We start from the raw sequence: 69,914 nt of genomic DNA, 5'->3' as shown, positions 1-69,914 counted from the left end.
CCTAATCTCACACAACGCTGTATATTCGTTGCTAAGTTTCCTCATTTCCCTACTTAATTTTGGATGTGAGTACTTTAAGAATGCTGCTGCTGTATGAGTCTTTTTGTGGAAATGTAACGTGTCTGTGTGACTATGGAAAATATTATGAGATGAAGAGTACTCTTGAAGAAAATTAAAATATTTACTCTTTGGAGCTTGCTTTAAATGCTGTTGTCTTTCGCCAAGCACGGGTCCCAAGGCCTACATAAAACACTTTTCAGGGTGGGCTGTAGGTCTGTGTCAGACCCGGTCACTGAGAAACTGCGTTCCCCTGAGCCCGGTGCTCATGATGGCAAATCGCGTGTCCACCCGCTGCCTGTTTCTGAGATGCACAGGGACGAGGCGGTAAAGTTTGCCCCTCCTCCCCCCTGCAGGGCGTCCGTCCCTCTTACCTCAGCCCTCCAAGGTGGGCTTGTGGCAAGCACACCTTCTAGTGTCTGTCTCAAGGGCCTAGATCAATCCCTGGCAAGTCTGCTCTGGGTGGGGCAGTGTTTTTACTTGTAAAGACGAAGATCTTATTTATTATTAATCTTTTGGGGGGCAGCAAAGCAAGGTTTTTTAAGGGTAGCAAAGTGATAGTATTAGCTCCCGAGGAGGGAGGGGACCCGAGAGGGTTGCCCCAAAGGAGATTTTAAAGGAATACTTTTAAAGGGAACCTGCTCGGGAAGAGGTTTTGATGGGACAAACGTCCCTGTAGAACCGCTCTGAGCTGCCAGGGAAGCATCACGGCACACCTCACACGTGGCTCTTGTGACGGACGGGCGGGAACCTTCGCAGGGTGCTTGCTGCCTGCCGGCGTTGTGGGTGGCTCCTTCCATAAGCTCAGGGCCCCTCGGAGACACGGTTGGTGCGGCCCCTGTTTTCCAGAGAAGTCAGAAACCCTGCTCTGGTTGCAGGCTGTGACTCCCAACCCCATGTTCATCCCAGCACATCCCTTAAGGGCAACTTGCACCGTGGTCTGGATTAGTGGAAGCTCGTCACGAATTAGGGAACTAAGAAGGGGATTTTTCTAGAAGATTAAGATTCACGGTTCTTGGACTGCTTGAGCCGAAGGCAAGATCAGACTTGCTTCTCCGTCTCTCACCTGCGTCTCCAGCCCTGCTCCCCTCGCCTGGCTGGGCGCCAGCTGCCCTGGTCCTCCGGTTCTGCCCCTTCCTGTATGCGGAGGTTACAGACCTTTTTTTCTCTTTTTTCGTGAGGAAGCTCAGGCCCCACTGGGCACCAGCTAAACTACGATCTGCTGAGGGGGCTGTCAGGGTCTCCACACCTTAGCAGTCTTGACTTTCGGGGCTGGCTAATCCTTTGTTGGGGGCCCGTCTGGGCATGGCGGGATGTTGAGCAGCATAGGTCTGTCTCAGACCCTGTCACAGGGTCTGTCACCCTTGGCCTTACCCAGCGGCACCCCTCGCCAGCTGTGAAACCCAGAATGTCCGCAGGCATGGTCAGATGTGCCCCGGGAGACAGAAGAATCCACCTGGCACAAACCACTGGGCTGACGGGGAAAGAACGTGCCTCCTGAAGGGAGAACAGTGCCTTGGAGCCTTCCCGCGCTGCTTTCCAGAATGCTCTGCCCGCTTCCCCCTCGCCACAACTTAAAAGTTACCATTTTCAGACAGGGCAGCCAACCTACTGACCGACTCTTCATTCTCCATTATCGCACACGAACAGGACAGACGTCTGTGGTGCTGCTCTCAGAAGTGCACACTGACTTTGTCTCCGTGTCCACAGGGTGCACACGCACCTCGCGCCTGGCACGGGGCCTTGCCCAGGATCAAGGCATCGGGGCCTAGTGGCTGGATGAGTGGGTGCATGAATCTTAGCGGTCCTGTAGTCCCCCACGGTCACTTTGCAGTGAGGATGAAGTCCGGAGAGGCAAAGGTCTGTGCCCAAGATCACATGATCAGGCCTTGAAGATGTCCTTTATGCGGTGCAGTGTACTGTTTCTTGGTTTTAGCAATATATGAGAATACCAACACATACACATACAGAAACCAGGTGAAAACCCCGTATTTGTTCCGTCTTGGGGACTGCCACGCTCAGCACACCGCCCTGTCACAGCCACACTCAGCCTCGGCCAGGCCGGAAGCAGACAAAGCAGAGGGCCAGCCGGACGACTGGAAGGAGGCCCTGAGGAAGGGACCAGTGGAGCCTGCGTGGGCGGGGCCGGGGAGACCACAGGACCTTGGACCCTCTCTGGCGTTCAGCTCTGGGTCTGTGCCTGGCCTCCCAGGAGTCTGTGGTGATGCCTCACCTTCTGAGAAGCTGCTGGAGCAGCAGGAAGCCTGGCTGCAGGCCCGCAGGGACCAAGGTTCCCCGAACCTGCAGCTGAAGGAGGGGCGGCTGGACAGCGGTGTGGCCTGGCACGCAGGGGAAGAACCAGAGCGGCCAGAGGAGTAAATCCCACCCTCGGGCCCTACCCTCCCGAGGGGCAGATAAGCATCCCCAGCCCTCGAGCATCCGTATTTGTATCTGTGCTATTCCTCCTGCAGCTGACAAAACTGATGCGTCCGAGAACTGACCTGCCCAAGGCCACTCAATCTGCTGCTCAAGGAACACGCGTCCCTGGTGACAGATAAAGCCCCAGACCCCAGCCGCTTCTCGTTCTCAGGTCCAGTCGGTGCCCCTCCCTGTGCGGCAGCTCTCCTCAGGTGGGGCTGGACGGGCCCAGCCCCCCCCCCCATCTTGTGGCTCCGCCTCCGCTGGAACGGGTGGGGCGTGGGCAGGACAGCCTCGTGCTGGAGACCTTTGCCTCCGAATCCTGTCACGTGACCGCACCCAGGATGGAGGGAACCTGGCGTCGCAGCCTCATGTGCTTAGGAAGGGAGGGAATGGGGCCTGGTGAGCGCCTGCCCGGACTGCGGCGCGGGGCTCCTGACTGAGAACTTGGCACCCACGCTCAGCAGCACCCTACTGGAATCACAAGTAGTTGCACTCCAAGATAATTTGCCACTTCCCAAGTTGGGTTCCCACCCCCCAACCCCTGCCCCGGGCTTACTCGTGTTCTGAAAGCAGTTGCGCGTGGAGCAGATTAAATTCAAACAGTTTGCTGAGCGATGCAGCGGCCCTCACAATTGGTCCGCATATTGGAACCACTGTAGGACCTTGCAACAGTTCCAAAACTCAGGCCACACCCAGGACCAATTAAATCACAATCCCTGGGGCCTATTTTTGAAGCTCCCCCAGGGGGTGACTTGTGTGTAGACAAGTTTGGGTACCACTGGCATAGTGGCTAAGAATACAGATTCTAGAGAGCGAGACTGCCTAGGGCTGAATCCAGACTTCAGTATTTGTTAGCTCTGTGGCCTTGAGGAAGTTGCTTAACCTCTCTGTGCATCAGTTTCCTCCTCTATTAAACAGAGATAATACAGTTGTGGTGAGGATTGTGTGAGTTAATACATGCAAAGTGTTTAGAACAGTGTCTCACATACTGTGTCACATGAGCATTCGATGTAGTTAGTTTCCTAAATGCTTACTGTGTGCCATGTCCCAGGTGAGAGCTGAAAGACACCCCCTTGCTCTTGGGGACCTCAGAACCCCACGAGAAGACATCGATTAGACCCAGCTAATCATTCCAGCCACCTGCCCCTTGTGAAATGGAAATCAATATGTCTTGCTCCTGAGAAATCAAGTGATACTTCACAAAGCAGAGGCAGAAATGACACTGAGCAATTTTAGACTTGGGACTCCTGCTTCTGAAGACCCCCCCATCTGGTCTTACCCTCGGCCATTCAGACCTCTTGCTTCCCCGGCATTAAACACACATCTGGGGAAACCTAGGGATTGCTCGGGGAGCCGGCTCCCTTTTTAGCCTCATGTTCAGGACTGCCTAGTTACAGAGAAATTGGACTTGGAGGGTACATCCTGGTTAGCATTTGGAAATAAAAGTCAAAGAGGGTGCAAAGTCGTTCGGGCTTGGGATAGCCAAGAAAACCAAACCCTTCCACATCCTTACTGTAAGAATTTCTAGACTATCAGCAGATGGCAAATTATTCTTTTAAATTTAGATTCCACTGACGAATAAAGGAAAATATGGCTGCTTGGTGCAAAGTATTATCCTGCTTCCAAAACCCTAATGGGAGGCTCTGTCTGCCCAGATATGACCCAGTTATGTTTAGAGCACGGGAGGCCTCAGGGCTCTAATCCAACATGCGTTTAACATTCGGTAAGTCAAGCACAACCTCCTTCCCCGTTCCACTTGTTTAAAATCAGTGTCAGGGTCACAGCTCTATCCTCAGAAATCCCCCCTTCCAATTATGAAGGACACTCGCTCCCAAAGCCAAATAAACACCTCTCTTCTCCATTTCTTTTTAAAAATTTTTAAAAGATTTTATTTATTTGACATAGATCACAAGTAGGCAGAGAGACAGGCAGAGAGAGAGGGGGAAGCAGGCTCCCTGCTGAGCAGAGAGCCTGACGGATGCGGGGCTCGATCCCAGAACCCTGGGACTGTGACCTGAGGCAATGGCAGAAACTTAACCCACTGAGCCACCCGGGTGCTTCTCTCTTTTCCCTTTCAGCTTAAACTAAAATTTTGCTTTTGAGATTTTCCCCTTCAGGGCACCTGGGTGGCTCAGTGGGTTAAGTCGCTGCCTTCGGCTCGGGTCATGATCTCAGGGTCCTGGGATCGAGTCCCGCATCAGGCTCTCTGCTCAGCAGGGGGCCTGCTTCCTCCTCTCTCTCTCTCTGCCTGCCTCTCTGCCTACATGTGATCTATCTCTGTCAAATAAATAAATAAAATCTTAAAAAAAAAAAAAGATTTTCCCTTTCAGAACATTCTGTTGTCTTCAAAACCCTTTTTAATTCATCTTACAGGTTTTCATTTTGAAAACCATTTTCTTTTTTTAAAAAATTATTTTAATTAACATATATTATTTGCCCCAGGGGTACAGGTGAAAGCTATTTTCTTAGCCTTTATGTCCTATTTGCTGGAGTTTCAGTCACTCTCCATCCCCAAGAGTGACCTTGAATAGTCACTTAACTTGGCAGGATCTCTTGTTTCTCCGTGATTTATCTATCTGATAATCCTGACGAGAGGAAACACTGGGTCAGTGATACACCCGCTTAAGCCGGGGTGTGTGTTGCCAATTTTCCTCTTGTAGAAGTGGTACCCACTAGTAAAGCCCAAACAAAATTCATCATTAAAACATTTTTTAAAAAAGATTTTATTTATTTATTTGACAGAGAGAGAGAGATCACAAGTAGGCAGAGAGGCAAGCAGGTAGAGAGCGAGCCCATTGCGGGGCTCGATCCCAGGACCTGAGCCAAAGGCAGACGCTTAACCCACTGAGCCACCCAGGCGCCCCCATTTTTTATTTTGAAGTGATCTTTTTTATTTTTTTTTTTAAGATTTTATTTATTTATTTGACAGACAGATCAGAATTAGACAGAGAGGCAGGCAGAGAGAGAGAGAGGAGGAAGCGGGCTCCCCGCTGAGCAGAGAGCCCGATGTGGGACTCGATCCCAGAACTCTGGGATCATGACCTGAGCTGAAGGCAGCGGCTTAACCCACTGAGCCACCCAAGCGCCCCCATTTTTTATTTTGAAGTGATCTTTAAACAACTGTGCTCCAGAGAAATCACTGCCTTTTCCCATTTCTATGTTCTGTTAAGCTTTGGAACCTGTGTGTTGTAACCCTTTTAAGAGCTTTGGAAATTTGTGCAGAATCCTCTAGAGGGGGGAAAGAGCGATTCTCCGCAGCGGCCAGCAGGCGGCGCCCGCTCCCTTCCCGAGTGGAACTTCAGCGGCACGTGCCCCGCGCGGAGCCCTCCGGCGGCAGCGGCGCAACTGAGCTTGCGCAGAGTTTGGCCACACCCCCACCCCCTCCCCCACCCGCACCGGCCCAGCGCCTTGGGAAGGTTTGGGGAAAATCTTAACTATCCCAGCCCTTTCGCCAGGCTCGACTGAGGATGCGTTCTGTTCCTCGAGGACACTGCTTAAATTAAAAATAAAAGTGTCCTGTAATTTCGCAATTGGTTTCTCCCTGTGAGCTCCTCCCCCGGACGGTGGTTCACACCCGAGCCGGGGCAGTGGTCCCACCGGGCTGATAAGGGAGTGTTGGGGGCGTGAGATACTACGGACGAGTGTGTTTTCCATCCAGATGAAGATCTGCGCGGTCTTTCCTGCGGGGTCTCGTTCCTCTGCAGGCGGGAGCCCCAGACCCCGACCCTGCTGCTCGGGGCTGCCAGGAGGGGGAGGCCAGCGAGCAAAACATCAGCATTTTAAATTTTTATATTATTTTAATTTTTAAAGAGGATTTTATTTATTTATTTGAGAGAGAGCACAGCTGGGGGCTGAGGGGGAGAGAGAAGCAGGCCCCCCGCTGAGCAGGGGCCATCCTAGGACCCGGAGATCGTGACCTCAGCAGAAGACAGACACTTAACCCACTGAGCCACCCAGGCACCCCCTTTTTTATTTTTTAAATAGGCAATACCTTTATTTATTTTTTTTTAAAGATTTTATTTATTTATTTGACAGATAGAGATCATAAGTAGGCAGAGAGGCAGGCAGAGAGAGAGAGAGAGGAGGTAGCAGGCTCTCCGCAGAGCAGACAGCCCGATGCGGGGCTCGATCCCAGGGTCCTGGGATCATGACCTGAGCCGAAGGCAGAGGCTTTAACCCACTGAGCCACCCAGGTGCCCTAATACCTTTATTCTTGAAAGTAAGCTCTATGCTCAACGCAGGCCCGAACTCACAGCCCCGACATGGGGAGTTGTGTCCTCCACTGACTGAGCCACCCGGGTGCCCCCAAACATCCGCATCTTAAATAAAGATCTGACCCTGCACCTCCGGGGCCTGTCCTCCCACCCTGGGCCACGTCCTGTTGGATCCTGTCTTCACTTTCAACGTCCAGAGCCTGCATTACGACTGAATCTCATTCTTCCCTTCCTCGGCTCCCCCTTTCCCAACCTCATGCCTCCGCCCACCCCGAGGTCAGCAATAGGATGACGGAGGGGAAATTTGGGACTTTGGGAGGAGGCACAGGCGTTGACTGGAGGGATTTATGGTTAAACACCAGGGAATGATGCCAACGTCAATCATGACGAGTTAATATAAATGTTGTCACTGTTTGGGAGGGGAGGAGGGATGATGCTACTGGGACCAGCAAACATTTACTATTCGCGATTCTCTGGCTTTTCAATCATTCCAGCTGTCACTTGTGCGGACCTCCCGCTCTGATGCCACCTGTCCGTGTGCCCGACCCCAGCCTCCCTTTGCTCCAGCTGTTCTGACACGGTGGCTTCTCCCCTCCCTCTGTTCTGTCCTTCAAGCCTGGCGTCCCTCCAGGAAGTCTTCCTGGACCACCAGACTTTCCTTGAGGCCGTTACTGAAGGACTAGATCACATGAGCTAAAACATGGTTCTCCATTGGGGTGACCTTGCTCGCAGAGGACATTGGGTAATAACTTGGGACATTTCGGCTGTTGCCCCCGGGGGTCGACTTCTAGTATCTAGTGGTAGAAGAGAGAGGTCTGAAGTGCTGCCAAAGACAGCCCCTGTCCTACAGTCTGTGTGGCCCAAAGTATCTGCGGTCAAGAAACCCGGAATCAAAACTCACTAAGATTTTACTACAGGTTTTGGGGAAAGTCTCTCTGGAATCAGGTTTGCATTTCGTGTTTTTGTCCAAGAAGTGACAGATGTTTGGAATTTGAGTCCCTGGGAGTGAGGGCCCAGCAAGGGCATGGGAGCTGGGGTTGAGGGACACTGTCTTCCTGCCTGAGTTTGGAGCTAAGTGAGCTAAGTGAGGCATTCGGGAGTCAGCAGATGGGGCCACAATGTCGCCCTCATGACTGAGGAGGGCTTGGCTGGGTGATGTCACTTTGATGTGTGGCATCAAGAGGCTTCTTAGTTCCGAACTCCAGAATGAGGTCAACTTACCCACCAGGCCCACGGAGGCAGAGTCCGTCTCGTGGCAGAGAGCGGAGTGGTCTGTGGACAGAGAGGACATAGGGGAAGGCAGTGAGCTCTAGAAGCTCAATTCTTATTTTGAAACCAGCCAGTCAGGTCACTTTCATTCCATGGGGAGGAGTAAGGAGTGGGCAACAGGCCAAGGGTGTGGGGAGCTTTCCCTCCTCAGGGAAACCTGGTGGGTCAGTCAGGATGGGTGGGATTCTGCTGTGTGACAAACACCCCCAGTGCTCTGGGGCTCAAAACCACCAAGGCGGAGTTCCCACTCATACTGCACATTTCGTGCAGGTGGGGTAGGGGCTCTGCTCTTCTGGTAACTCAGGGGTCCAGGCTGATGGGTCTCCACGTCTTAATGATACCACCTCCTAGACATAAGCCTTCAGGGTCTGCTGTAGCAGAGGAAGAGGGAATTGCTTCTGCCTAGAAGTGAATCCAAGTCCCCTGGCCTTGGCCAAAGGAGTTGAGAGGGCTGCTGTCATCCTCCACAGCACGAGGAGGACCAATCCCTGCTTCCTGGAAGATGGGAGGCCTGGAACGGTTGCAGACAGTAGAAATGTCTCCTACAGCAGAGCGAGGATGCAGACTGGCCCACCCCTCCCCTCACTCTATCGGCCCCGGGCACAGGTACTTCCATTTGAAAGACAAGGTGTTTGGGGCACTGGGGTGACTCAGTTGCTTAAGTGTTCAACTCTTGGTTTCAGCTCAGGTCATGATCTTAGAGTCATGAGATCGAGGCCTGGAGTTGGGCTCTGTGCTTAGCCCAGAGTCTGCTTGAGACCCTCTCTCCCTCTCCCTCTGCCCCACCTCCCTGCTCTCCCCACTCTCAAATAAATAAATAAATCTTTTAAAAAAGAAAGCAAAAGACAAGACGTTCTTAGGAAGGTGTTCTGGGGAGCCACCATGCAGGGGGAGATGCGGTAGGGGAGTTGGTGCCTCACCCAGACTTCTTATCAGTGTTGTCACCTCGTGCGAAGGGGCAGAGCATTCTGGGTCTTGGGTCCCCTATCATTGGAGCAGCCTCCATGAAATGCCTTCATCCCCGCCCCATGAACTCTCTGAGAGGCCAGCATCTCATGGTCTGCTGCCACCGTGCCTTGCACAGCACCCACCATGGAGTAAGCCCACAGTGAATGAGGTCACAGCAGTGCACAGTCCAGCAGCTCTGATTCTTAGATTGGGGAGGTCAGATTTGGGGTGCTCCCCCACCTGCCAGCATCACACCTCATCTAGCAGGGATTTGTAATTTGTCTGAGGCCGGCTGTGGGTCTGCTGCGGACCTCAGCCCCTGGAAGCAGAGCTGGCCGGCCGGCGGCTGATCACAGAGGCATGCAGAAGTGCAGTCAAGACCAGCAGAAGAACCGTCAGCAGAGCCCGGCCGGTGTGGTCGACCACAGAACCATGAGCCATGGGGGTTCTAAGTCTATAAGCTTGGGGGCGGGTTGTTGCGCAGCAAGACATAGCTTCTACAGGGCCCCAGGCCACCATCTATATTCCATGTAATCTGGTAGAGTGATTGTTTAGTGGGTCTGAACTTGACACTCCCCTGTTTAGCGTCTCTGTGGCCTCTTGTGGCCTGTAGGGAACACCGACCTCTGAGCCTTGTGACACTTCTTCCAGCCCTTGATCTCACTGCATCACATCTTGGGCGAGACAAAGACTGTGGGTGGTTGACACCCACATTGTCCTAATTAACTGTAAGACCCAGCTCGGGGTCACCTCCTCTATTACCCCCGTTTCTTGAACTCCTTCCAGGCAGACTCTGTCATCCTGGGATTAGCAGCTCATACTGAGAAATGACTTCTTTCTCTACCAGCCCCCTTGCTTGCAGTGAGCTGCTCAAGGGTGGGTGTGCCTTGGGACCAGGGAACCCACTGTTAGCCAGGTTCTACCATGGGACAGCTCTGCTTCTCAGAAAGTTCTTTCCTCAAAGTAAGCTGGAATCTGTTTCTCAGGACTTTTTTTTTTTTTCTTTTTGGTCCTGCTGGGGAAATGCAAAATACATTTGTCCCCTTTCTCTGTAGGTCTCTGCTTCTTCAAGAAAGCCCTCTCAGGCTCTCACTGTGTCCTGAAGGTTATGTTATTACATCCCTTTGCCAGTCTGATCCCTTTCTTCTGAATGAGCCAAGAGATGAAACACAATACTCTTCATGACCTCGTCCATTGCTAAGCTAAATGGGATATCACCTCCCACATTTTAGATGCTATACTCCTATTAAAATAACCCAAGAACTGGCAGCTATTTCAGCAGTCACTAAGCTCCCTTTCAAGAAAAATCCTGAAGTATCTTCCTCTCATACTTGCTGAGCCCAACTGACCCTTCTAATACCCTTCTTTCCCTTAAGCTCCAGAAAAGTGAGCCTGTCTTCCTGCTCATTATCTTAAATCCAGTGCCAGGCACAAGGAGTCTGACACCAGGAAGACAACTCTGATGCTGGGATCCCTGGCACTCAGGCCTGTTCTCTGACTTCATAGTCTGGTGGGCATCCCTGGGTCTGGACAAAGCCCTACCCCAGCAATCTAGCTCACTGGGTAACCTCAGGAAAGTCTCTGCCTATGTCTGGGCCTTGGCTTCCTAATCTGTAAAATGGAAATGTTCAACTCAATAATATATACATGTATTTTAAACTTTTTATTAGAGTCACAGGGAGATCCCTTGTACTCTTACTCAGTTTGCCCTGTGATGACATCATGTGTAAGTCTGCTGCAATGTCACAACCAGGAATGTTTTCGGATTCTAGCCACATTGTGCTGGTTTGACACGCACTTATTTTAATTTAATGGGAAGCCTTTTCTAGCGTGTAGGAGAGACGTCCTCATCAAGCTCGTGACTCATCTCCGGAGGACGAGAACCTGTCTGTGTCCGTTGCAACACCTAGGAGTCTCCCCGGGCTGGGATTTGGGAGTGTTGAGTGCTGTTCAGCGCCCACAACGGATGGGGTGATGGCTACGGTGGGGGAGCGGGGAGGGCGACTGTGGACTGACACGACAGGCCCACAGCAGGAACTGGGTTAGAGAAGGGGCCCTGCATGTCTACCCTGGGCCCTTCTCAGACAGAAAGTGGGAGCCCACCTGGGTGCCGGAGCCAGGGATGCCGGGAGACCACATGCTCACTCATCTCTTCGTGTCAGGTGTGAGCCCTACCAGGCGAGGCTCGACCCACACAAGAAATCCCCTGGGTCGAGCGCATCACCCGAGCTGCGAATTCAAAAATTTTATTTCTCGCGCAGCACTGATCCTTTTAACCAAGGCAGGAGTTTCTCCCTCTGCCCACGAACACTTGACCTTGTCCGCGGGGCTGCGGGCCGGGCTCTGGTGACGGTTACACCCACCCAGGAGATCAGGTGTCTGGAAGACCATGCACACAGCCTAATGTTGAACAGGCGCACGAGCAACGGTCTGATTTCTCACGCCAGCACGCTCTAGATGGTGGCATGGTCTTTTGCAACCCCCAGAGAGCATTTTTAGAAGGTACAGGGGACCGAGAAGGCAGCACGGAGGGCCTTTTCAGGTCAGGTCACTCAGAGCGGCGGAGAGAGTCGGTGTTAGCCTTCCTCTCCGGCCCTCTCCTTCGGCCTGCGAGTCCTGTCCTGGCCGCCTTATTCAGAACCTTTGCTCCCAGGATTCCTGCCCCAGGGGCTCAGACATGGCCTTGGTGTTGGGAAGCAAGCAGGCAAGCTGGTGACGCCAGCCTCTGCTCTGTGGGAGGGGGCTGTAGCTCTGGCATCAGGGGCACCTGCTCTCAGCACCAGAGAACTGGTGTCCTAGAGAGCACCCCAGGGGGCCCCTGCTGTGCTCCCAGCACCCACAGCAGTGTCTGGCCCGAACTAGAGGCTCAGTAAACATCTGCCTAAGGAAGGAATGCAGGCTCCATGTCACTAGATCCGCCAATGCCCAGGGGAAGCCCGGAATGGGATTCTTGGGTGGAATTTAACTATTGGTCACCAACTCAAAAATAGTTTTTAAACACTACATGATTTAAATTAAACACATGTGCTGGCTGGATCAGTGCTTGTTGACTTAAATCTCTGCTCTCCAGGACGCCTCCAGGGGCTGGTGCACTGACCTCGGGGGTGGCCCCTGCTGGCCTGCAAGGGTCTGGTGGCCCAGGCCCTCTTAGAGCCCATCGGCGGGCTCCAGGAGCACTGGCTTCTTTCCCTTTCCTGAGTGCATCCAGGGCTTTGCTGCTGCCCCGTGAGCACTGGCCTTTCTCGAGCAGAAGCTGTTCCTCCCTGCACTCCCACCCCCGCCTGGACACCGGCCTTGGCACCTGACCCACAGCTGTCTCCTCCCCGGCACCCTCCAGCACTGCCCGCCTGCCCGCAGGGGCCCTGTGGGCTCCCATCCCCCGCCTCTCCATTCCCGGGCTGCCTGGTCTCTCCATTCCCGGACTGCCCAGTCTCTCCATTCCCGGACTGCTCGGTCTCTCCACTCCTGGACTGCCCGGTCGCCAATGACCTTCTCCTTCTCTCTATTCCAGCTGCCCAAGGCCATGGTCACACAGGAGATGGAATGTTCTGCGCAAACACTTACTCTGTGGCCTCAACCTCCTGTTCTTCTGCTCTGTCCTAGGTGCTCCCACGGTCCCCGCTGTGTGACCACATCCATGTCTGTCTCCCTCACCTCCTAAGATCATTCCTTCTCTAATTCAGCCAGTCTCCATAGTCTGACCAAAACCCCCAACCCCCTTGAGCGGTGGCGGTGCTCTGGCAAAACCCCAGCCCTGGAGGTACCCCATGTCTGCCTGTCTGGGGCCTGATAAGCATGGCTAGAATGAGTGACACAACAGGTTAATGCCTTCTAGCTCTAGCCGGGCCCCCCATGCTTCCCTCCGTGACCTTGACCGGCTCGTCCCATCTGCGAGCACCTTGTTCCTCACTCTCCTTCTCTTCTCCCTCCCAACCTGTACACCTACCCACCTCTGGCTGGAGCTTGTTTCTTCTCTCTGCAACACACCATTTTCCTGTTTGGCCTGGCCAACTGCGTGTCCTTCAGACTCACTACTTACAGTCCCAGTCTCTTCCTCCGGGAAGCCCTCCAGATCCCACTCCTCCTGGCCACGCCTCCTGGGGGCTGCTTCTCTGTGCTCAGAACACCTCCTCACACGTGGTGGGGGCAGTTACCCTGCTCTCTGACACTCTCCAAGCCCCTTGAACGCAGACTTTTCCCAGTTCACCCCGATCCCCTGGAGCAAGAAGACTAAAGCATTAACAGTTCCATAAATACTCTTTCTGCACAGCGCCCGTGTCGCACCTGCGTGCCCCGGTTATGGCTCTGCCAGGCCCCCCTCCCTCTCTCTGCGCCTCTAGATTCTGCCCTTCCTAAAACTCAGCTCCCTGTTGCCTCTCTTCAGAGCAGGTCTCCGGACAGCCCTGCAAGGAACGCACCCTTTTCCCCTCTGAACACTCACGGTGCTGGATACGGGGCGTGCTTCTGTGATTTCTCGCTTTCTTTTTTTATATTCTAATTATTCACGCCAGTCTCTTGTGGATGGGATCCCTAGTTCTAGCATCTCTGTGTGCCTAGCCATTAGCCTAGAACCTTCTGGGTGGGCACGTGGCAACGTGGGCAGAGACCCTTACCGCAAGTTTCCTGTGGCTGCTGGAACAAATGAGCACAAACTCGGTGATGTGAAACAACACGGCTTTATTGTCTTCTGTTTCTGGAGGCCAGACCTCTGAGGTCCATCTCAGCAGGCTCAAGTCCGGATGTCTACAGGGCCGACTCCTTCCAGAGGCTTAAGGGGAGAATCCATCTCTGTCCCTTTTCCGGCCCTTAAGGGGTGCCAGCAGCCAGCCCCTGGCTCTGGGCTCCTGCAGTCCCTCCAGCCTCCTGCTTCTGTGGTCGCATGGCCTTCTCAGATGCTCACATGGCCACTTCTCTTATGAGGACCTTTGTGGAGACACTGGACTCACTCAGATAATCCAGGATCAACTCTCCATCTTGGGGCCCTTACCTTAATCACACCCACAGAGAAAAACACGTAACAGTTTCCAGGGATGAGGTCTGCCCATTGCTGCGGGGGGCCAGAGGGCAGGGTGCGCTCCATCCGGAGCCCACGACAACAGCATCTATCATGTCCAGAATTACTGAAAAGGAAGCCACGCTTCATGGCTCCCTGCTGTTTTTCTTCTGCCAGAAATGTGGGAGAACATCCGTCCTGTGCGGCAAGGACCCCAGACTAAGACTCCGAGGGGTACACTGCTGGTAGAGCTCCCAGACCTTGGTCCGGAAAAGCCGGCCCACGAAGACGTAAATGACGGGGTTCAGGCAGCTGTTGGTGAAGGCGAAGAAGTTGGCATACTGCAGGCCCAGGTCGATGAAATCCTCCCAGAAGCAGCCCCGGACGGCCCGCACCTGGTAGAGGAATTCCAGGAAGGCGAAGAAGTGGTAGGGGGTCCAGCACACCAGGAAGGCGGCCACCAGCGTGAGGATGAGGGCCGTGCTCTTGCCGCCCGCGGGGCCCCCGCAGCGCGTCCCCGGGACCTCCGCCCGCCCGCGCAGGGAGGCCAGGATGTGGGCGTTGAAGAAGACGATGGCGGCCAGCGGCAGCAGGAAGCCCAGCACGTTCAGCTCCACCATCCTCGCCCAGGGCCAGGCCCCGCCGGGCGGCAGCAGCACGCAGGCGTGGGAGTTGTTCAGCTCCGGCACGGCTTGGACGGAGCGGAACAGGAAGGTGGGCACGCTCAGGAGGCCGCCCAGCGCCCAGATGAGCAGGCAGGTGACCTTGGCCCGTCGCCGCTGCCGCCGCCACCGGCTGGCCATGGGGTGCACCAGCACGCGGTAGCGGTCCCAGCTGATGGCCACCACCAGGAAGATGCTGATGAACAGATTGGCCTTGATGACGCCATTGACCAGGCGGCAGAGGGGGCCGCCGAAGGGCCAGCGGAACTGGTGCGCGATGTTCTCCGCCCAGAAGGGCAAGCCCAGGACGAACACCAGGTCGGAGGCGGCCAGGTTGGCCAGGTAGATCTCGGCCACGCTCAGGCGCCGCCGCGGGAGGAGGAAGACGGACAGCACGAAGAGGTTCCCCAGCAGGCTGCAGACGCAGATGATGACGATGAACGGGGGGAGCGCGCCGTAGAGCAGGGCCCAGGCTTCCCGCGCGCCATCGCACGACGTGGCATTGGGCGCCGAGAGCTGGCTCCGGTTCAGCAACAGGGACTCCAGCAGGCTCCGGGACGCCATCCACCGGGACCTGCACCGAAGGGCATGCAGAGTTAGCGGGAGGCCGCCCCTGGCAACCCGCCCCCAGGTTTGGGAAATAAGGTGCTATTGGCGCGTGGCCACACCTGCTCCTTTGTGTGTTGTCCAAGGCTGCTTTTGTGTGGCAGCCACAGGGCTGCGTGGCTGGCACAACTGGGAATACTCGCTGTCTGGTCCCCTTGAGGAGATGTTTGCCGACCCCTGGCATAAAGGAAAGGACAGGGGCTTTGACACCCCAGTCCGAACCCTGCTGCAACCTCTCGGTGTGGGCTACTGAGACCCCTGACTTTTATTTTTCATTTTTGGAAGTCGGAGCCAATCGTATCCCTCTTGTGGGGGGCTGTGGCGAGGACCGGTGTTTGGATCTGTGGAGCGCTTGGCGAGGTCGCCTGGTCCAGAGGAAGCACCCAGTGGAAGGTGCTGATTCATCTTATTAACAACCACAGTAGTGGGGTGCCTGGGTGGCTCAGTCGGTTTGGCTCAGGTCATGATCTCAGGGTCCCGGGATCGAGCCCCACATCAGGCTCCCTGCTCCGCGGGGAGTCTGCTTCTCTCTCTGACCTTCTCCCCTCTCATGCTGTCTCTATTCTCTCTCTCTCTCAAATAAATAAAATCTTAAAAAAAAAAAAAAAAAAAAGAAAGAGTAGCCATTCACACCGAGGAAATGATCTCTATCTCCAGGCACCATTCGAAGACGTTCACGTTTAAATATTTTTTTGTTTAATTTTCCCAGAAGCTCTGTGGGGGCTGGGTCCTTGTCCCCTCCATGCAATGGTTCAGAAACCGGAGCCCTGGGGGGCTGATCTCTCCTTCGTGGTCACACAGACCTCGACCGTCTGACCCCAGAGCCTGGGCCTCTGTCTACATGATCCTGCTGCACGTTTTGTCCCCACTTGGTAGACGAGGGAGCCAGGCTCTGTTGTTAACAGCCTGTCCTGGGAGACCTCAGTCTGTGCTGTCCCCTAGCCACACAGCTGGCCTGCCTCCCGCGTGCCGACGCTGTTCCAGGGGAAGAGAGATGTGGTAGGAAGGAAGCGGACTATGCCTCCCAGCCCTCTGGAACCCCATGGAAAGAAGGGACCGCGTCCTGTACTTGTGGGCTGAGATTCTTCCACTGGGCAATGCCTCACAGCATCTAACAGAAGATACTGTGTAAGAGAGAATCAATCTTGGAAGAGTCTTGGCTGTGTGACCTTGGACAACCACTTGGTGTCTCTGAGCCCGACTTTCCTTATCTGAGGAGGTGATGACCGTCAAGTTTTGGCACTGTTGGTAACTCACACACTGGGCCATTCACACCAAAGCACAATTCACCAGTTCCTCCATGCAATTATCTACTGAACTAGTATTTATTGAGCACCAGCTGTATACCTCGTGCTGTTCTAGGTATTTTGGACTCGGCAGTGAATCAAACTGGTAAAAACTCCTTGCCCTCGGGGGGCTTCTAGCCTAGTGGGAGGAGAGAGCCCCAACACTGAACAGACTGAGTAAATGTGTTGGCTGGGGAGTGGTGGCAAGGGGGAATGATAAGATGGAATCAGCGTCTAGATTTATATTGGAAGTAGTACCACCGTGATTTTCAATCAGATGCAGGCTGTGAGAAAGGAAGGATCAGATGTCCTCAAGAAATATGAGGTTGTCCTCAACTGAAATGGAGGTCACAGACTGAAGATGGAGCAGGATTTTTTGATTGGGGGGGGTAGATCAGGGGTTCATTCTTGGACATGTCAAGGTTGCGATGTCTACTGGCCCCCAAGTGGGGATTTCTAGGGCTCACCTAGATAGTCAAGTCTGGTTTTCAGGGACAAGGTCTGATACTGTGATTACCTAGATGGTGTTTAAAGCCACACGACTGGATGAAATCACCAAGGGAGAGTGTAGACAGAGAAGAGAACAAGGTACCTGGTCACCAGAAGGCAGGTGAATGGGACACACAGGGAATCATTGGTTGGGGGGCTGTGGAGTACCTGAAGCGCTCGGGAGCCCTGACCCAGAGCGTGCGGAAGAGTCAGGATACTCTTGTTCTGTCAGTTCCTGCAAGGCATAAATCCACAACTAAATACTTCCTTGGTTATTCAGAAATACTTGTTTGTTTTTTTTGATTCTTTTAAAAGTAGGCTCCACGCCCAGTGTGGGGCTCAAACTCATAGCCCTGAGATGGAGTTGCGTGCTCTACCGACTGAGCCAGCCAGGCGGCCCCTGGAAATATTTCTAAATTTTGCAATATGCCCTTTCTGGCAGTGATGAGCTCAGAATTACAAGCCGTGGAGACTAAAGTAGCGAGCTTCTGTTTTTCAAGGAAGCTGTGGTGACTGTGCAGGTTGCACAGAATGTTTGCTGATGTTGACATCACTGTGGGGCTGCAGCAATTTTGCTGAACCCAAGAATACCTGAGACACAAAAGCTGCCATTTTAGAAGTTCATGTTTTTAAAAGATCTGCCCTAAGACACCGATCTCACCCGTGGAAGCATGGCTTTTCAACTTAGACCAAGCAACTGTTCTGAAAATTAATTCAGTTGATTTTTGGTTCTGGTTTTCTCCTAGACAAATTTCTGGAAGCTCAGTCTGACCAAACAGAACAAAGGACTTTTGGGGAATTCTATTCTAAATTTAGTTTAAATTGTTTATGTTGGAACTAGAATTATATTTTTGTGATGGTAATGCAAAGACAGATTATCCTGAGCATGGTGTCATGGTAACAGTTACATTCTTACTAAATAAAAGACCAAAGAAACAGAAATGTACACACTGGGCGCCTGGGTGGTGCAGTGGGTTAAGCCATTGCCTTCGGCTCAGGTCACGATCTCAGGGTCCTGGGATCGAGTCCCACATCAGGCTCTCTGTTCAGCAGGGAGCCTGCTTCCTCCTCTCTCTCTCTGCCTACTTGTGATCTCTCTCTGTCAAATAAATAAATAAAATCTTAAAAAAAAAAGAAATGTACACACTATTTATAATTACTTGCAAGTAAGTTTCGATATTCTACCAATTGAAATGGAGATGATTGCTGACAAAATTAAGAAAACCACAGCTTTTTTAGTGCAGTTGATGGTGAATTAAAAAAAAAAGAAAACCTTCGACATGTATTTCTTTCCTTTGCTGCCCATCATCCATCTATTTTATAAGACCTTGAGCCTACATGCCTGAAAGTGTTACTAGTTGTTTATTAAAGGAGAGCTCTAATTTTTTTTTGAATTTTATTTCAAATCAATGGGAGAGCTTTAATCAAGATGTTTAAAGAACAGAGTACTGAAACATCTGCTTTTGCATGTCTAACGATGGAAAAAGAAGCTATTGTGCAGAAAATAAAGGAAATGTATTGTAAAAAGAAAGAAGGGATTAAATCAGAGAGCAAGGGCTCCGTGGCACACAAGATTTAATTTTAAAATTCTGTAGTGAGCTTTGGACTTCCTCAGTTTGTGGGAAGAAACTTTCCGTTGGATAAGTTCATATTCTGTATAGAAATGAGGTGAAATTGGGAAAACCTATGATTCATGACATCTAAGCTTGCCAAAGCATTCAAAAATCACAACTACAGTTTCTTTGTAGAGTTGCATCTAGTAAAAGTATTTGTGGAAGAAAGCCACTTTGAATGAAGGCATAAAGGCACCACATGTGAAAATATCTGGGCTAAAATACTCACATCATTTTATATGCAGAGAGTCAGGCTTGAGAACAGCCCCTCTTGGAACAACTTGCTCAGTGTGTGTTGGCACCTGAGCACCTGCCCCAGCCCCATTTTCTTAAATAAATATGTTCTAGTCTAAGAGAAGGGTTGACTGAAGGTGCTAATTTATTAACTGTAACACTTGAAGGCGAAGAGTTCAGCAATTATGTGGAACAATTAAAAATAGTAAGACCAGGCAAGAAGAAAAAGTCATTCTCCAGGAAAATGTCCCGGACACACCCAGGACAGGCACGGATCAGAGCCCACGGATTTGTACCCAGTTTATGCTGCTTAGGTCCTTTTTCAGTGTTCAGCTTGGTAACATGAAAACTTATTTTGCCTTCATGTATACGGGTGGATATATATACTTAAAGACGTAACTATTTTTTAAAACAATTGTATTACTAAAACTCCTTTCTAACTCCATCACGGTAATATGGCCAAGCTGTTATGGGTTTGTGTGCATATAGAGAGAGTTAAATACATCAATATTTAGAAAATAGCTTTTGCACGAGAACTGCTTCATGAATGCACTGCTGTGATACAGCTATTTGGTTCTTTGAAGCCACCTGATTTGTGGGGCTTCCTTTCAGCGGCCGAAGGAAGCTGGTGTGCCCATCAGACTTGATTTCTCAGATGCCCCGGGGCGGGGAGAGGGCCCAGCACCCCGTTGGACTTCATACACATCTACAGAGCTGCGTCCTGAAACTGTCATGGGGCCTCACACCATGCCTTCCTGTGCCCTTCTCTGCACTTGGGGACCAAGTTCTACCCACCAAGGAAAACCCGCTCAACAGCTTTGTCTCTGCCCCAGGCCTCCCCGACACTGGGGCTGGAGGGAGACCTGGATGCCCATGTCTGAGCCTTCAGCATCCCCTACACCTGTCAGCTGTGGAGGTTCAAGACTCTGCTGGGCTCTCAGGAACTTGAGCTTGACAGCGGGGCTGCATGAATAGTCAGAGAGTTGTGCCCATGGTACAGATGAACAAACTGAGGCACAGATATGACACCAGGGGCTCTGGAGGTGGAGGAAGGGGCTGTGAGCCCAGAGACACAGGCAACCTCTCAAAGGTGGAAAAAGCAAGGAACGGATTCTCCCCTGGAGCCTCCAGAAAGGACACAGCCCTACCAATACCTTGACTACAGCCCAGTGTGACTTATGTGGAACTCCGAACTTACAGAACTACATGACAGTAAATTTGTGTCGTTTTTAAGCCACGAGGTTTATGTTAATATATTACAGCAGCCAAGGAAATCTCATCCAGGGGGCAAGGCTTCACCCTACCCGGAAAATCAGGGACTGCTTCCCAAGCCACATGCCGAGACCTCTGAAGTCAGCTTGAATCTGATCGGTTCAGCACACGCTGTCCTCTGTCCCACAGTCTGTGTCTGCTCAAGATGGACTTACTGACTTTTTAAGACTTTTTTCCTCCAAGATTTTATTTATTCATTTGACACACACACACACACATACACACAGAGCACAAGTAGGGAGAGCAGCAGGCAGATGGAGAGGAAGAAGCAGACTCCCCGCTGAGCAGGGAGCCCGACACAGGGCTCGATCCCAGGCCCCTGGAATCATGACTGAAGCTGAAGGCAGATGCTTAACTGACTGGGCTACCCATGCACCCCAAGACTTATTTATTTATTTGAGAAAGAACATGAGCAGGAGGGGCAGAGGGAGAGGGAGAGAGAGTATCAGGCAGACCCTGTGCTGAGTATAGAGCGTAACATGGGGCTCCATCCCAGGACCCTGAGATCATGATCATGACCTGAGCTAAACCCAGAGTTGGAGGCTCAACAGACTATACCATGCAGGTGCCCAAGCGAGGCTTATTTCTAAAGGGTTTGTCTTTGCCACCTGCTATCTGTGTTTATAGCAAGTTGGACAGAAAGAAGAGACCTTCCTTCACCACTTCTTAGTTGTAGCTCTGATATTTGCCTGGCATATAGTAGGTGCTCAGTAAACAGCACTATCGACATAGTAATATTTGATCTTATTTGTTAAAAACTTAGAGATGACCAGGCAGGTCTACCAGAGAAGATGGGTCTATAATTTCTATGTGCCACTTTCTGAGTTCTCTGTACATTTTAACATTGACATTGTTACTCGGGAGACTACTGTCTTCCACAAGGAGGGCTTCTTGGAATTCATTCCAGTTCCAACAGTGAGGTGGTAATAAAGGCATTTGAAATATAGACACAGAGATTAAAGAATCACAGCTCAGTCAAATAACAAGATGCTATTGTCAAGCCACAAATAACCTAGCCAGTTATTGGCCTTCTGAAATCTGGTAAGCCATCCTGGGGAGGTCTGTCTGATTTTTATCCATCAGAATTTGTAATGGAAGCTGGTCAGAGCCCACACAGAACACTTGGGAGGCTGTATCCAGCCTCTACATATTTCCTGTGGCCTTGAAATAAAGAAAGAGCTTCTGGAAACTTCCCAGGCTAGTCCAGACACTCTCTTCCTTTTCTTCTGGAAAAGCAACTCAACCTGGAATATAGTCTCTTAAACGGATTTAGAATTAGGATTCCTTCCTTCCTTCCTTTCTTTCTCTCTTTCTTTTTAAAATATTTTATTTATTTATCTGACACAGAGAGATTAGAACTCACAAGCAGAGGAAGCAACAGAGGGAGAGGGAGAAGCAGGCTCCCTACTGAAGGGACCCCGATGTCGGGCTCGATCCCAGCACCCTGGGATCATGACCAGAGTCTTTGGCAGTGCTCAACCAACTGAGCTACTCAGGTACCCTAGAATTAAGTTTCAAAAAAACACACACTTAAAGAAAGCCAAAAATTCTGCTAATACTTAGTTATAAAGGGAAGCTTTTTTTTTTTTTTAAGATTTTATTTATTTATTTGACAGAGAGAGAGATAGAGATCACAAGTAGGCAGAGCAGCAGGCAGAGAGAGAGGGGGAAACAGGCTCCCTGCTGAGCAGAGAGCCTGATGTGGGGCTCGATCCCAAGACCCTGAGATCATGACCTGACATGAAGGCAGAGGCTTAAACCCTCTGAGCCACCCAGGCGCCCCAGTTTGTTTTTTTCTAAGAGACGTGGCTCTCCTCTTACATCTCGCTCTCACAAGAGGGGGAATAAAAAGGTGGTGATTTACTTACCCAGGAAAGGAAAGAGTTCACAGCTTCAGCTGACTTTCCCAATGACGAGAGCAGCCCTCAGAGGTATGTTCTGCACTGAGAAGCCTCGTGGAAATGCTGCGGCCTTGAATTATATAACCTCCTCTCCGATGAGGTCACTGGAGGGATTGCCGAAAAGAGTGAGTCTTTCAAAGGAAGAAGCAAGCTGAGGTTTAAAAGGAGAACTGCTCTGCATTTGGGGGGCTGGCAGGAATTCTGCTCCCACACCTCCTCACATTGGCGACATCTGGGGAAGCCCGGACAGCCCAGGAGTGCTGTGTTGGCCAACATGCACTTAAAATGCATCCTGGCCTCCTTCTGAGCCCCCGTGAGCCTCCGTGGACACTGAGTGATAACAGCCCCATTGACCACGGGGTCCTTCCTGCCCGAGGTTTTGCAACAGCTTTCCTTAAATGCCTCCTTCTGAATTTCGGCCCTGAAGGATCCATGGCCAAGAACCCATTAGTGTGGAGCCCACTAAACAAACAGTGAGCTAGGAAAAATTTGACTCAGGCGGGGTCCGGAGTTGAGTAAGAGCAGATGCACTTTCCCTAATCTTCCCGGGCGGCTCCGAGGCCCATTCTTCAATGCACATTGCATCTGTCAACTTGAACTACTCAAGACCTCGTGTTCAGTCCGCAAGACATGTCTGGCTTTCTTTGAGAGTCAAGTTTCAGAGCCTTTAACTGCAGTGTTCCTTATCCGCCCTCTTAGAAAATTAAGACATTTCTGAGTCCTTCCCTAAACGCAGGAGAACGCATCCATGTCAGGGCTTAAATTCTGGCTTCTGGAAAGGGGATCCCCGAATCTCAGGGTCCCAGCCCTCCACATTCCTTAGTCTGCCTCTTGGGTGCTCCATGTCCCCTTGGGACGTTACCTTGAACCCAGCCTCTCTGCAGCAGAACATGTCCCCTTTGTCTTCAGAATCTGGTCTTCTCTCTTTCCTTTGTCTGTACTGACACCTCGGTGGGGACAATATGCACTTTAGAATTTTCTAGCAGTTTTCTAATATGCTAGACGTATTAAAGTCATGGGAGCAGAAGACAAAGAAGAAGATGATTCCAAGATTCAGTAGCCTCTGGAGTTTATCTTTGGGAAGGCCGCCTCCCATCAGGGGAGACTTGGGACTATTTTATTTTTTTTAAATTTTTTAAATTTTTAGTAACGTGGGTGTTAGGTGAGTGTCGGACATCGTTTGGGGGAGATTTTCATCAGAGAGAGGCTCCAAGTCCCATTTCTTCCTGATTAGTGATGAGGATTGGGGTCTCCCCAGAGAAACCCTTTCAGGAAAGCTGCTGCTTTTTTTCTCCCTTCCATATGCGTTTAGACTGGACTGTATCTGCTCTTATGGGATGCCTTCCTGTCCAGGCCCTGAGATCAGGTCTCAGGGTCCGACCCTGGCCCTGCACACATGGGGGCAGGGGGTGGCCCATGAGGACAAGGGGACGGTGTGTGGCCGGGCCCCGTGACTCATTTGCTAGAGGATGACTGAGCTGGGACTTGGGAGATAACTCCGTGGCAGCCTTGCCAAAGCCATGGGGCCTCGCCCGGGGGTGAGATGGAATGTTCTCTAAAGAAAATGGATGTTCCCACTGTTGCTCACTCCGAGTGGGAAATGGGAAGTGGGTCTTGGGCCCAGGGAGGGGAGAGTCTCCTTCTACTTCTGGGGCAGTGGGGAGAGGGGGCCTGAATTCTGGGAGGCTGAGGACAGGGAGCGTGAACCCCAAACCTGTGGGAAGAGGAGCTCGATTCCCCAGGACTGAAGGCAGGATGAGGGAACCTTCCATCTAGGAAGGGGTACAGACCCCTATAATGTGGAGGATGGGGAAACCCTGGAGTGGGATGAGGGTCCTCTGTGTCCTGCGGGATGTGGGGGGCACGTGTGGGGAGAACAGGGCAACAAAGAGGCACAAAGAGGTGGCTGGCAGGGTTCCCAGGACTGCCATCTGCGAACAGAGGACAGCCTGTCTGGCTTGGTGGGACAGGTCCTCCCTCTTGGGGACTGTCCCTGAGGCGAGTGCTGGGACTCTAGGCAGCTGTGTCTCCTAAGCTCGGGGTGAGCTTGGGCTTCGATGCATATTCAGGGAAGGTGGGGTGGAATTTGAGGGACTTGGGGACTCCTGGGTCACAGTCCCCACTGTGACATACACAGTTCTCCAGTCGCTAAACCCCGGAGCCACCCTGTGTCCTCTCCTAGTCACATCGAGCAGCTTCTGCGAGGACATTTCATTGGGACCATCTGTGCAGGTAACTTCTAGAACCCAAGCGACTCAGGGTTCCTGCTCGGCCACCACAGTCACACGTGCGGTCCCTACTATTAACTCTACCTGCAGACACAGGAAAGAAGCCGAAGCTGGGCACCTTCTGCCCTGAACCAAAGGCTCATCGAGCTCTCTGTCCCCTCTGTCCAAGCCTTCCTTCTGTCATCAGTGTGAGTCTCTCATGCCGCAGACACGTCTACGACACGGAATTCCCAGCAAATCTTGCTTTCTCACTCTCCTCCTTCTGTCAATGCCTGCGTTAGATTGCTATTCCAGAGCACTGGATTTTGTCATTCCAGAGGACTACACCCCAGTCCCTGGGAATTCACAGACTCCACAGTCCTGCTTGTAACACCCAGAGCCACTTCCCGATGCTGGGGCTTCTGATGCGGCTGAGCTGTGATTGGCAGGCTCCCTGGTGCTTCCGGACTTGTCTTCCTGTGGGCATTTGCTGGCAATGGCCTCTCCTCCCCAACCTGTCTGCTTTGTGTCCCTCCATCATTCACAGCCCGTTGTAGCCCCTTGCTCCTGGATGAGCACGGGCCTGTGTGTTCCTCCTTGTATTCTGCAAATACGGAGGGGGTGCCTGCCTGCCTGGTGCCCAGGGAGGGCTGGGTACAAGGGGACAGAGAGAAGAAGCCCCGGCGTGTCCCTGGGTCTGCTCATGTTCCGGCGGATCCAGCAGGTGGTCAAGCTCACGTTGGCGGGCAAGGGTGTAAACGCCGTTACAGAAGAGCCCAGGGCGGGCACACAGAGGGTGTGGGCAGGGAGTGGCCCAGCTGGAGGCATCTGGGTGGAAGGGAGGTAAAAATACAATCCTCAAGTTTGTTGGTTTCCCAAAGCGCAAACCCCTGGAAACTGACAGTTGCAGGCTTGAGAGGGCCCCAGGCCGCTCTGAGCACTGTGTCGGCCTGAGCTGGTGGCCGTTTGGAAGTGAAAAGCTCTGGGCACTTGGCAGAAAGCACTCTGCTGGGCCAGGGGTTCCAAAGACCAGGAAGGTGTAAAAGTAGCCACATTAATCCCTGTGACAGCTTTGCTCTGGGAGAGGCTGTCTCACCTGGATGGGATGGGGAGGGTGGCTCGGCTGACCCTCCTTTGAGGGGAGTCGGGAGAAGCCCCTGAGCTAACACAGCTGGGCCCTAGAGCACACTGGGCCCGGGAGGGTGTGACTGGGGATGCTCAGCCACATTCTGCTTTGTTCTAAAGCCTTAATCGGACCACGTTATCTCTGCTGGAAATTCTCACTGCTCCTGTCTCAGGCACAGGAATGGACTAAGACTTGTCTGTGACACAGCCTGCCACCTTTTCTGGGTGTCATGGTCATGGTCCCCACCTGATCCTCCATTGACTTTCCTGGTCCCCTTGCTCTATTTTGAACATGCCACATCTCTCCCACCTCAGGGCCTCTGCACTGGTCGTTCCCTGTGCCTGGAGCACACTGCTCTTAGATGGCTCCATGCCTCGGGTCTCCTGTTCCTTATAACCCGCTCCCCTCCCTTATCAGATAGCCCTTCTCTGAAATAACCTCTCCCCTCCTCCCCAGCTTCCCTGTTTGTTATAACCATTATCCTCACCTGGATACCTGGTTTGGTTTTTACTTCTTGTGTCTCCCACTAGAGCATGAGCTCCACGGGGCAAGGGTTTATCTCTTTTGATTGGAGTCATCGTCCAAACTCTTACAACAGACCTCAATAAATATTTGCTGAATGAATTCACAACCCTATTCATTTCTATATCAGAGTATCCATAGTTTGTCTCTGGCTCAACAAGCAGTCCTGAAACCCTTGAGGGCACCGTGTCCCTTGTGGGCACTGGAAAGACACAGATGAACAAATTCCTTTCCATGGCCCCTTGAGGGACTCTGGGTCCCTCTGAGGACAAAGACACACAGTGGCTGCACAGAGTGGAATGCAGAGTGACAGCGAAGAACCAAGGGTCTGTCTGAGGATGAGGACCTAAAGAGTTTAATTCTGCTTGAGGCTGAGTCTGGAAAGAATTATGGTGGAGAGATATTTGAGCTGGGTTTTGAGAGATGAATAGGAGTCAGAAGGCAGGCAAGCTGAAGAAAGCATTGTAGGAGGAAGGCTCCGCATGCATACGTATAAGACATGTTTGTGGAAGGCTTCCTTGGAACTTGGAGCCAGAAAGCCCAGGCTCAAGCCTCAGACCGTGTTTACTCATTCTTTCTGGGTACCACTCAGGCCCTGTGTGGGTGTGTCCCCAAACGCTCTTGCTTTGGTACCACAAAGAGAATTAAACAGTTTCAGATCAGACTGAGGAGTTCTCTGACAACACAGATAGCCCCCTCCATCCCACTATTGGGGAGAGAATTCTGGGGGACCCTGGCTGTCCCAGAGAGCTCCAGACCCAGTTTGTTCATCTGGGAGTGAATGTGCCCTGCCTATTTCGTGAGCTGTTGTGAAGATCAAATAGATCCTTGGAAAAATGTCGATATTGAGTTGATATTGTGTCATATGGACGCTTACAGGGAAGATGAATGCTTATATGTATTCTCCAGTCTTATGACCTTTCTCTGGGGTCAGAAATTGCCCATATGGAAAACCCCTTACATCATTTTTGAATCAACAGAGATGCCTAGGGGTGCCTGAGTGGCTCATGGGTTAAGCCGCTGCCTTTGGCTCAGGTCATGATCTCAGGGTCCTGGGATCGAGTCCCGTATCGGGCTCTCTGCTCAGCAGGGAGTCTGCTTCCCTCTCTCTCTCTCTGCCTGCCTCTCTGCCTACTTGTGATCTCTGTCTGTCAAATAAATAAATAAAATCTTTATAAAAAAAAACAGATGCGTAAATGGTCCGTGTGTACAGCAACAAAAAATGGGGGGCATGAAATCAGATTAGTTTTCCTAGGAAACCAGTAGCGCTCGTGTGTCTTTAAGAGAGACGGGATTGATGCTGTAGGCATGTGTCTTTCACATAAATCATGCCAATCCTATGATCAGAAATGCTTCCACAACCTGGGTAGAGGGGAACTGACATGCTGAAGAGAACGTCCACCTTTTCTTGAAGACTTGGGAGCACCTATGGCTGTCCCAGTCCTCATGGTGGCTACGCACATGTGACAGAGACAGATAGGATGAAGACCCATGTGAAAGGCCTAACTGGGGTTCTCCAATGGGCACTGGGATCAGAGAAGATGCCTCAGAAGAGAGCTAACATTTCAGAGTTACTGGCAAAGATGTTTCTCAGGTCTCTCCAGAGAAACTGAACCAAGAGGATGTCTACCTATTCCTACCTATCTTCCTGTCTATCTGTCTATCATTCTATCATTCTATCTATCTACCTATCATCTATCCATCAAGATGTTTATTTCAGGGAGTTAGTTCACGTGCTTGCAGGGGCTGGCTGGTCAGAACCCACAGGGCAGACCAGAGAACCAGAAACGCAGGCAGGAGCTCATGCTGCAGTCTTGAGACAGAATTTCTTCTTCTCTGGAAACATCAGTGTTTGTTCTGAAGTCCCAGGAGGGCCCACATGAGGCCCACCCTCATTATGGAGGGCCATTTCCTTTACTGAAGTCGGCTGATGGCGGACGTTCACCACATCTACAAATGACCTTCTCGGCAACACCTGGATTCATGTTTGATTGAATAACCGGGTGCTGGAGCCCAGTGAAGCTGATGTTGAAGACTCACTGTCACAGATAGCATTTAGAGCTGTGATTCTGGCTCGGATTAATAAGGGGGTCCGTGTAGATGAGAGGAGGGGTTAGGGTTGAAGCTTGAGGAACCCCAACATTTAAACGTCAGATGGAAAAGGAGATATGGGACAAGGAGAGTAGAAAGAGCAGCCAGTGGAGTACAGGTTCTGTGCCAGTCAAGTCTGGGAGACCCTGGGTTAGACCAAGCCGAGAGGAGCGTGCCTCCTTCCTGCAGGACTTCTCAGGGCCTTTAATACATGTCTGCGCAATGGGCAGCCCCACGAGGAAGATGCAGTAGTTGCAGTTCTGAGACTTATTGGACCAATCGGGAGCTAGGTTTTTGTTTTTGTTCTATTATTTTTTGTTGGTTTGTTTGTTTTTGAGAAACTTTGGGAAAAATCTGCAATAGTAAATAATGACACTGAAATAGCCTGAGGATTAGAAGGTGAGCTCTGCTGTTCTGGGAGAAACTGATAGGAGAACAGGATTGAAGAGCTTTCGGACAGTTGACGGGGTGGGGGTGCCAAGGGGAGAGGACCAGTTTTCGCAATGACAGTCCTGTTCTTCTGTGTGGAGTGCGAAGACAGGGCTCAGGATGCCCCAGAAGGCCATGCGGCTGTCAGGATGCCAGGGTCTCAGAACGTCATCGTCCTCCACGGGGACAAGTGCTTTGGGGAATAATCTGATTCGGAAGCAAGGCCTGGGTCTTCATGTCTTCTCTGGAATTCACGGGGGAGGGGGGCATATCTGGGCTGCGGAGCTCGAATCTCAGCTCCCTCACTGCCGGGTCAGGGGAACTGGAACCCCTTTCTCCACCTCCTCCTGAAGCCTTGGTTCCTTAGTCTGTGAGGGGGGGGTCCCTTGTCCAAGTTTGGGGATCAGATGAGCCACAGCGCGGGGGGTGGAACGCCGCTGGCCCCTGGTCAGCAACCGACTGCAGCTGGCCTCATATTGCTTTGCTCTTGCGCAAGGAGGGGTTATGTAAGCCATCCTCCGTCTTGGCCAGGACCCTGGAGAGGAAACAGGCAGACGTGGCTGGCCCACTGAGTGGGCCTTGGAAAGTGACTCAGCATGGAGGGGGCAGCCAGAGGAGCCTCAGCCCTGTCTTGGGTCACCTTGTGGGGCTGTCCATAAACAACCTCCCACTGTGGGGAGCTCTGTGCCTGGGCTGCCTGGAAGAGGCCCTGTGGCCTCCTCTTAGCCTGGCCTGAGATGCCTGGAATCAGCCTGTCTTTAGGGTTGAGGGAAATAAGAGGGGAATCAGGGTGGTCCTGGTCCTGGGCCAGTGGGTCTGTGATGCACATTCTCTTGGGGCTCAGGTTGGCTCCTAACATCTTGGGATCTTGGGAAAGGCCTCAGGACCCTCCTTTTGGGAAACTATCTGAGGTTCTGTATGATGGTCTATCCCACTCTTTCTTAGGGAAACTTCTGTCGCCGGTTAGCTCGTCAGCCCTCAGGAGTCCCAAAGAAAGCCCATGGCGGACTTCCATACTTCTGCACTGCTGGGGGCAGGGGTCTCTGGGCTGTGGCGGGGAGCAGGCCCTCAGAACCAGTAACACAGCTCTAGCCATCTTGGATTGCCGCAGCAAAGCATCACAGCGGGAGTGGGTAAGCAGGGGGCTTAAAACAGTGGAAATTTACTCTCTCACAGTTCAGGAGGCCAGAAGTCCAAGATTGAGGTGTCTGTAGGGCCCATTCCTCCCGGAGGGTCTGAGGAGGAGTCTCTTTAATGCATCTTTCTTGGCTTCTGGAAGTTCCAGGGAATCTTTTTTTTTTTTTTTTTTTGAATTTTAAAAAAAAATATAATTTCTTTTCAGTGTAACAGAATTCATTGTTTATGCACCACACCCAGTGCTCCATGCAATATGTGTCCTCCATAATAACCACCACCAGGGTCCCCCAACCTCCCACCCCCCGCCCCTTCAAAACCCGCAGATTGTTTTTCAGAGTCCATAGTCTCTCATGGTTCACCTTCCCTTCCAATTTCCCTCAACTCCCTTCTCCTCTCCATCTCCCCATATCCTCTGTGTTATTTCTTATGCTCCACAAATAAGTGAAGCCATATGATAACTGACTGTCTCTGCTTGACTCATTTCACTCAGCATAATCTCCTCCAGACCGGTCCATGTTGATACAAAAGTTGGGGATTCATCCTTTCTGATGGAGCCATAATACTCCATGGTGTATACGGACCACACCTTGCTTATCCATTCGTCCGTTGAAGGGCATTTTGGTTCTTTCCACAGTTTGCGGCCAAAGCCATTGCTGCTATGAATACTGGGGTACAGATGGCCCTTATTTTCACTACATCTGTATCTTTGGGGTAAATACACAGTAGTGCAATTGCAGGGTCACAGGGAAGCTCTATTTTTAATTTCTTGAGGAATCTCCACACTGTTCTCCAAATTGGCTGCACCAACGTGCATTCCCACCAACAGAGTAAGAGGGTTACCCTTTCTCCACATCCTCTCCAACACATGTTGTTTCCTGTCTTGCTAATTTTGGCCATTCTAACTGGTGTAAGGTGATATCTCAATGTGGTTTTAATTTGAATCTCCCTGATGGCTACTGATGATGAACATTTTTTCATGTGTCTGATAGCCATTTGTATGTCTTCATTGGAGAAGTGTCTGTTCATGTCTTCTGCCCATTTTTTGACACGATTATCTGTTTTGTGTGTGTTGAGTTTGAGAAGTTCTTTATAGATCCTGGATATCAGCCTTTTTGTCTGTACTGTCATTTGCAAATATCTTCTCCCATTCCATGGGTTACCTCTTTGTTTTGTTGACTGTTTCCTTTGTTGTGAAGAAGCTTTTGATCTTGATGAAGTCCCAAAAGTTCATTTTCACTTTTGTTTCCCTTGCCTTTGGAGACATATCTTGAAAGAAGTTGCTGTGGCTGATATCGAAGAGGTTACTGCCTATGTTCTCCTCTAGGATTCTGATGGATTTCCAGGGAATCTTTAGTGTTCCTTGACTTTTGGGAGCTGCACTCTAGTCTCTGCCTACATCTCCTGATGGCCTCTGTGTCCCTGTGTGACTCTTCTCTTCTTATGAGGACTCGTCCCATTGGACATGAGGCCCACCTTGATCCAGTATTACCCCATCCTTATTTAATGATTTAGGTGAAGATCTTATTCCCAAGTAAGTTCATCTTCTGAGGCCCTATGTGGATGTGCACTTGAGGAGGGAGGGAACCCTCTTTAGGCCACCAGAACACTTAGATCTGTCTTACTCTTTCAAAGCACCTGGATCCTCATTTTATAGACAAGAAAACAGAAACTCAGAGAACTTAACTGGCTTTGTCCAAATTCCCACGGCCAGGAGTGGCAGAGCTGGGCTGGGGACCAGGATCTTGGCTCCAAGCCCAGTGGTCCCTGCCATGTTGGCTCTGCACTTTATAGTTTATGGAACCCTCTTTTCAGAGTCAGTTGCTCTGGGTAAGACAGGCATACTTATTGGGTTATCTGCCCATTTTACAGATGATGAAATGGAAGCCAAAGGCCATGGAGGGGGTGGTTTGCCAAGATCACATGGTGAGTTAGTGGCATGGTAGGGACTCAAGCCCTGGCCTCCAAAGGTCTTCCCCTACAATTAAATATTACATCTCGGTGTAAGCCTGATGAAAGGAGCCAACCATAAAAGGCACATGGTGTGTGATTCTGTCCATATGAAATGTCCAGAAATCGCAAGTCTAGAGATAGAAGGGAGGTTAGTGGCTCCCAACGGTGTGGGGAGGGCAGGATGGGGGATTTCACTTTGCAGTGATGAATGTGTTCTGGAATCAGAGAACAGTGACCATTGCACAGCTGTGAGAATAAACTGAAAGCCACTGGAATGGGTCAACTGTCTGGCCTGTGAATCATAGCTAGTAAAGCTGCTCCAGAGAATGTCTCTGGGTCAGGCATAAGCCGCCAGCCCCTGGGGAGGCCGTCCTGCCAGAGGCCAGTACTCACAGGCTGACAAGATGTGGTCTGTTGATGAGGGCAGACAGAGCCCCAACACTGCCTCAGGAGTTCTTCACGCACAAAGGCACCTTGAGGGCTTTCCTGGTGATAAGATTCCTAACCCCTGCCTAAGGTTCAAGCCTGCCAAGACCAGGTGGGCTTCCTGACCCCCTTCCTGAGGAACTGGGTAGCCTTAGCAAGTCATTTCCTTGCTGGGTCTCCGTTCCCACATCAGGAACCGATGAGCACCTGCCTCCCTGAGTGGTCATGAAGGTCAAGTCTGGAAAGGGGTCAGCAGAGTCATGGGACCATTTGACCTCAGCCAAAAACCAACCAACAAAGCATGAGGCGTTGAGCCAATGCCATTGCACAGCCATGACCTCCTTGTTCTCCCTAGACGCCCGTATCCTCCAGGGCTGGATGAGAGGTCAGAACTATGTGAGGCTTTAGAATGGGCTCAGGAGCTGAGTGGCAAGGAGACAGCAGAGCACCCTGCTGGAGGCTGCCAGTAGAGGCTTCAGCTTCCAAACCATGAAGACAGCGTTAGTGGCTTTATACATCGATGGTAGCCCCCATCACTAGCGTTCGGTCCTGCCAGGTCACAGGAGATCGGTTTGCATCTCTGCACCAGATCCTTACCCACTCGGCCCAGGGGCAAACTCAAGCTGGGTGGCCACCTGGGCTTCTTCCCATCACACCAGCTTGCTAGGGCCATGGAGGGCCCAGAGGGGAGAGGCCGCTCATATTGCCTGGCTGGGAGGAGGGAGGCGGCAGCGAGGCTCTCCCAGCCTGTTTCCACCTGCCCAGAGCCCTGCTCACAGTTGTAGCCTGATGGCTTCTTCCCCTTCTCACCGTTGTAGCCTGATGGCTTCTTCCGGAGTGTAGACTTCCTCGAGGCAGACTCCCATCTGTGAACCAAGTCCTTGAAGGAGTGAGTGCCCTAGGGCAACTGTCGGCCACTTTCTCCAAGCTCAGAGCTGCTGGGGGCGGGGGAGGTTTGCCACCTGAGTGGGAAGGGTAAGCACTGGAGTGGGGAATGGGAAATCTGCTGGATTCCTTCCAGTTGTGGCTGCTAGGGCCAGAGGGTAGAGAATGAGTCAGGAGGTAGAGAGAGGGAAAGAGACAAGTCAGGGCGGGCTCATGATGGGTCTTGCAGACTACATTATGGAAGAGGAACTTTATCCCAAGAGTGCTGGGACACTATTGCAGGATTTCTCATTAGAGACTGTGGTCATCACCCTCCCCATCTTCCTCACAGCTGTCATCACCATCATGGCTGCTCTCATGGGTCCTGTGCCAACTCTATACCAGGCACTGTGCTAAACACTTTCTTTGTGAATCCTATTAAAAGTTCTATGGGGGAGGGGTGCCTGGGTGACTCAGTGGGTTAAAGTCTCTGCCTTCGGCTCAGGTCATGATCCCAGGGTCCTGGGATTGAGCCCCTCATTGGGTTCTCTACTCAGCGGAGAGCCTACTTGCTCCTCTCTCTCTGCCTGCCTCTCTTCCTACTTGTGATCTCTGTCAAATAAATAAATAAAATCTTTTAAAAAAAGTCCTATGTGGTAGATCCCATTATTACGTCCACTTCACAGATAAGAACATGGAGACTCAGAAACAGTAAGTGAAACGTTCAAGACCACACAACAACTAAGTCCTGGACAGAAGCAGAAGTGGAATCCAGGTCTGCCTGATTCCAAAGCCTTGGCTCCTAAACGTTGGTGTTTGGGGTTATAGCCCCTCTCCAGTGGTGTTTGCATTAGAACATGTCATTTACTGCTGAGCAAAGAATAAGAATTAGCAGATGGTGGTGGTCGGAATCAGAGATGGGGAGAGCAGTAATAGAAGGTGGTTTGAAAAGGGAAGAAGCAGATAGGAAACTCCACCCAGGAAACCCTTAGGCGGAGTCTAAAAAGAGGTGTTGATCCACTGGGAGGAAGGAATGAAGGAGAGGGTGCCTTTACTAATGAGCCCCACATTTCTGGCATGGGTGGTTGGCGGGGTAGACGGAGGAGGGCCATTTCTGTAGACACAGAGTACACGTTTTCTTTAATGAGTCAGAGAGTGAATGAATACATGAATAATGAAGAGGTCCCCCCAAATGAAGTAGATAATGAGTTCCCCATCATTGGGATTATGCGAACAGTGGCTAGACAACCGCTTAATCTACACATTGTAGAAGACACTCCTGATTTGAAGGGGAGGTCCAATGGAAGGTACTCAATAAATATATTGCACGCATGAGTGATTGAATCGCTGCCATCCCTATGAATCTAGGTCCTCATGGGGTCCCACCAGCACCTGCTGGGAGCTTGGTGATGAGTTACCACTGCAGGGATGTAGGAGGGGGAGAGTACCAAACCCTCTTAAATCGTCTTACATTTCTGATTCAGTATATTTTTAAGCCTACATTTTAATATGTATTAGAAAGTTTACATATTGGGTATGTGTAGTAAAAATTCCTTTACTTAGAAAGATACACAATCAGAAGCTCGGACACCACCGCTCTGAAGGACAGAAGCCCTAAAATAGGTTGAGTGGAATTAATGGCCTGTCTCTCCTCTGACCAAGGCTTCTGTCTGCCTATTGCAATGTCCTCACAACACTCAGGGGTTCGGGAGTTGTAATAAATGAAAAATCTCTGCAAAAAACTCCTTGTCCATTTATTAAGCTATGTGGAAAAGACACGTGTTTGCACATTTCATCCATTTCCCATTGTTTGTGAAATGCTCCCTCTTTACAATGTAACAGCTCTTTGGGTCTTTCGTGGGACAGATGGTCTTTATCACAGTGTCGGCACAACCCACAGAGTGGCTGCCCTCTCACAGACTGATTGCTCCACAGACCATGAGAGGACCCTTGAGTGACCATTAGGGTCCCAGGGCTGTGACGCGGCTCTGCTCAGAAAAGAGCTTTAGACCATCGCACGCCAGCTGGTGGACAAGCAGTACACATTAGCAAAGCACAGCCTCTTTTTTATTTCACAATATGTGCACCTATGTAACTTCATTTAAATACTAAACCGTTGCTACTTCTTATTGAACTGTTTTCTTTCTCCAGCTACAAGTGTGTATGTGTACTGGGACAGAGAGGTGTGTGTGTGGCAGGGGAGCAAAGGCTGGGAATCTTTTTAACGTTTTTGTTTTAAAATCTAGAGCGGGCTTGATGAGGATTTATGAGCGGTTTGCCATCCAAAATTTCCCGGTCCCCTTTTGGGTTTCCATCTTCTCCAGAGAAAGTCAGCTAAAAGTATCCATTTATTTTGTTGAGCGAATGAGTGCCGCTCAGTGCTGCGTACCTTACTATCCTGGTAGCTCCTGAAGCCCACGGCCACGGAGCTGACCCTCCCTGCCTTGGTTCTCCGCCACTTGATGTCAGAACCTGGGTGGTGCGTTCTCCAGACTCCCCATGGAGCCTGGCACGGTGCTGCCCCAGGAAGCAGACTGTGAAATGGGGGAAAAGAGAAACGAATCCTCCCCGGAGGACCTGGGGCTTGGGGGTAATGCTGTCTTCTAAGGCTCTGGCCAAGGAGGCTGGTCCAGCTTCCTGGGGCCTGAGCCCCGCCCCACGCATCGCCCCGCCCACCGCCGCCCCGCCCAGCGAGGGCTGAGCCCCGCCCCTCCGCAGTGCCGGCTGCTGGCCTCTTGGGCGAGGGCGTTCTCCCTTCTCTGTTCAACAGTGGACCAGCTGTTCCATTGCTCATCACACGGGTCCCTCCCCAGGGCCTCCTCACCGTTCACACCCACCCGGACCTAGCCAGCCTTCCTGACCCAGGGCTGCTGCCGGCACCCATGAGCTGCTCAGCCCTCTAGAGGAGCTCTGTCCCAGGACCAGTGCTCTGAGGTCAGTGACCTTTATGCCAAATCATTGGTCTGCTGACCTGGAGGGGCCCCCATGAGGCCACCTTCAAATAAACCACTGCTTGGTGGCCTTGGTGGCTGAGACAGGGACCACGGTAGGCGGGCCTGGGCTCCTCCCGACAGCTGCCCACCTCCAGTGAGGGTCGGAGTATGGGGACTCCCTGAGTACGCTCACCCAGACATCTCTCGGGCTCATCAGAATACACACCCTGAACGGGGTGGCCTGCCCCCGAAATGCTTGTGTGTGTATGCTGGGGTGGGGGTGGCGGGGACAGAGTATGGAAGGAGGGGTGGAAGGTAGTTAACATTATCGAGCACCTGCTGCGTGGATGGCACTGATGGTGCTTTACACAACCATGAGCGACGAAGCTGTGACTTTACAATAAATTTACTTCCGTTCTGTGTGCGTAAGAAAGCCACACGTTTATATAGCACCTTTCCTTCCTTCGAAGTACCTCTATGCCTGTGGACTCTTGTAATCTTCACAACACCCTGCTGTTACAGGGGCAGGGACAAGGGGATGTGCCACCCGTTATGGGCTGGGGGCGGCCGGTTCCTCACCCCTCCCCGCTGCACTACCCCACAGCACCTTGCTTGATCATGTCCAGTCGCAGAACAGCCTTCTGGTGGTTGCTAGAGTTCAATCATTCCCGTCTGCGTTTGCCAAGTTCCTTCAAGGCAGAGATTATTCTCTTTTTCTTTCCTTTTGCTGTTGGGGCTCAATGTTGCACAGCCAGCAAGTGACTACTAAGTGTTTACTGAGTTCTTTGTTGGCACAGACCATTTTGTCCGTGGACAGGGGAAGTGATGGAATCCTTGTCTCTGGGTTCTCACCAGGGATCCCTCACAGTTCAACCTTCATTAACCTGAGCATCAGCCTCCAGAGTCCCAGCTCGATAGATTTGAGAGACCTAAGGCAAAACCCCAGCCAGGTCCGGCCTGTGCACTCAGCCGTGGCACCAGAGCCGGGGGGCCGCTCTCCTGAAGGTCTGGGCTGCGGCGGGGCGGGACACACATGGGAGGGAAGCACAGTCACTCCTGTCCCTGTCCCAGGCCTCCTCCACTCCTGGAGGGTGCAGACTGGCCCAGGGGTGGCAGCAGATGAGAACAATAATACTGTCGTGTGTATGGAGCCCTTGGCCATGTGTGAGGTCCCCCATCCTCCTGGCCTGGCTTGCTGCAACCACGAAGCTTCTGGGTTTTCCTAGAGACACCGACTTCCTGCTCAAGGTTACAGCCGTGGCACACCTTCCCTTCCTTCCTGGACATATCCTGAAGCACCCCTCTCCCTCCGTCCCAGCACCTAGGAGCAGGGGTCCCGGCAGCGTCCCCCTCACTGGCTGTTCCCCGCCCAGTCAGGCAGTTTGTGAATCTGGCGCTCCACAGAGATGGAGGTTCGGAGGGTGCCCATGGAGTTATCCATCTTGTTGGGCTCCGGCATGCAGCCCCCTTTCTGGCACAGTCCCCAGAACACCTCCCGGGACTTCTTGCGGAAGCGCTTGCCCACGATTACATACACCAGAGGATTGAGGCAGCTGTTGCTGTAGGCCACGTAGGAGGCGATCTGCGTGAAGACGTCGATCACATGCTCATCCCAGCAGCCGGACAGGATGTTGAGGCGCAGCAGCGTGTCCAGCACGGTGCTGATCTGGAAGGGCAGCCAGCAGACGACGAACAGCAGCAGCACGGCCAGGACCAGCACCGTGGCCTTCCTCTCCGTCTGGATCTCCTTGAACTTCTGCATCTCATTGTTCCGGAGCACCTGCATGATCTGCACCGTGCAGAAGGTGATGACGGCCAAGGGCAACAGGAAACCCACGAAGTTCAGGAGGATGTTGGTGAACACTTCCCAGGTGCGGGACGGGTAGATGATGACGCAGGCTGTGACGTTGTGGCCCTCATCCCGATACTCCTTCATGGTCCGGAAGGCCAGCATGGGCGAACTCAGCAGCAGCGTGCATCCCCAGATCACAAGGCTGTAGAGCTTGGCCCAGCGCACTCCGCGCATCCGGCCCATGGACATGGTCTTCACCAGGGCCAGGTAGCGGTCGATGCTGACCAGCATGAGGAAGGAGATGCTGCTGTAAAGGTTCATGTAGAGCATGGTGTTCACCACACGGCAGAGGACCTCCCCAAAGAGCCAGTCGAAGTTGTTGGCGATGGTGATGGCCCAGAAGGGCAGCCCGCAGGCCAGGATCAGGTCCGCTACAGCCAGGTTGCCCAGGTAGATCTCGGCCACCGTGCAGCTGGTCTTATGCAGGCAGAAGATGCTGAGGACAAAGATGTTCTCGAGGGCCGCCAGCACGAACAGCACCCAGAGGAAGGGGGCCTGGATGGTGTTGAGCCAGTTCCACCAGTCGGAGAAGATGCAGGTGCTGGGCACTGTCTCGTTGAGAGCCGGCAGGAGGACTTGCGAGGTGATGTTGAGCATTTCCGTGCTGAAAGAAAGTGGAAAAGAGGCTGTTACACCTCGAGTCACAAGAGGCAGGAGAAACAGCTGACGCAGAAGGAAGAGAGGCTCAGCAAGCAGCTTCCAGAAGCCAGGTCAGGAGCGGCACTCAGGGCCTTTCTGCTGCACGCTCAGAGACTCGGGTCCGGCCATCCCTGATGCCCCGGGGTCTTTGAAAGGTGCCCTGTGTCCTTGGGTGAGGCTGAGAGGTCGTGGTCTTCACCTTGGTGCTGCACTGGGATATTTCCTCGGCCAGCATCCGTCAGCAGCACGGACCATTGCAGTCTTGGACCCTGGATTTCCTCGATGCCTCCATGATGGGAGGATCCGCGCACATTCCTTCCTTATCACACGGGCCCCTCCCGAGGGAGCTGGTCATCTTTCAGATTCTCATGGCCTGGTCCAGGTGAGTAATTGATTAGAGGAGATAAATAGTATCATGCCAGACTGGGAGGTTCCATCCTGGCTCCGAAACCACAGCCCGTGTGCCCACACCCTGTCTCCTTCTGGCAGAGGGAAGCTTTGTGCTTGCGGAACCCCCACCAGCAAGGAGTTGATAATAATTAAGAGGTTGCAGGATGGAAAGGGAGGGCAGGGGCTTTGGAACCAAGCAGTCCTCCTGGTTCAAATCCCGGCTCACTCATTAGCTGTGTGACCTTGGGTAGGTCGAAACCTCTCTGAACCTCAGTGACCTACCCCGTGAAATGGGAATAACATAAGCTACTTGTCAGGGTTGTGGTGGGAATCCAAGACAGTTGGCAAAAAGCCCTAACCTCGGTACTTGGTTCGATAAGTGTGAATAACTATTTTTGTGAACCACCAGCAACACTTGGCTTGCTCCTGTGTTAGTGATTTTATCATTAACCCACTGGTTCCTCTTTCACTCTTAGGTGAGACTCAGACCACGGGGCTATTCATTTTCTAGAAGTGTCACTGTCAAGGCTAATTCATCTCTACCTTCAGCAAAGAGGCATGGGGCTTGGACACATATGGGTTCCAATCCTAGCTGTGTGGCCTTGGGCAAATCACTTGACCTCTCTGAGCTTCCATTTCATCTCCTTTGGAGTAGAGTATTACTCTCTTCTTGACTTGCTTTGCATGGCTGTGGCAAGGTTCGAATCGAAGAGTAGATATGAAGACACGTTGCAAGCAGAAAGCCCAACCCAGATGGCAGGACTGAGTGGACATTTGCCCAGTGCCCTATGTGGTGGGGGAGGGAAGGTGGCCCTAGGCGGGCCCTTCCTAGAAGGGCGATTCTTTCCTGGGCAGGCTTATGGGGCAGGGGTTGAGCCACAACTTATGGGAAAGAATCTGCTGTTCACCTTGGGATTTCCTAGGAAAACCCTCCCTCTTACTTCCAGGAGTGGCTGGCTGGTTTTCAGTGGCCAGACTGGGCATCTCTGACTGACTGACTTACTCATCGATGCGATTGTCTTTCCCTTTTTATTAAAAAAAATATATATATTTATTTATTTAACACAGAGAGATAGAAAGAGAGAGAGAGAGAGAGATATCACAAGTAGGCAGAGGCAGGCAGAGAGGCGGGGAAGCAGGCTCCCTGCTGAGCAGAGAGCCCGATGCGGGGCTCCATCCCAGGACCCTGAGACCATGACCTAAGGTGAAGGCAGAGGCTTAACCCACTGAGCCACCCAGATGCCCACGTTTATCTTTTAAATGTGCCTCAAGCTTCTTCTCTGTGGGAGCCAGGAGCCAGTACCACGTGTCCCCTGCCCTGTCCACGCTCCCAAGTGTGACAAATGCCACGGGGTGGAAGGAAGGGCACAGGGCACAGAACTGGGCTGGGTCGAGAAGGTTGGAGGTGATTCTGTAACTTGGTGTCCCACGATGAGGGCCATGTCAATGCACAGCACGAAGGAACAGCGTTATACGGTGACAGATGGCGGCTGTGCTTGGGATGAGCAGAGCGTAATGTGCCGCGAGCTTGGATCACTGTGTTGTACACCCACGACCACGGTAGCATTGTGTGTCAACTGAACTTTGATGTGATAGTTAAAAAAACAAAAACAACACAAAGGGGAGGGGACGGACCAGGCAGAGGGAGCAGCGTGAGCGGAGGTGCAGCGTGGAGAAGCCTCTGGCACGTTCTGGAAGGCAGACTAGATGTTGGCCAGGGAGGCGGGAAGTGGCCCGAGATGGGATGAATAAGAGAAAAAAGACAGTCATCTCTGGCTGCTAGAACCCGAGGCTTTGTCCCCGAGGGCTTTAAGGAGTGAGCGACGGAATAGAAAAAACACTCTAGAAATTCTAGACCCTTCTGATGAAGTGGTGGCTTTAGGATATCCCCAAATTCTGTGCCACCCTTCCCTTCAAAGGGTAGAGTCTAGTTCCTCTTCCGGGGAACGTGGCCAGACTTGGTGACTTGCTTCCCACCCACAGTGGCAGCAACAGTGTGTGACTCCCACAGCCAGGCCCGGAACATGCGCGATGCAGGGCACAGCGGGTTCAGCATCTGACTCTTGAGTTTCGGCTCAGGTCATGATCTCAGGGTCACGAGATCGAGCCCCTTGTGGGCTCCATGCTCCGCACAGAGTCTGCTTGAGATTCTCTCTCCCTCTGTCTTTATTCCTCTCTGCCACGTGCCCCCCTCACCCCTGGACTCTCTCTCTCTCTCTTTCTCTCAAATAAATAAATCTTTTTAGAAAACCCATGGTGCTGCTTCCTCCTCTGCCTCTTGGGTCTCTTGCTGAGGGGGAGACTGGCTGCTGCGTTGGGAGGGGACACACGCAGCCACGTGGAGAGGAACCCCCTTGCCACTTGGAAGCGGATCCTCTGGTCCCAGGTAAGCCTTTGGTTGACGCCGGCCCCCAGCCTTTGAATGGTCTAGTGGAGGCCCAGCCGAGGCGCCAGACATGAGGGAACTGAGATTAGCTGTCCCTGCCAGGTCTTAAGTTCCTGACCCCTGCAAACTGGGTAGCTCTGGAAGTAAGGTCTACCCTGGGAAGCCTCCCTGGTCCAGCGTTTGGTCCTGTTTCTGCAGCTACAGAAAACCCACTTCCTTGGTGCCCCAGGCTGGGAGAGTTGACTCTCAGGGTCTGGCTCTCTGAGGCTGAAGTCACCAGCAGCGGCTTGTTCATTTCCCAGCAATACAGTCCCCGGCCACTGGGATGGCCCCGGCCCCTAGTTGGCTCTGAGAAGCCACAGATTCATCCGAGGTGGCCTGGGGAGTGTGTAATTGGGAGTTACGAGCCCTGAGGCTATTTGGTCATCTGCAGAGTAGGCTGTGCTCCCGCATGGGGCTGGGGGGCCGGACTGGGCCCTTCTCCCCTGTCTTGGGCCAACACTGCCAGCTGAGAACCACCCTCCTTTTCCTCTGCTTCCACTCAGGATCGGCTTTCCCTACATCCTCTCTTAAGGGTGGCTTGGCCTTCTACCAGATGTCAGACATGTGTTGGAAACTTCCTGTCTCCATGGTGACCGGGAACTTCACGTCTCTGTCTGATTCCTTGGGTGTTGACATCAGAGTGTCTCCCCATTTCCAAGTTCATGGGATCGCTCACACGTGACCACTGGTACTGTGTCCTTGTCCTGCATCTCTGTGCTCCGACAAACCCCACAGAGCACCTGCTCCGTCTGCTTCCACCAGGCCCATGGGGATTTGAACACCGGCCACGCCAGCCCCCTAGAGTTTTCGTCTGTGGATTCAACATCCCTTGTCACTTCAGTTGTTGTCCAGGAGATGGGGGTCAGGTTCTCCAGGCCTTCTCCAGGCTGCCTGGCCCTCCCTTATAAGGAGTATGTCAAGGAAGTCTTTTGACTTACCTAAAAGAGGCCGTGGTGGGCACAGGGTCCTCATGAAAAGACAGGAACATTGATCTTTTCCAGGTGGAGAACATCTTGACTCAGTGTGGGACGAGAGGGAGGCTCCTGGGCTGACCAGCGGAGAAAGGACAGTTAGATGGTGGCCGGGGACCATAAAACACACATTCTCTCCACCAGGGAAGGGAACTGGAGTCCTTCACTTAAAAAATGTTTATTAAGCAGCTACTGCATATGGGTGCTAGGGACCTAATGGTACAATGTCCCGTCCTCCAGGATCGTACAGTCCAATGGAGAAGCTAGGTGTTCCTGAATTAGTCACTAATTAACTGAAAACTGACATAAATGCTATGAAATAAAGGTTCCATGACAGAATGTAACATGGAGTCCTAAACCAGCCTGCTCTGGGGGATGAATGGGTATTTGTTTTGAGACCTGAAGGTATGGAGGAGGAAACTGGGTAAGAGGATGGTGGTAGAGAGGAGGATGTTTGGGTGGAAGGAACAGCAGGTGCAAAGGTCCTGAGGCAGGAAGAAACTTGCTGTGGACATGTGTCAGGCCCTAGTGGCTGTTGGGGGAAGAAGGGGAGGAGATTGTGGCAGGGGCAGTCCGGAGGCAGGGAGACATCTGTCTAGGAGCCGGATGATGGAGACTGGAGAGGAGGAATCCCAGGGATGTTTAGACAGTCTGTAAGGCTGGCCAGGGAGAGGCTGCGGATGAGGGCGAGCAGCGTGTCAAGGACGCCCCTCCCTACCCACCACAGAGGCTGCCATCTCCTATGGAGGGAAGAGGCGGAGGGGGCTTCCCCATCTCATGCGACCTCTTGCTCCCGTCCCAGAAGCGTGGGACTAGCCGGGAGCCCGGGTGCCCGTGCGGTGAGTGCATGCGGCCACGGGTCTGCCCAGCCCCAGGTTCCAGCCACTTCTTAGCAAGAGCAGCCTGTGCAAAGGGCAGGCATACGGGCTTCCAGAAGCCAGCTGTCTGAATTCAGCTGGGGGGTGGGTGGAGCTAGGGCAGCGGACAGTTCAGGAAATATAGGCACCTTAGAAAAAGAAGGGAGTGAGTTGGTAAGTGGGAAACAGAAGACACTTAGTTCACATCTGAAGAAGGTTTAGCAGAACCCCTAAGCTGAGCTGAGGCCAAGATTTAGAACTTTCCAGAGGAGGAGCGGGCTGCAAAGTGGTACTGATCCCGCAGGGAGGGGGATCGAGGGAAGGCAAGACAGGCCTCGTAGATTGCCTTTTTGGGGAGCCCCTTCCTGGCCACTAAGAAGAAAATTCGCCTGGAGGTGAGAGGTCATGTGCTTGAGTCGTTCACTCCTCCGTGCTGCCTAGGGAGAAAGCGCCCGGCGACCTTCCTCTGCCCGTGGGGCTCCCTCTCCTGCGGAGGGACCGCAGCCTGCCTGCAGGCCGTTGGGGATCAGGCCGGCTGACCCTAACTGCTCCCGTTTCCAAAACAAGGCCTGAGGCTTCTCTGTCTCCGGCAGGTCCCAGAAAGGGATTTCAAGTCCAGAGAAGTTGGTGGCGTGGAGGGCGGTTGCATGTTGTTTCTGTCCCTCTGCTTTGGAGGTGCCCAGCCCAGGGGAGGACTGTGTGGGGGCTGCGGGCTGCTCCCCACCCCTCTCCCTGCAGCCCACCCCCAGCCCCAGGGGACCCCTTCCGTGGACTTGGCCAGCGGGAGCACGGGCAGGACACGGAGGGAGGGACAGCATGAAGATGGGGCATCGCCCCATTTCCCTGCCTCGGGGCCTCCAGGGGCTGAGGTCACAGCTCCTCTGAGGGGCCCCTTCCACCTCCCTGGCCAGGATTCCGGAGGGGACAACCTCCCCCATCTCATCTTCCTCGGTTCTGGGCAAGGGGCGGGGACCACCGCCAGGGCCTTGGCTCTGCTAGCCCTGAGGTTCCACAGAGCGTCCACACTCTAAACAGAACCCCTGTCCAAAATCTCTCCACATTGGGGGCACCTGGGTGGTTCAGTTCAGTCGTTAGGCGTCTGCCTTCAGCTCAGGTCATGATCCCAGAGTCCTGAGATCGAGTCCCGCATGCGGCTCCCTGCTCAGTGGGAAGCCTGCTGCTCCCTCTCCCGTCCCCCTGCATGTGTTACTTCTCTCCCTGCCTCTCTCTTTGCTAAATAAATACATCTTTTTTTTTTTTTTTTTTAAAGAAAGAAACCTCTCCATATTGCCCAGGGTGAATGTGCCTTCTCTGTCCTCCTGGGACCCTGTGGGGATTATAAAATCTGATGTCAGATGTCAGAGAGGGATTGGAAGGAATGTGGAAGGGAGTGTGGCTCCGGGGCACATTGGCTCCGGGGAGGGGGTGGTCAGGAGTGTGGCCCTCATTCTCTGTCACCCGGACGGCGCTCTCTTGTCCTTCCAGTCCCCCTCCCGGCCTCAGGACTGTCCTGGTCAGTCTCCACCACCCCCACCCCACAGGCCAGAGCAACGAGGTGGGAAGGGGTGACTCTGAAGATGGGCTTCCTCCTTGGGTCTCATACCGATGCTTCGTAAGGAACATCCAACGTCCTGATTCATTTGGTCTCCAGCTGCCTCAGAATTCAGGCCAAGAAGACTCGCTTCAAAAATATTTCCTTTCGTTGAATCACAGGAATCCTATCTGTCCCTGCTGCCAGGAGTAAATGCCATGTGAGTCTCAGAGGGAGACCCTTGTGGCTTCCCAGGAGCCCGCGTCTCAGGGGCTCTGAGTCTGGGGTCACCCCGAAATGCATAGCGTCCCTTTCTCAGAGGCCAACCTTCCCCTGGGCTGGAGCCCCCAACCTCACAGACCCCTCCAGGCAGCATCCTGTGGCTGCGCGAGGCCCGGGAGGAACTTCCCGCGGCGAGGGGTGTGGGCCGGACGGTGGGGAACCCTGGAGCATGTGGTCACCCCTCCTGACGGGTCGGTCCCCACGGGGCCCATGTGGCTTCAACCTCTGTCTGGGATTTGCACCCGTTTTCTGCAAAGAGGGCGGGCCCAGTGCCCAAGTCTAGCCAGACTGAAAGAGCTTAGAGCCCAGAGGGTTTATTTTTGGCAGGTTGTTTTGATGACAGATGGTACTCAGTTTCCTTTTAATAAAGTTGGCGATAGGAAGTCACAGGTCAAAAGTAAGTCTCTTAGAGAAGCGGCTGTGTGGGTGGTTGGGTCTGGCAGAGGCTGCATGTGGAATGACCGAATTTGGGAAAACAATCCCAAAACGCCTCGCTGGAAATGGGGGCGGGTGGGGCGCCCAGGCTCGTGAGATCAGAAGTCAGACCTGGAACTGGGTCCTCCTCCACTGGGCTTCTTATCTGTGGGTTTGTCTAAAAACAGCCCCACCCCCCAGGGCTGTCAGCACGTGGAAATGAATGCACATGGCACGTGGGCATGTGTTCTCGAAGCCGCGCTGACCTTGCTGCCCCAGGAAGAGGGCTGGTCTGCTTCTGCCATCGCATGAGCTGTGGGATGCAGGAGACCCTTCCACGCGGTCTCTGCTCTCCCGCTCACAGCTCATGGACCCACACTCGGTTCCCAGACGCTGATTCCTCAGCGGGATGGAGAGAGGTGAGTGTGTCGCTGGGATGTGTTGTGTATGTGTGTGGGGTGTGTGTGAGATGTGCGTGTGTGGTGTGTGATTATGTGTGTGTGCATGGTATGGATTGTGTGGTGTGTGCGGTGTGTATGTGTGTGGTGTGTGCATGGTGTGTAGGTGTGGTGTGTATATGTGTATGGTGTGTGGTGTGTGTGGTATGTGTGGTGTGTATGTGTATGGTGTGTGTTGTGTGCAATGTGTATGTGTATAGTGTGTGCATGGTATGTGTGTGATGTGTGTGAGGTGTGTGTTGTGTGTGTGATGTGTGTATGTTGTGTATGTATGTGGTGTGTGTGTGGTATGTGGGAGATGTGTGTATATGGTGTGTGTTGTGTGGTCTATGCAGTGTGTGTGGTGTGTTTGTGTGTGTTGTGTGTGTGTCATGTGTAGTATATGTATGATGTGTGTGTGGTGTGTATGTATATGGTGTGTGTTGTGTGGTGTGTGTGGTATGTATGTGTGTGCTGTGTGCATGGTGTGTGTGTATGGTATGTGTGTGGGGTGTGTGTGAGGTATGTGTTGTGTGTGAGATGGGTGCATGTTGTGTATGTGTGTAGGGGGTGTGTGGTGGTGTGTGTGGTATGTGGGAGATGTGGGTATATGGTGTGTTGTGCAGTCTATGCAGTGTGTGTGGTGTGTATTGTGTGTTGTGTGTGGTATGTGTATGGTGAGTGTTGTGTGGTGTGTTGTGTGCCCATCTATCCCATGTTGTGTTGTGTGTGTGGTGTGTACTTGTGTTGTGTGTGTGTTTGATATGTGTATGGTGTGTGTGGTATGTGTTGTGTGTATGTATGTGGTGTGTGTGGGTGGCGTGTGTGATGTGTGTGGTGTGTTTGTGCGGCCGTCTATCCCACGGTATTGGGCATCCTGGGGGGAAGGGCGTCTTCCTCATCTTGCCAGCCCGCCGGGCCTGCGCGGATTTGCACGTCCCAGTCTCTCGAAAGACACTCGCCTGTAAGTGGACTCTCTCCGGCCCCGCAGCAATTCAGAATCAAGGCCAGGGTCAGAAAGAGCCGACGTCGTCTCGAGGCACATGGGAGAGCCCTCCCTGGACACCTCCCCAGCACAGACGCTTTCCTCTGAACTCTGATCTCCGCGGTCCCGGGAAGGGGCCGTTTATAGCCAGTCACCAGGGAAGAGAATGGGCCACAGTAAACACGGGTGGGGCGGGGGCGGGGAGGAGGCGGCGGCCTCCTGCACCGGGTTGGCCTCCGCGGCAGGGCAGAAGCGTGGCCTGGGCACAGTTTCCAGGGGACCCTTTTCTCTTTTGTCCTGAAGAAAGGTCAAAGTCATCTCTGGGGAAGCGTCAGGTTCTGGGAAGTCAACCCCCATTCTAGGAACTCCTCGAGAGCAGAATCAGAGGACCCAGTCCTACCACGTGGGCTCTTCTGGCATTTGCACACTTTGCAGGCCTGGAATGTTTTGGAAACATTTACAGAGAAGGCAAGAGAGGCCGAGGCCCGAGGCTACTCTGTGTTCTGCCTCAGAGGGGAGGGCGCACTCGCCGGACTCTGCTTGCCCTCCGATGACCCGGAGCCCGGTTCAGCCTTTATCTTTTGCTTATTATGGAAGGTTATTCTTTTCAGCACCGTTTTGCTTCTTTTCCCCACATTGGGATTTGGAGTTTTCATGATTGGGCAACATCATCTGACATCCTAACACCTTCCCTTTTTGTTTTGGCAGATAATGTGACCATACACCCCCCCCCCCCCCCCCCGCCACACACACAATGGGATACTATGCGACCATCAAAAAACCCAAGATCTTGCCCTTTGCAAAGATGTGGATGGAACTAGAGGGTATTATGCTGAGCGAAATAAGTCAGTCAGAGACAGACAATTATCATATGATCTCACTGATCTGAGGAATATGAGAAACAAGACAGAAGATCATGGGGAAGGGAGGGAAAAATGAAGCAAGATGGAACCAGAGAGGGAGACAAACCATAAGAGACTCTTAATCTCAGGAAACAAACCGAGGGTTGCTGGAGGGGAGGGAGGTAGGAAGAATGGGATGGCTGGGTGTTGGACACTGGGGAGGTGAGGAAAAAAGTAAAAAAAGAAAAATAGAACATTAAAAAAAAGATAATGTAACCGCACAGTAAATAGCATTTAAACATGTTCAGATCTCCTAGAGTTCATCCCTACACATAGCTATTAGCATGACATTTGTTTATTGTTATCGATGAATCATTCCTTTATTCCAAGCTCTTTCCATGTAATATATTTTCTTAGTGCCTATGCAATGGAATAAAGAGAAACCTCATTTAAAATGGGGACAGTTGGGCGCCTGGGTGGCTCAGTGGGTTAAGTCACTGCCTTCGGCTCAGGTCGTGATCTCAGGGTCCTGGGATCAAGTCCCACATCGGGCTCCCTGCTCAGCCAGGAGCCTGCTTCCCTCTCTCTCTGCCCGCCTCCCTGCCTACTTGTGGTCTCTCTCTGCCAAATAAATAGATAAAATCTTTAAAAATATTAAAAAAATAAATAAAACGGGGTCAGTTTGGGGCATCTGGGTGGCTCAGTGGGTTAAGCCCCTGCCTTCGGCTCAGGCCATGATTTCAGGGTCCTGGGATGGAGCCCTGTGTTGGTCTCTCTGCTCAGCTGGGAGCCTGTTCCCCCCCCCCAGCCCTCCCCCCCCACCTGCCTCTCTGCCTACTTGTGATCTCTGTCAAGTGGAAAAATAAAATCTTAAAATAAAATAAAATAAAATAAAATGGGGTCAGTTTGGAGCGTGTGGGTGGCTCAGTCAAGCATCTGACTCTAGATTTTGGCTCAAGTCATGATCTCAGGGTCGTGAAACTGAGACCTTCATCTGGCTCCATGTCGGAGCCTGCTTAAGATTCTCTCTCTCCCTCTCCTTCTGCCTCTCTCCCCATGTCCTTCTCTAAAAAAATTAAAAAAAAAAAAAACCAAAAAAATAAAATGAGGTCGGCTTAGCCAAAAGATAAAAAAAATACAGATTTGTAGGGGCACATACACCCCAGTGTTTATAGCAGCATTAGTAACAATAGCCCTATTATGTTAAGAGCCCAATGTCCATCGACTAATGAATGGATAAAGATGTGTGTGTGTGTGTGTGTGTGTGTGTGTGTGTGTATTGAGCCATCAAAAAGAATAAAAGTTTGCCATTTGCAACAATGTGGATGGAATGAGAGGGTATTACGCTAATTCTCTCATATGTGGAATTTAGGAAATAAAACAGATGAACATATGGGAAGGGAAAAAGAGAAAGAGAGAGAGGGAAGCAAACCCTAAGAGACTCTCAATGATAGAGAACAAACTGGGGTTGCTGGAGGGGAGGTGGGTGGGGAGGGGAAGGGCTACAGGGGTGATAGGTATCAGGAGGGCACTTGTGATGAGCCCTGGGTGTTGTATATAAATGATGAATCACTAAATTCTACACCTGGAACCAATTTTACCATATATATATATATTAACTAATAAGAATATAAATAAAAATTTGAAAAGAAAAGAAATACATAGGAAAGTAAATATGCCTCCCCCAAAACTAAAGAAATAAAATGGAGTTAGGAGGCCAGCAGGGGGAGCTCTCACATCACCCCACTCTTTATAGCCCTTTATAGCACGGAGGAAAGCATGCACCCACCCCCCACCCCCCACCCCCCACCCCCCACCCCCCCCAAAGAAAGAAGGAAGATTGTCTTCTGACCCAGCAACAGCCCAGCCAATGAGAGACAGTCACAGCTCAGCCAATGAGAAATCACTATGCTTGGAACTCCCGGTTCTCTCCGATAGGCTTTTGTTTATAACAGCTGCCCCCCAGCCAAGTTTGCCCTTCTCTCCGTAGAAAAGCCTTTTTTCCTTTAATCTCTTCGCTTGGCCAAGGTTTTGCTGTAGCTTATGTGTCCCCAATTGCAGTTCTCTGCTGTCCTCAAACCATTTTGCCGGTAAAGCCACTGACAGTCTTATTTTTAAGGTCAGTTGCCCCTCCCCTGGTCCCCCCAGGACATTTCCTGTGCTCCCACCTCTTGGCCTTTGCTCCCAGGTCGGGGGTGTGGGTGGCTGCAGCCTGAGGGGATGGCGGGGGCAGTCCAGCGGGCTGCTTGGGGACCGCTGGGGAATGGCGCAGGACTGGGAAATGGGCGGTCCCTGGGCCTTTGGTTTGGGGCTTGAGCAGGGAGCTTGGTGGGTGGGCTACAGAGGGACAGCCACAGGTGTGTGTATGCGCACGCGCACGTGTGTGTGTGTGTGTGTGTGTACGTGTGCGAATGTGGAAGAGCGTGGGCTCGGTACCTGGAGATACCCCAAGTGATGGGAATGGCATGGGACTGGGGTTTCATAACTGAGATCCAACCAGGTCGGAATCCGAGCTGCAACAGGTACTAGCTGTGTATAACCTCGGACAAGCAGCCGAACCCCTCCAGACCTCAGTGTTTTAATCCATCCAATGGGCATGCCTACTAATAGCCCCTACTTCTTTGCTGACAATATAAGGAAGTTAAGGATTGCAAAGTACTTAGAGCAACGCTTGATACATATTCAATGCTCCCTAAATGTTAGCTTTCCCTTCCAATCTGCTCTGTATCAGGTTACTGTGACACAATTTTATTGGAGGAAAGAATTTTCCTTAAAAAGCAAAAATTCAACCTACCCCACCCTCTTTCACAGAAGGGAAAACTGAGGCCCAGAGAGGTTGATGAGATGTCTAAAGTCACACAGCAAGTAAGGGCCAGCCAGAGACCCCAGCCAAGGCCTTGCCGATCTCCAGCTGGAGTGGTCTTTTAGGAGTTTGGAGCCAGCCAGAGGCGATCAGGGGTCTGGAGGCACTCATAGGACAGGGGCCATTGGGGTCAGAGCCCGAGGACTGTCTTAATTGAAGCATGGGATTCTTGTACCAAACCTCTTCCACGTTCCTTCTTCCTTTCACCCCTACAAACTCTTCCTAGATTAACCTGACAGGATCCTGGCATATCAGGGTAAGAAGGGCATCATTTTGAACATTTCATCAGACACACTCACATTACGGAAGTGGAGACAGAGGCCCAGAGATGGTGGGCATTTCCCCAGGACACACAGCCAGCTAGTGGCAGTACTCAACCTCAAAGCCAGGTCCTGGAATCCTGGTACCCAGACCTCATGTTCTTTTCTTTCTTTTTTTTTTAAATCACGCCACCACTGTCCCCATCCCATGTGGAAGAAAGTGCTGGGTGCTAATATTGTCTGATTGTGAACATGTTTAAAAACCCACCTCACATCCCTAGTCCATGCACAGGGGCATACACGAGACCTAAGAGCGGCTGCCTAAGTGTGATTCGAATGGTGTCCTTTCCCCTCTCCTGTATGTTCTGGGGTTGATATCATGAGTGTGTAAATAATTTATAAAGGGAGGAAACAAATCTTTGCAAGAGAGCCTTGCGAGAAAGGAAGGCTGTGGGTCCGGAGGGAATGTGCTTTCCAGAAAAGCAGTTCCTCGGGAAAGGCTCAGGTTCGGGTGTACTGAAGAGTGCTCATTTCTTCTGCAGACTCTCTAGCTTCTGGAGGGTCCTGGTGGCCTAGGGGTGGCCGTGGGCCTGCTGGGGTAGGAGGAGAGGGCAGCTGGCCGGGGGCCTTGGCCACATGCAAATGTTTACTGTGTCTTCTCACACCACTGGTTTATAAAACGAGGAGGAGGAAGACATAATAAACAGAGACTGGGAGCCAGCTGTAGAGAAAAAAAACAACCCCTCGTGGCATAAAGTGGTTTGGGTCCTGCCAAGGGGCGTGCAAGAGAGACAGCGGAGAATGCCCAGTTAGGGGCAGGTGGAGTTTTGTGCCTTCCTGCACAGTGTGACGTCTGAGATCTCGGCTCTAAAGGGACTCTTTCTGTTGTGCCTTCACTTCCTGACCCTTTGTTCCTTCAGCACACTTCCACTCCCCGTGTGCTTGTCATGAGACACAGTGGGGAAGAGCACGGACACACTGGGCAGGACTAAAGAGCTTGGACGTCAAGCTACACCCTGATGCCATCCTTCAAGGACCATCTCCATTCTCTCGCTGAGCACCAGTGTGACCTGGAGTCAGTGCCTTGTCACCTCTGGGAGCGCAGTTCCGCAATTCCAATAAGGAGGTGTGATAGATAGTTCTGGAGGCTGCTGCACATCCATGTCCCTAAAGAGGAAATGGGCAGCCACGGAGAAACAGGCAAGGGGTGGGGGGGAGGGGGGTGTCGGCACAGTGCTGTTCCAGGGGCATCCTCTCGCTTGCTGGCATCCAGAGGAATTTATGGTGACGGAAGGAATGAGTCAGGCTTAGTAAGCTTCCCTTCACCCGGAAGCATGTCTCCCTGCCTGCCTTCCTCTGAGGATCCTGGGGCCTGGCCCCGCCTGCCAGGCCTGCCCAAGACAAAGCCATAGTCAGGTCTGAGCCTGGCCCCCACGCCGGGACTATGGCCCTCTGCCCAGTTCTGCTTCGGGAGGTGGAGACCGTTGGAACCCAGAGAGGCAACCTTCAGACCTAATCCCAGAGCTCCAGTTCAGCCTGTGTTAGACGTTTTCTAGAAAGGAGTGGCAGGAACCCAGAGAGGCAACCTTCAGACCTAATCCCAGAGCTCCAGTTCAGCCTGTGTTAGACGTTTTCTAGAAAGGAGTGGCAGGGGAGCATGTTCCTTAGCGCTGAGCTGCAGAGGAACGGGCCTTGAGTCTCCCAGGATCAGCGAGGCAGAGAGTGTGGGAAAATTGTCTCTCAGTCCCCCGTACAGGTACTGATATCACGGACACGGGCAAGCCACGGACACAGGCAAGCCAATGACCTGTGGCAGGAGACCGAGCCCCGTAGGTAAATGAGGATAACCTCCATAGAAGGGTATTGCGAAGACCGGTGACGATGCCTAAAGCGCCTCCAAAATAAAGGTATTTTTTCTGTACATTTCAACGCCCCAATCCTATATAGCACACGGACTCTTGTTACTCGCCCATTTCATAGATGTGCAAACTGAGGCCCAGCTAGTGAGGTGAAGCCACCAGGAATGGAACCGAGGCAGAGCCCCAGGTTTGTCTCTTCATTTTTGTTTTTTAGCTTATTGTTACAGAAAGCATTGAAAATATATACAGGCTGACACGCTGCCATCATGAAACTCTACGTACCCATCACCCAGCCTCTGTAAGAGCCAACTCACGGTCAGTCTTGTCTCTTTTCACACCAAAACCCACCCCACCTCTCCTGTGAGACTTAGAGCAAATCTCACACACCTACCCTTGATTCTGTAAATACTTCACGGTGTGTCTCTATCAGATAAGGACTCTTTTCGAGAAGTGTCTGTGCCTATGCCTATCCATTAACACATCTACAAGAAATCAGCAATAATTTACTAGCATCAACTCTCCAGGCAGCGTTCCAATTCCTGATGGTCTCATGATGTGCTATTCATGATGTCCTATTTTTTTCAAGTCTTTTTTCCTTTTCTTCTTCTTCTTTTTTTTTTAAGTAGGCTCAGCACCCAGCGCGGGGCTCAAACTCACCACCCTGAGATCAAGAGTCGCGCACTCTACCCTCTGAGCCGGTAGGTGCCCCACAGTTATTTTCTCGAATCAGAACCCAAATTACTTTACATATTGCATTGGTTGGTATGTCTCTTGCATCTCTCTTAATTTATTATTTATTATTTATGACATTTCTCACTCTGCTTTCTCTTCCTATCAATTCACTTGTTCGTGAAACCTGAGTCTTGGTTCTTTGGTTTCCCTCAGCGTAGAGCAGTGCTGTCCAGGGGAGATCTAATTTTAATGAAGTAATCTTAAATTTTCTAGTATCCGCATTTGAAAAATAACACCACCAAAAAATGGAAAAAGAAGCAGGCTCAAGTCATTTTAATGCTATATTTTTATGTCAGTGTATCTAAAATATCATTTCAATATATAATCAATAAGCTGTTTGTTTCTACATCACTCACTCTGTCCATTTATGAGGGCTGACTGTGTGCTACCTACCAGGGCACGTGCTGGCCTGTTTATAGTGCTTACTGTGACTGCCAAGCAGTGTTCTAAGTGCTCTCCGTGAATTAATTGAGGAACTCCACAACCACGTTAGATGGAAGGACTACTACTGTCCCCTTTCACAGATGAGAAAAGAGAGGCCAGAATTACGCAGTGAGTGCCTCATAGAGCTGGGATTCAAACCCCGGCACCTCTCGGGACGGTGTCTCTTTAGAGTGTCACTGTAATGATAAACTAGAGCCAGCCCGTGCCCTCAGGAATCTCCCAGCTGGCTGGAGTATGCCTAAAGGGCAGAGCACGGGAGGCTTCCTGGAGGACACGATCACACCAGGTGACCCCAACCATATGGCTCTCACCTGGGGGTCTCATCTTCATGCTTTTGCATTCAGACACTTGAATAGCCGAAGCATGGTATTGTCGGGGTGTGATAGACACCGTCATTCTGGAGAGCTTAGGGGCTTCCCATAACCGGAAGGCTGAGAGTCGGGGGGCTAAGGCAGCCATGGCATTGGAGGGAGTGGGAGAGGCAGGAAGAGGGGATGCACAGATGGGAGATGCCGGGCAGGATGGACTCTGGAGGGGGTTGAGGTGTGGATGACCACAGTGGGTCAGTGACCTTGAAGGGGCTTGTAGAGGGAGGAAGGGAGCCGGGGAGTGGGGTCCCCTGGGCTGTCTCCACCTGCTGGATCTAGGTGATCCCTTCTCTCCCTAGAAGGCAGGTGTGAACAAAACCTTAATGGGTTCTTTTGTTCCTGCTTCTGCTTCTCCTGCTGCAGTTTTGCCCGCATCCTGATCTGTCTGCCTTCTGCAGCCAATCTAGAGCCCCAGAAAAGCCAGGTTTGTCTGTCCTTGTCAGGAAAGCTTGTGCCTGAGAACTGCCCCCTCCACTGCCCACCTCACTCATCCTGAGTTGCCCCAGGGACGGAGTCATAGGATCCCTGGCCAGCCTGTGGTGTAGAGGGAACTCCCAGTGACACTCCTTCAGGAAATACTCCTGCCATGCCTCGGACTTGCCCAGGACAGCTTGCAGGAGGAAGAGGGGCTCCTGCTGTCCTGGCCTTAGTCCTTGGGACACCTGTCCTGATGAGGGTGGTGGGCTGGTTCAGCCAACCGAGAGGCAGGCGTGTGGGCTTCTGGTGGATGTTAACAGCTGGCTCTTGGTGATTGGTGGGGGGCAGATTCTCATAGTGTAAATATTCCTATCAGGGCTGATGCCAAGCCCGTGTGATGTGTCCATGAGCTCACAGGGTTCCTGACAGTATATCATTGGCTCTGAGCCTGCTGGGCCCCAGCGCGTCTTGGTTGGAGGTCTACCTCTTTGCCTCCCTGCCCACTTCTCCCTCTACGAAGGGCCCTTCCAACTCCTGGTCATCCTGTGGCTTCATCTCCATGCCACCTCCTCCAGGAGGCCTCCAGAGACCCGCTGAGCTGTCTTTGCAGAGAGGCCCCAGCCCCTGTGCGCCCGTTATGTCTGAGCACATTCTGTGTACACAGCTCCCTTAGCTGTATCTCTTCCTGCCAGGTCGGGGTGTGTGTGTGTGTGGGGGGTGGCTGGAACTGCAGGAGATGCCTCTACCTTTCCCTCCACTGGACCCCCACCTCCGGGAACCGGCCCTGGCCCATAGCAGGGGCCTGGGGAAGATTTGTTGGAAGGGCGGATGAGGTTGAGGAGGGTGACATCGATAGAGAATGTGTGTACCGTCTGCTCTGAGCACATAACACAGAGTAAGTCATGAAACCCTCACCACAATGCTAGGTCAGCACCAATAGCCCCATTTTACAGATAAAGAAACTGAGCCTCAGCAGTCTGGGGGCAGAGCAGGCCTGGGGCCTCTGTGTAAAAGTGCTTCCGTGTCCTTGGGTTCCCCTCAGTCCTGTAAGAAGAGGGGCAGTGAAGGGGAGGCTCATAGTATTGTCCTCATTTTAATAAACAACTAAACAGGCTCAGGTCACACACACACACGTGCACACACATGCATTTTCTTTTTTCTTTACACCCATTCCAACTGCCATATGGTCAGTCCCTTGAGCACAGGACAGGGCCCTTGCTTCTCTAAATGCTCAGTGCAGACAGTATAGCTGCTGATGAGTTTTGCCGAATTGCATTGCTTTTTGCAGTAGTGAGTTCCCTGTCACTGGAGGTGTTCAAGTAAAGTTTGAGAAGTATTTTCAGTGTATCTGGACCAAGATTCCTTAAATTCTACCGATTAAAGCCCTATGACTACTTGGAGCTGCCTCATTCCATGCCATGGCCATGTCACTCCTTGGCCTTTCTGGGTTGAGACCATATATGAAACTCATATAATGTGAAGGTCCTAGGACTGTCAACTCTATGTCAGGCGATTCACAGACCTGATCTCCCTTAATTCTCCAACCAACACTGTGAGAGACTTACACGGGGTATGACACCACCTCGTTTCCGGGTGCAAAATGAACTTCAGAGAGGTTGCTAACCCCCAGAAGACCAGCGAGCTATGAACTGCAGAGTACAGCATTAGACCAATGTCTGCATTTATCACCCTCGCCAGCTGCCTTCTTGTGGCAGGGGTGGGGGGGGGTGGTGTCGGGGTAGGATGGGGAAAGGGGGTCGAACATCAGAGCACTGTTATGTCTTCATGTAATCCAGCTCAGGAACTGTGGTCTGCAGCCCAGCCGCCACGAGGGGTCTTGCAGACTTGCCCAGGGCTCTGAGACCTTTGCAGAGCCGGCTGGATTGGGGCATGGGGTGCAGGTCCCCAGGATCCATCATTTCTGGGGTTAAAGCAGGTAGAACATTCCCACTTCCTGAGCTGGGTCGAGGAGAATTTCTGACATGCACTAGCTTGTCTCTTCCCTTACGATTTTCCAGTTTGGGCCCACTGTGAATCTGTGCCAGGCAGAGGATGTTTCCAAACTGCTCACCCCCTACACACTCTGCTCTGAAGCCTGCCGCAGGAGGAATGCAGGCCACGATCCTGTGTCCCTGCTTACTGCCAGGTCCCTTAGCCTCCTCTTTGGGCCTCAGTTTCCTTATTGGGAAAATAGGATTGGTTTTTAATAGGTTCTCAGTGAGGATCGCTGTTAGCAAGAGTTTGCATCTGATGAGATGTCAGATCCCTCTCTCCAGTCTCTGGCTGCCTGATTCCTGGAGACACCCTTTGCGGCCAATACAACATAAAAACAATCCGATTCGCAAGCATTTTAGTGGACCAGTCTCAGACTGAGAAAAGCAGGGGGATATGGCTTGGATATCTTTTCTGCATATAGTCAGGCAGGAGAGGGTGGAGTGGTTCCCAATCCTGTCTCCAGAAAATTCAACTTGGATAATTCGATGAAGCAAATCAAGCATCTAAAACATTCCCTTTCCTTGTTGCTTGGTATTTCTGAAAAGAATCAAAAGGACAGGAAAAGCTTCATGCATTTAGACGAGGAAAATAAAAACAACCAAAATATTTAGGACCAGGAAATTGGTTAAATATATATAAAATGATGCTCTAGGGACTGCTGGGAGGCTCAGTCAGTTAAGCATCAGACTCCCGGATCTGGGTCAGGTGGTGATCTCAGGGTCATGAGATCGAGCCCTGCATTGGTCTTTCCACTCAGCAAGGAGCCTGCTTGAGGTTCTCTCTCTCCCTTTCCCTCTGCTCCTCTCGCTTGTGCTCTCTCTTTCTGTCTCTCTCAAATAAAGAAATAAATCTTTAGGAAAAAATGATGTTCCAAACAGTTTACAAAAAAAAAATATTTCTGTTATCATGTCAAGCAGAAAAAAAAAGCAGGGCACTACATTTTATATACAACACGGTAGGCAAACACTAAATTATTAACTGGTGGTGTTTGCCTTTGAGTGGGGGATCCTTGGTTGCTTTTGCATTTTTTTTTATTCTTTGTAGTAGCCTCCAATTTTTTAAAAATGAAGGACATATATTACTTTTGTAATGAAGTACTTAAATAAGCTAAGTAAAATCTGGGTTGAGACCATATATGACCATAGTCTTCTCCTATTTTTAAAAACATAGGAAATGAATTATGGGTCAGCTTATGTAAAGAAGATAACAAGCCAACTTGTGTTCAAAGGGAGAAGACTTGCTTACATAAAAACCGATAAATACGCAATCATGTTTTCATTTAAAATGAGATGTCTAAAGTATTTATGAACTGTTTCTTCAGTGGCTTCCTGTTTACTCAGCCACCAGCTCTGAGCAGGTGGATTCAGCAGGCTTCTCAAACCCGGGGAAAGTACCCAGATGAGTTGCTGCTGAGGAAACTTCTGGGAAGATGCGGCGTACTACCAGGCATAAGCCCTCAGGGTCAGAGGGCTCAGACTGATTTTCCGAATTTGGGGACCCCGAGAAACAAAGGAAAAGATCAGGAGCAAATCCTTCCCAACCCTTGTTCTAGATCTTGAATCATGCCTCTGTCGCCTGGGCTCTGTCTCTGCGTGATTTTTTCCCTGACAGTTGCAGGGACGGCATGTTTTAGGAGCCTCTTAGATTTGAGCATGTCTTTCTGCTGCCTTTCCTCCTGGAGGACCTTTCAGTATCACAGCGCATCTCCCTCCTGTATCTGTAGGTGTTCCTCTGTTGGGGTCTGGTGGATTTGTAGCTGCAGAAAACCTGAAGCCAGCTTCGTTTTCCTTCATTGGTCTGTTGCCTGGCATTTCCCCCTGTTCCCCTGAATCTGTTTTTTTTTTTTTTTTTAAGATTTTATTTATTTAATTGTCAGAGAGAGAGCGCAAGCAGGGGGAGCAGCAGAGGGTGAAGCAGGCTCCCTGTTGAGCAGGGAGCCTGATGTGGGACTCGATCGCAGGACTCTGGGATCGTGACCTGAGCTAAAGGCAGACGCTTAACCTACTGAACCACCCAGGCGTGCCCCTTACCCCTGGTTTATTCAACTGCCTCCCCTAGTCACCCTCGGTCCAGCCCACTGGGACGTGTGAGGCAAATTTGCTGTGTAGTGAAGACCTTGGTTGATAGACTCACTGGCGGCCTTCAGATCCCAGCTCTGACATTTACTTCAGGATGTGATATCAAAGGGGGGGGGGCCTCTCTGAGACTGGGTCCCCCACTCGTCGGACAAGGAGCTTCATCTCCGGCGTGCAGGATGTGGTGAGGACACAAAGGGTCCCCCCTGGCACCCAGGACCTCATGAGGCCCCAGCTCCCTTTCCTGACTCAGGAACGATGGTCATTTCCAGCATCCCTCAGATGTAAGGGGTTTTCTGTGCGGTGACTGCCCCGTGGGCCTCCGCTGCCCCTCCGCTGCAGCTACCACAGTCCAAACAAGACTCTTGAAAGAAGCTCCCCAGGCTGCTCGCAAGGAAAATCCCCGTGGCTGATACTTATTCTTACAGTAAACATGGGTCTGTGGCCAGGGGCGTGCAAGGGTCCCCGTCACGGCTGCTGGCACCTAGCTGGGGCTTCCGGGCTACGTCCCACTGTGGGAAGCACCCAGGCCGAGGGGTCCTTCTCTCAATACCGTCGCCTCTCCAGGGAGGCGTGATGTCCTCATGGGAAGAACCCGACCAGCTCCCAACCTAGCCAGGCCTCTCACGAGCTCCATTTCAGCTCTGGAGACATTTCCTTGACTCTCAAGTAGGGAGAGCATCTCTTCTTGTGGGTTCATTGGAAGAAGCACTTGCGATAGTGTTTGGTGGCAAGGGAGCCCAGAGGTCGGGCTGAGACACACGTCAGGTGGCACCGGGCGGTCTCCTGTGCCGTGTTTCTCCCACTGCTCCCTCTTCCCCATGGAAGCACACCCTCCGCTGTCCCCGGCTCTAGGCCTTCTGGGAAAACTGCCCCCAAAGACGATTCAGACATAATAGACACATCACAAGCTGTGTGTGGGGATGTGTAGGACGCAGAGAGGCAGTGTGTGTGTGTGTGTGTGTGTGTGTGTGTATCTGTGGGTGTGTGTGTCTGGTCTCTGTGTGTGATATGTATGTTTGTGAGGTGTGTGTCTGTGTGCGTGTGTGTATGTATTTTGTTGTTTGTGATGTATGTGTGTGGTGTGCATAGTTTATGTGTGGTGTGTGTATGTGGGGTGTATGTGTGTATTTGTGATTGTGTGTATTGTGTATGTATGTGGTTTATGGTGTATGTGTGTGGCATGTGTATGTGGTGTGAGATGTATGTGTGTGTGGTATGTGTGTATTGTGTGTGTATGTGGTTTGTGGTGTATGTGTGTGTATTGTTGTGTGTGTATGTGGTGTGTGTGGTATTGTTCATGTACGTGGGGTGTGTGTACATGTGTGTGTGGGGTGTATAGTGTGTGTGTGTGTGTGTGTGTGTATCTGTTGGTGGTGACAGAGCCCCAGGGAGGGCACAGTGGACACCCTGCCACTGGTTCTGGGTTCAGGGTGCTTGGGAACAAGATGTGCGTGTGACTGTCCCGGGTCCCCTGGGGAGGGCAGCAGGGGCTGCTGGGGCAGTGCTGTGTGGGAGTTTCTGGGGCCCCTGCTGCCTCTCGCACCAGACTCTGCGGACTTCGTGGGCAGCCCTCTGAGCCCAAAGCATCACTGGGCAGTGGCTCAGGAAGGCAGGGACAGGCGGAGGGTGGCCTCGTGTGGGCACCTGCACGCATGTCCTGTTCCAGCAGCCACACGATGGCCGTGGATGCTCGGCTTTATGCCCTGACGCGGGTGAGAAAGGGGTGGCTCAGAGAAGTCAGAGACTTGTCCCCGGTCTCCCATCCCTGCCCTGGCCCAGGATCGCGGCTGGCGGGAGGCCGCCTTGGGGGAAGCCTGCTCTCTGCGACCAGATGGGCCCTCAAAGGGGACGTTGCAGAGTGATGTCTGTCTCTGAATGGCAGCCGTGGGAGTCCCTGGAAGGGACCCTCTCAGGGGCCTGAGGCTCAGGCTGGTGGGCTGAAAGGTGCCCTCTCATGGGTGCCCCAGAGCCTTTGGGGGTGCGGCCGGCTCACACGGTGAGGCTGCCAAGAGATGAAGCCTGAAACTCACCACCCCAATATTAGTCCGCAGAGACAAAGAGGCCTCTCGGGACACCCCTTCTTTCTAGGCGACCAGCGCCACACTCAGAAGTTCCAGTGCTTAATGTCTGTGGCTTCTGACGGCCAGATGACCCTTACTGTCACTATAGAGACTGACGTCCCTGAGGCCTGGCTGAGCCTCCCCAGGGAGGAGCAGGTTCTTTGGGGTCTGGCTTGGGATCGCCGTGCGCCCGCGGCCCTGCTCTGCGCTAGTCCAAGAAAGTTCTGTCTCCCAGATGTGACCAGCTTAGTCTGACCAGATTACGACCACTTTTTTTTTTTTTTTAAATTTCAAGTATCCTTTTAAAACCGTTATTAAGCTTCAAGGTTACATTACAACCAAATTTGTTAGCCGCACCTCAGATTTTAGCTGGTTTCCTTACACTAATTCACTGATCACACTGATTTTTTTCTATAACATCTTCTCCTTTCTTGGATTATTTGATGGGTTTAATTTCTCCTTTGGCTGGAAATGCACGTACAAGTAACAGGAAAAACTCTCCTCTCCAGGGAATGAGCATGACAAGCAGTTTCTGGGTCCCAGCAGCACCCTGGTGCCCAGCACAGAGCCCCCAGACAGCAGGTGCTCAGCGAATGAACTTCCTCAAAAACTCGCAAATGAGTCAGAGGGCCGGCCTGTCCCCCTATCCTGGGGTTCCTCCTGTTCTCTTGCTGCCCTGTCCCTGCACTGGTTCCTGGGTGCCTGTGCCACTGGGGAAATTGTCCCCTCCCTTCATCTGCAGGGCAGGCTATGGAGAGTGGGAATCTTGGGGGATTTTGTCTCCTTATTTCCATTTTGATTTATATGTATATATATAAATTATATGTATATATAAAATTTTGATTTATATATAATACACATAAATTGAAATATATGTAATATGTAATGCATTTATGATTTATATATATTGTACATGTATATATATAAGTTCTGCAAAGGGATATGCATGCTTATAATAAGAATTTCAAAACGGAGGAAAGTGTATACAGTGACCAGGAAGCCTGGCTCCTGGCTCTGCTCCCCCACTCCCTCTGGTCTCTCCCCCACCCCCAGCTCCTTCCAGACATCGTCTGAGCCTGTAGAGCACTGTGTGTGCCCCTGTCGTTGGAGGGGAGCAGACGCATCCCAATGCACGGTTGCCCTATTGCATTTAACAAACCAACCACCCCCTTCGAAGGCATCAGTCACAGCAGGCAGCTCCCAGTTCGTCTGAGGAGGTTTCCAGTTCTATGAGTATTTGTAGCTGAAGGAACCAAGGCTAGGAGAGGCTAAGGGGTTGTCCTAGGCCATGAGGCTGGGGAGGCGTGGGGGTGGGATTCGGTCCCTGCGGAAGGCTTCAGAGCTGGGAGGGGGAGGAGCAGGGAGAGGGCAGGGAGGGGGCAGGGAGGGGGTGAGGCATCGCTGCCATGTGGGGTCTTTTGCCCCTCGTGCCCCAGTTCCTTTGAGTCCCTTGCTTCGCATTGTTTTGGCTACCACAGACCATCTGCACGGACCTCCTTGTCCGCAGGCCTTTGCCCACCTGAGCCCACTATGCCCGGTGGATGCCCCCCATTCCTGCCGGGTCTGGCTTTTCATCTCCCCGCCATGTTCTTACATTCTAGCCATTCATTGCTGGACATTTCTGGTCAGAAGAGAGCCCAGAGGCCCTTTCGTCCACCCACCCTCCCACTTTACTAGCCGACATTTAACAACATCCCCTGGGGAGGGTAGCTTTGGTCCCAGGAGGGACAGGGCCCGATGTCTCCTCAAGGTTGCTTCCCTCAGAAAGCCCTTTGCTAAGGTTGTTTGTCTCCCGGATGTGGACAGAGACCCACCGGCCTCAAAATCCTGGGGGGCTGCCAGGAGGCAGAGTCCCAGGAGAGGGCCCTGGGGTCTGGAGTTGGCGGGAGGAGGGAGTCAGCCCCCATATGGCCGGATGATCAGCCACGTTTGGAAACGGCCAGTATTTCCCCGCCAGGCAATGGCCACGCTGGAGCATGGTCGCTCAGGGAACCCTCAGGAAAGAGGAGACACGGAGTCATGGGTACAGATCAGCCAATGGCAACCACTGGAGTGACAGGCATTCTACAGTTTACAACATCCTGTGGGATGTCCGGTCCAGATAGAGCTGATTGTCAAATGCCACACTGCGAGGCCCAGAGAAGCAAAGTGACTGCTCTGAGGTCTCTCTCTGCTGCCTTCTGAGTGGGATCCGGGGTCTGGAAGCCAGTTCTCTGAGCCCTACCTGACCACGCTCTGCAGGCTCCAGAGATCAGGAGGCCCACAGGCATTGGGGCAGGGGGTGGGGTGGGAAACCTAAAGTTTGAGCCCTGAAGGGAAGTATGACGGGGCTCTTGCTGTCACCACCCAAGGATGTGTCGCCTGGGAACAGGAGCAAATGTGTGCGGGGGTGCCGCTTTCCCTGGGAATCCCCAAGACGCAGTGGCCCCTTTGCAGGGCAAAGTGCAACACTTCTGAGGTTCCCAGAACCTCTTCTTGCCCCCGTAAGCCGTCCCTCCACTAGGTGGGCACCAGCCGTGAGCCTGATACCTGCTCACACTGTACCAACACGGATGGAGTTATGGCTCCCCGTGGTCCCCAGAAACAGGAAGGAGGATCCCCATTGCACAATGGAGAAAGCAGGCTTAGAGAGCATCCCTCACCAGTAAACGGTCAGGACTCGAACCCAGAACTCACGTGTGTTCCACCCTGCTTTGTGCTATGATGACTGGCGGCCACGGGGCTGGGGGAATCTCATATTTTTCCAACCTCCAGTAACCTCCAGATCCCACTTTGATGACACAGTCAAAGAGGTAGCTGACTCTTTGGGTTTGCAGGAGAAAGTGTGTCTTAGTGGAGGAGCTGTGGAGGTTTAACTCAGAGAGGGCCTATGAGGACTAGAATTTGTGCCCTCCAGCTCCAAGAAATAGACAGTGGTTCATTGTTCAGCGGGAGAGGAGTTTAGCTCCAGTCCAAAGAAGGACTTCTTAACCACAGAAGTCTTCTGAGATGGAGTGGGCTGGCTGGCAAAATAGTGAGCTCCCCGTCCATGGAAGCAAGTGCACTAAGAAAGATACTCACAGATCAGGGGATTCCTAGACTAGGTAGGTGTTGGAAGCGATGCACTTGGGTGTCAAATCTTAGTACATTCTGATCATTTGATTCACGGTCTTGAGCTACTCTAAGTGACTACTGAATCTTCAAAACAACAGAGATCTGCTTTGTGCCTTTTTTTTTTTTTTTTTAAATAGGCTCGATTTTTTTTTTTTTTTTTAAATTAGGGCAGTTTTAGGTTCACAGAAAAATTGAGCAGAAAGTACAGAAGCTTCCTATAAGCCCCCTGCCCCCACACACCAACAGCCTCCCTCATGATCAATACTGCCTAGCAGGGAGTGCATCTCCTACAGTGAATACCTGTATTGGCGTGTCTTTATCATCCAAAGTCCACAGGATCCCTTGTACATTCTATGGGTGTAATAATGTGTATCCACCACTACATGCAGTTTTGCTGCCCTAAACATCCTCTGTCCTCTCCCTATTCACCCCTTTCTCCCCCTTATCCCCGGCAGTTATGGATCTTTTTTACAATCCCATAGTTTTGCCTTTTCCTGAATGTCACATTACTGAAATAATATAGCATGCAGCCTTTTCAGATGGGTGTCTGTCACTTAGGATGATTCTACCCATCCAACCATCTATCCATCTATCCATCCAACCATCCATCCAACCATCCAACCGTCCATCCGTCCATCCATCCAACCATCCATCCATCCATCCATCCAACCATCCATCCATCCATCCATCAACCATCCATCCATCCATCTAACGATCCATCCATCCGTCCATCCAACCATTCATCCATCCATCCATCCGTCCGTCTGTCCATCCAACCATCCATCCGTCCATCCATCCATCCATCTGTCCATCCATCCATCCATCCATCCATCCATCCATCCATGCATCTAGCATTCTGCAGGTAGTGACCAGGGCCTACATGGTGCTGGGCATGGTTCTCCGTGCAGGGGAGGCAGCCGTGATCCGAGAGAGAAGAACCCTGTTTTCATTGGTAAAACCAGACCCTTTGTCCCACTCTGAACTTGCAGGCCACACGCTGTCACCGTGTTAGCCGAGACCACGTGGCACAGCCATTTCCCCTGTGTGGTCCCCGCTTGGCCAGCATCTCTCAAATTTGGTCTAACCCAAGTCCTTAGTCAGTCATCTGAACCTTCCTCTGTGTGTCAGTGACAGAGCCAGAGTCCCAGAGAGGCTGAGCCACCCCCCACCCCTCCCCGGTCCCAGCAATCTTCACTTCTAGCCTGAGGGGTTCGGAGCAGGGGTCACAGGGATTTTGTGAGTATAGGCAGGGCTGGATGGGGACTTAAGGCTTCGCGGGAGGGAATGACATGGGAGCCTTCTTGTTCTCAGTGTTTTCCCAAACTTCTTCTCCTGGCTCTACCCCACACCTGCCTGTCTTCCACCCCACAGAAGAAGAGGTCCTCTTTCCTCAAACTCGTGGGGCTCCCCTCCACTCCTCGGCTGCCGGGGTCCTGGAAGGACACAGGAAGGGCTTTCCTCCCGAGAAGAGGGAGTGGGCAGTGTCCTCTGGGGTCGCTCACCCTGGCCCCAGCCTGAGCCCTTCTCTTCGAGGGCTGGCCTAGGGCCCCCCATGGCCCCACACCTGGGCCAGTGTTCCCACTTCCTGTGCGCTGGAGCCAGAGACAGTCTGTGACTCAGGGAGGTGAGTTCTAACCTGCCCACCAGAGCGACGCCCATCGGCCACCCCGACCCAGGCTCATGCAGCCACCTGCCCTCAGCAGCCCGCCCGGATCCTGGGCTGTAGCTGTGGGCCTCACAGGCAAGCGGGAGCCCATGTCTGTCTGCCCTTCTACCGCCCTGCCAAGTCACCTCCATGCTCAGGAAATGGGGAAAAAAGAATTTGCTCAAAAATGTTATGCAAGGAATGAGAGCAGAGCTGGAACTCCAACCTGTGCGGAGCCCAGGCTCTGAACTGGTGTCCACATTTATCTTTCTGCCTTGGACAGGCAGGACCAGGACTGGGATCAGACGGAGGGGCTTTCAGCCTGCCTGAGTTACCACCGACTCTGGGCTGCCCCCCCTCCCCTGCATTTCCAGACCCTCTCCCCTCTGCCCTCTGATTTAACTCTTGCCACCCTGGGAGCCAGTAAGCACAGTACTTTGCAGACAGAGAGACGGAGACTCAGAGAGGTTAAGCAACTTGTCCAGGGTCACACGGAGCCCATGAGCAGCACACCCATGAGTTAAGAGCTGTGTTCCAGAATCTAAACCCCACAGGCATCCCTGCTCCCTCCTATTGCTGAAGTCCTAGGCAGCTACCCAGAGTCCATAAAAATCAAATCACTAAATTGTTCACACAAATACACACATGCCTGTCCCGATTCAGGGAGAAGATAAACCTAGAACAAACAAGATAATTCCTCCCGCAGGAGCCCTTGTAGTTACTTGTCAGGACTGCGAAAGGAAGGGAACTTTCCCCCCAGCCCGGGGAAATCAGCCCGTGGGACACTCACCTGCTGGGTCTCTCTTTGTGCTGGGACCTCCTGTCCTCCTGGCGATGGAGAAGCGACTGGACCAGCCCCTGCCTGGGGTCCCCCTTGTCCAGAGTGAGCCACACAGGCACCTTGGCACTCCCTCAGTCCGGCAGGGCTGCCTGAAGTCCTCACCCCTCCTAGGAGCTGAGCTGAAGTGGTGGAGGGAACAGCTCATCTTTCAAGGGCTGGGTGGTGATGTCACCGCCCTCCTGGGCACTTCCTCCCTCCTCCTCCAGCCCAGCCCAGCACTCCTGCCCAGCAACCGGGCCAGTCCGGCCACCGTTTCCAGAACCCACGTGTGCAGAGCCCAGGCTGGGATGGCTACGTTGATGCAGGGCTTGGTCTGCCCTGTGAGCCTTAAGAGTTCAAGTGAGCCACACAGAAGATTTCCAAGTTAGCCCAAAGAACGTGCTATTGTGTGGACTGGCTGTCCTTTAGAGCCGTGGGTGACGCGGGTGACGCGGGTGACGGAGGTGTCCAGTGCTCACAAGCAGCAGGTCCTAGATCCCCATCCCTGCACTGCCTGCCTACGGACCTTGGGGAGGAGGTGGCTTAACCTCTCTGAGCTGGGAGGTGAGCCAGAGATCCGAGGTGGGGACAAGTTGTCCGAGGGGGCGTGGTGAGGACTCATTACAGCCCTGACCCATCCGTCACTAGTTTTCTGTGTCAGGCATTTTTCTAAGCACGTAAATGGACAAACTCAGAGAAACCTCACAGGAACCCAGGCAGACTGGGTTCTATCCCCGTTCTCACTTAAATGTAATCGTGGATGTGAAAAGTGGATTGCCCAGCAGGTTCCCCCCGAAAACTAGCATTCTTCCTTCTGGCATCGCGGCTGGCAGCTAGCACACTCTGTGAGTAAGTTTGTCTAATACAACATTTATCTCTTTCCATTATTTCCCCCACGTGATTCTTTCAGTGTAAACAGTCGGCGTGCCTCCCAAGTGGCAGAAACGAGGAAACAAACTTTGGAGAAGGAGCACGTTTCCCTGTCCTGTTTTCTGGCAACAGGGCAGGTTTGTGCACCGCCTTGCCCCCCCCCAGCCCCCCCCATCTGCGGAAGTTTGGCAACGGTTTCCTCCCACTTCCACACTGATTGGTTTTCTTGGCTTCACTCGGGAGACTTGGAGACTTGCCAATCTTAGCACTTTCCGTTTCCAGCAGCTTCAAAGCTGGAAGTATGGGGCCTTTCAAATGTTTATATTTTTAAGATCTTAAAACCTTTCCTTCAAAAGAGACCAGAAAAAGTGGAATTGGGGAACAGATAGGAGAGTCAGATCTTCACCTGCGGGTGCCCCCTTTCCCTGTTACCATCTCTGAAGCAAGTCTACGAAGAGTGATCACGTTCTACCGCACCCTCGTGGAGAGAGGGAAACTGAGTCCCAGAAGGATGCATCGGAATCTTGGCCTGACGTGGCTGTGGAGTGGTTGCAGAGACTTGACGTCAAGTCCCTCCCCAGCCTGGGGGCCTCAGGTGAGTTTCCAGAGGAGGAGCCTGCCCTACCACATGAGGACTCCTTGCCCGGAGGGTTCTCACGTCCCAGGTGGGGACGGCGCTCTCGGGAGAGGCTGTACGGGGCTCACTGAATGGCTACGCAGAGTTGTATCGTGTACATGGCTTTTCTGGGCAAGAGGATCTACCGCCTTCCTCGGTTCAGGAAGACCTCAGCATGTTGAGACCCAACAGAACAGAGACTTCTCAAAGTCCCCAGCTGGCATGATGGTGTGCGGCTTAGTCTCAGGACCTCAGGATCATGACCCGAGCTGAAGGCAGGCACTTTACCGACTGAGCCACCCAGGTGCCCTGTAATGTAGTTTTTGAACAATACCATCTCGATCCACTTTTGAAGATCTGGTTGGAGCCTGATCAGTTTTTGTTAGCAGTTAAGTTCACATTCTGACACTTCCCTTACTGGGCTCTCACAGTCTGGGCCACTGTGTACCTAATCACCCCGGGGGCCAGGTTCCCAATAACTGCGGACAGGCCCCCATACCCTGGGGCTCGGAAACTTATTCAGATTAGCCAGTTTGCAGGGAGCCTGGGGATCCCAGCGAAACCCTCCCCTGCTTGCCACGGGGCAGCTGCTTCCTGCAACTCCAGCTTGCTGCAAGCCTGTCCCTGAATACAAGCCCTCGTGTGGGCCTGCCTGGAAGGCTTCGCACATGTGGAACAAAAGTAACAAAAAGTTCCATCTTTTAACCATACAGTTGTCATTGCGTTGTGTGTTGCCATCAAAACAAACTTTAAATCTTATAAAACAATTACCTACTTTTTCACTCACCTATAGGTGTATCTACCCGTTCATCCAAACATCCTTCCTTCCATCCAGTTATCCAGCTACCCACGCACTGATAAATCCCACACCACCCAACTAGGCAGTCCATTCTTCGACAGAAGTAAATGCATCCAACACACCCTTGCCTAGGAGGAGTCTGCCCCTGAGGCCAGTCGCCAGCTTCCGAGCAGAACCTGGGTGGGAAACCATTTCAAAAGGAGCTCCGTGTGGACACAGGAACAACCTTCTAATTTGTATCTGTGTTAGCATGGGTTTTGTCCTTCATTTTTGCTATGAGGAAATTTGGTTAAACCCTTCCTGCGAAATGACCCCGGCCGCAGACTCGTTACACTCCTGCCCACTGGGTCTGCGTGGCTGGGGCCCACTCCCAGCTCCAGCCGGCGCCCCTGCGTTCAGAGAGCACAGCACAAAGGCAAGCTATAGGCATCTGTGGACCTATGCTTGTTTATAAAGGTCGGCCTTTCCACCTGGAAAGGTGTTCTGGAATGTTCTCTCCAACTTCTGTGTGTGAGCCAGGGTTGTCACTCCCACCCCTTACCCCCCTACCTAGGAAGGCCCTTCCCTGGCCCCCAGAAATGGTCTGTCCTTTTGCACAGAATTCCACTGTCCTGACCAGAAAGCCAACCCCTATTCTCTGTGACCGGCAGCCACTGAGGGAAGAGCCGATCTGTCACACACACCCCGGACAGACCCGTCCTGGAAAACCGGAAGGCAGAATTGAAAGGTAAGCTCTGACTTTGATGTGTAGCAAAACACATGCAAAGCCTGTACCTGGGCCTGCTCGGCACCAACAGCCGCACTTGTGAACCCTACAGAGCACAGCCCGGTCCCCGTGCCCCTCCTGCCCGCCTCCGGTCCCCGCTCCCAGAGGCCCTTACACCGACCGCCCTGCTAGAGGCATTGACTTTGAGCCCCGGCCCAGCTCCGGCCCTGTGGCCGCCCACTGCCCGACGACAACACTGTTGGCTATTTAATGTCGTTCTAAGGAAAAAAGATTAAAAATGGAAAGGGTCAGCATATTTTACAGTGTATTTTCCCATCCTTCCCTATCAGTTTTAAATTAGAATATCTGTGCGTTTAAGTCACGTGTGGAATCACGGATTGTAATCACGGATTACAATGATGTAATCCGTGTTTGTGACACAGGGAGACACCGCAGAAAGTGAGCACATCTGTTTTTGTTTTACTCTGGCATATGGGAGTTTCCCACACAGCTTCTGTTCGGTTGGGCTCTCCCACGGCACCGACCCCTCCCAGACTCAGGGAGCGCGTGAGACCCCGGCTACTCCTGGTATGCCGACCTCAAGAGCTCTACCCCAAGGAGAGGGGCTCTAGGGGGTGGCAGAGACAGCTGTGAGGGGGCCTGTGTCTCCTCAGTCCCTCTGTCTCTCTCCTTCCTGCTCTGGGAGGCAGGCAGGGGGTCCTGGTCTCCTTGGGCCTGCCAGACTTTTGGAGCACCCCAGGCTTGGTGGACAGGAGCCCTCAGTCTGCCCGTCAGCCTGGCCACACTTCCTAACTCTGTCCTTGGCCCTGGGCTGTCGCCAGCAGGTCTTGAACCGTGGTTACTCACTTCCCGGGGCTGGAGCAGGGAAATCCAGGGTGAGGAAGAGAGGCTGATTCCTGGTATCCCTCAGACCCGCTTCTCCTAGGACTGGCCACTGAGCCGGGGTCCCCAGGGAGCAGGAGGGGGCAGCTGGCTGTCTGGTTAGCCCCT

The 69,914-nt window shown here is 52.2% G+C and overlaps 2 protein-coding genes and 1 long non-coding RNA gene across 14 annotated transcripts in view; 2 read left to right on the top strand and 1 right to left on the bottom strand.

The window, feature by feature from the left end:
- The window catches only part of ATG2B (autophagy related 2B), a 78,934-nt gene extending 78,741 nt beyond the window's left edge, over positions 1-193 (top strand). For all 3 annotated transcript variants that reach the window (XM_004754730.3, XM_013057417.2, XM_004754729.3), the window contains exon 42: positions 1-193. This exon is cut by the window's left edge and continues 4,865 nt beyond it. The gene's annotated coding sequence lies outside the window, so the exon portion shown is untranslated.
- A 13,373-nt stretch (positions 194-13,566) lies between these two features.
- BDKRB2 (bradykinin receptor B2) lies at positions 13,567-66,642 on the bottom strand. 10 transcript variants are annotated; one of them, XM_045073363.1, is made up of 4 exons: positions 41,898-41,987; positions 21,933-25,000; positions 17,049-17,180; positions 13,567-15,138 (listed from the first exon to the last, which is right to left on the bottom strand). In XM_045073363.1, the coding sequence occupies exon 4, from the start codon at positions 15,126-15,128 to the stop codon at positions 14,049-14,051; it is 1,080 nt and encodes a 359-aa protein (XP_044929298.1). In that variant the 5' UTR covers positions 15,129-15,138; positions 17,049-17,180; positions 21,933-25,000; positions 41,898-41,987; the 3' UTR covers positions 13,567-14,048. The 10 variants fall into 10 exon arrangements, with proteins under 10 accessions (XP_044929298.1, XP_012912877.1, XP_044929287.1 ...); XM_013057423.1 differs by having other exon boundaries at positions 17,114-17,180; XM_045073352.1 differs by lacking the exons at positions 17,049-17,180; positions 21,933-25,000 and adding an exon at positions 65,883-66,374 and having other exon boundaries at positions 41,898-42,002.
- On the top strand, positions 49,217-52,598 carry LOC106006038. Its single transcript, XR_001179889.2, has 3 exons — positions 49,217-49,397; positions 52,146-52,308; positions 52,475-52,598. It is a non-coding gene; the product is annotated as an uncharacterized LOC106006038 (long non-coding RNA).
- Positions 66,643-69,914: the final 3,272 nt, after the last annotated feature.

This window comes from Mustela putorius, unplaced genomic scaffold (assembly GCF_011764305.1).
Source record: "Mustela putorius furo isolate JIRA1106 unplaced genomic scaffold, ASM1176430v1.1 tig00000129_pilon_pilon_pilon, whole genome shotgun sequence".
NCBI classification, from domain to species: domain Eukaryota; kingdom Metazoa; phylum Chordata; class Mammalia; order Carnivora; family Mustelidae; genus Mustela; species Mustela putorius.
This window is presented reverse-complemented; position numbering and strand designations above follow the sequence as displayed.

What these genes read in the sequence shown, in the direction of transcription:
- BDKRB2 (XM_004754733.3), bottom strand. Translation starts at nt 41,971, where the DNA reads ATGTTCTCCACCTGGAAAAGATCAATGTTCCTGTCTTTTCATGAGGAC. An exon ending in CCCACCACGGCCTCTTTTAG is followed by an intron (nt 38,107 to 41,897) that starts GTAAGTCAAAAG and finishes ACTTTCTTTCAG; the next exon opens with CACGGAAATGCTCAACATCA.